Raw genomic sequence first — 72,089 nt, 5'->3', positions numbered from 1 at the left:
ATGAATTGCGAGTGTTTGGTTGCATATGCTATGTTCATATTGACAGTTCTTAATGTGAAAAGTTCCAGAACAAGGCATGCAGGTGTAAGTTTGTTGGATATGCTGATCAGTACAGAGGTTATTGCTGCTATGACCCCACTACTAGTCGCATCAGAGTTTCTCAAAATGTTGTGTTTGATAAGACTCATACTGAAGATTTTGGAAGTGTAAATAGACACAGTAAGGATGTTAAAGGTTATCCACCATGGCTCACTGCTGAGGTACTTGATCAAATGGCAACACACGATGTAGCCTTGTGCCATACACTATCTACTAAACGAAATAACACAGATTTACACCCATAAAGGGAAGAGTTAACAAATTCACAGGTTACTACTATGCCCACTATTTCAGATGTTTCGAAGTTTCAAGGGGTTGTCTATGTGCGAAGAAACAAAGACAATGCTTAGCGACCTATTACGCAACCCAGAAGGCCTGAGAGGATTCATCATCCTATTATGGGTTAGTTATGACAACTTCTCTACAGACTTACAATTGTTCATCTCCCAGATTGAAAAGTAGGATGAACCTATCAGTTTCTCATAAGCATCTATGTCACTAAAATGGGTTAAAGCTATGAATGAGAAAATGAAAGTTTTACATGAGTGTGGGACTTGGGAGATTGTTACTAGACCATTAGACAAAAATGTTATAGGGTCTAAATGGGTCTATAAAATAAAGTATAACCCTGATGGATCCATTGAATGCTATAAGGCGAGGTTAGTAGCAAATGGTTTCACTCAAGAATACAAGCAAGATTATGATAAGACATTTAGTCATGTGGTCAATATGGGAACTATTAGATTAATATTGTCTTTGTTTGTGCAATATGGATGGACTCTCAGCCAACTTAATGTCAAAAATGCATTTTTGCATGGAAGTCCGAAAGAAGAGGTGTATATGGAGCAGCCCTCTGGTTATGCAGAACACAACCCCAATACATATGTTTGAAACCTATGAAGAGCCATCTATGGGTTAAAGCAGGCCTCTTGTTCATGGTTTGACAGTTTCTCTCTTAAAGTTCAACGAGATGAATTTATTTGATCTCACCTTGATCATTCTTTGTTTATCCTTCGAGATCGTGAGATACATATCTTGATTCTTATATATATGGACTATTGATGCAACTTTTTGTGAAAGTATTTTAAAAGGTATTTTTCAATAAAAATTGTTTATGCAAACTGTGTATCAAATCTTAAAATTCTGGTTCACACAAGTGGTGAAGTTCGGGTCAAACACAAGGAATATGTTTAAAAAGACTTTTATACCCCACACAAAGATAAACTTTATTGCCTTAAAAAAAAGTAAAATAAAAAGTGCTACCCTCTGCGGAAAGCTCAAAAATAAAAAGGCCTTATTACAACCCAACTTAAAGTAAATGGCCTTCAGGCCCAATAAATAAATAAATAAAGTAAAATAAAAAAAATTATAGGGCTTCTTTTCCTTGCGATCTAGCCTTCTTTTCTCTTGAATGCTACAGTTGAACCATTAGGCATAAGGGTCCCTTTCCCGAGGGCATGTTCTTGAGGGACTCTTTGGAGAGCCCTTCACACAAGAAATCTACCCTACAAAACTCTTTCTAAAATGAATGTTAGTTATATCAAATCAAGAAACAAGAATTAAAACTAACTAAATCTAACAAACTAACTAACTCAATTTAACAACTAACTAAACATAATCAACTAAGATTCTAACTATAAAACAGTTTGAAATAAATCTAGCTGCTGAATATTAAGAGAAAAATGTTGAAGCAAAACTAACTACATGTTAATTTGACAAACTAACTACTAAACAAAACATTAGAACAAATTGATTGCTAACAACCTAAGCATTAAATAATTCTGGTCTAAACTATTTTAAACTAAGTTGAATAATATAAAACACACAAAACCTAAATAATAACTTATTAATGTCAATCATGTTAGACCGTGCACATAGCAGATTATGTGATATGCTCATATGGTGCGATCTGATCAGATGGTGTTAAAACCGATGGTCAACAAATCAACACATATGAATCATGCTGATCTGTGTGATATGCAGATGTTGATCAAAAGGGACCAAACTATGGAAATCTGACCAAAATAAAATTGGATTTAACAGTTTAACAACATTGATTTGGTCAGGTCCCGCAAGCTAGCAGACTTCAGAGCATGATTACGTAATTCAAAACAGAGGCAAATCTGGTTCGCCTAACCAGACCTCAAAATAAAAAAAGGCTTACGCAGATCTGATCTGCATTGCAAACTATTCTTTTTGTGGGTCAAGTGTTGCAGCAACACGCAGATCAAATCTGGTCGCTTATACAAGAAAAACTCCAATTAGCGACGAATATTTGCGACGGATTTTTTCCATTGCCCATTTGCGATGGATTAGCGAGAGAAAAATATTTGTCGCTAACATTCAAATTATTTATGGAATTAGATACGAAAAACATGCCATCGCGAATCCGTTGCGAGTTAGCAACGGATTAGTGACAGCCAAATTCTGTCTCAAACTCCATCGCAAATGCGCGATGACTCAGCAACAAAATTTTTTTGTCGCTACTCCATTGCAAAGTTGTGACGGAATTTGGCCATCGCTAATCCGTCGCTAAATTTCCCATAAATCCTTAATGTAAGCCCCTTTTCCCTTTCTTTTTTCATTGTCGCCCGCCCGACGCCCGTCGAGCTCCCATCGCCCGCCCGTTGCCCTCCGACCTCCCGTCACCCGCTCGTCGCTTGTCGACCTCCCGTCCGACAACCACAGGTGACTCCTCACCCCACTATCTTCTTCTTCTTCTTTTCTTTTTCCTTACGTCGACCTCTGCCGCATCTCCCGCCCCCTCTCTCTCTCAGTGGTTGCCAGAGGGCCTGCCTCCCTCTCTCTCTTTCAGGTTGTCGAAGGGCCGACAACCCTTGTTGTGCCCTCCCCTCTCTCTCTCTATGGTTGCCAGGAGGTCGGCAGGAGGCCGGTGGCCCCCTGCCGCATCTCCCTCCCCCCTCTCTCTCTGTGGTTGCTAGAGCCCCCCCCCCTCTCTCTCTTTCAGGTTGCCAGAGGGCCGGCAACCCCTGCCGTGCCCTCCCCTCTCTCTCTGTGGTTACAAATGCTGCTTGACGGGCAGTCAAGGTTTGATTCTCATGGGTATCACTCTTCTGCGCAAGCTAATGCACAACATAAGCCCTGGGATCAGGGGTCCAAGCCTCAGAGTTTTAAGCTGTCAGCACATGGTGCAGTTTCTTCGGGTTATAAATTGAAAAAAAACCCTCGTTGAGGCAATGGATCGATGGCAGATACCATTGGGATTTGAGTTTGCAATGTCCCAACACAAGGTGACGTGCCCTAGTTGCAGCTCTTTATTTTGTTCCCACGTATCTTTGAAGCTTATCTTCTTTTCTCTCAAGTATGTTTTATAAAAATCTGTTTTACCCGTGTCACTTTCTGTTCTTTAGTATGGCTACAACCTTCTAAGTCTTCACACTTTTGCAGTTTTACGCAGCATCCACCTTTTGACTCCGCGGTTTGAGCCCCGTATCATTTACACTCGTAGACACTCGAGCGCATCGTAACCTCACAAGGTAGAGGAAAACTGCACAAGGACTTTGAAAACTGCAAATCGGGTAAATATCCGTGGTGAGTAAGTGATGCAAGCGCATCACATGTTATTTAATTTATTGGATGCAACACTTTTCTATTCACACACTCACTTAGTTGTGGATATCTAGGGCTGCTTTGATGGATTTTAAAGATCATGTTGAGCATGATTTTAATGTATGAGAATAGAAGTATTCTTATTTTTGGAGTTCGGATTTCATGCTAGTCATGGTAGTAGTTAGCGAGATATTGGAGTGTGTTTGCTGTAGGTACATGTTTGACATTGTTTTGATATGAATGATTTGAATGTATTGCAATGTTTGATGTGATTGTATCTATGCTTGCATGAAGTTACTTTCAATTTGTTTATGTCTTTCATGTGAAATTGTATCATGAAAATATGCTTTAAATGAATGTATCATGTTTTGAATAGTTTGCACATGAAAATATTAAGTTATCAATGCATGCATTATAGTTCTTGTGATTGTATGACATTATATATATATATGTGTGTGTGTGTGTGTGCGCGCGCGCGTGATATATATATATATATATATATATATATATCAAATCATTACATCTACCACAAATGCATGATAAATTTGATGTTTTCTTCATCATAGCATTCTAATGATTCTCTTTTAACTGGTTAGGATAATATTCGTAACATCATACGACAAAATGACTGCAAACCGTGAATGGATGTATCGTAGGATAGTTGACAATAAGGTATCGCTTGAATATATGGATGGTGTTGACATGATTCATGACTCTACATAATCAAATGTATGTGATTGTTTAGGATGACGTTTGGGATATAAAAATGTAGGATGGTCTAAAATTTGTAATACCAAAAAATAATTCTGTCTGTAGGATCATGATCACCACACACATAGGCTATGCATATTATCTTCCCAACATATATTTAGAATCCAGTGATCTCAAATGTGCATGAGGCCTTTTTTTGTCTCTAACAGAAGATATATGTCTGTCCATCTGCTTCAAAGGCTATCTTTGGAAACTTACTTTGGAATTCCAAAATTGGTTAAAAAATCTAGTTTGGTAACCATTTTAGTGATTTGAGTGTAGGATATACTAAAAATGTGATACGCTAAGTATCAAAACAGCTATAAGCCAATGTGCATTGAATGCAATGCAATGCGAAATGCAAATCGGGTAAATGCCCGTGGTAAGTACATGATGCAAATGCATCACTCAATAAATTTATTTTTATTGTATGCAACATTTTCTTACTCACACACACCACTTAGTTATGGATATCTAGAACTGTTGTGATTGTAGATCAGAGATCATGCTGAGCATGATTTGAATGTATGGGAATAAAATTGATTTTCCTATCGTAATTCAGAAATTATGCTCGTCATGATTTTAGATAGCGAAATATGGAGTGTGTTTGATGCAGGTACATGTTTGAGCATGCATTTATGTGAATGAATGTTGCATAAATTGATGTGTTTGACATAACCATATTAAATATTTGATCTAAGAAATGTACAACCTCACAAGGAGTTACCACCCTAGATGGATGGTTTGCCTGATCTTGGACAATGCACTTCCTCACATGAATATACCGTCTTCGCGGGCTACCCGCTCTTGGATAATGCACTTCCTCACAGAAACTTACCGCTCTAGCCGGATTACTTGATCTAGTCATGCACACCCTCACAGAGAATCCTTTAGGAACAGTTTCTCAATGGGTACCATATCTGGTGAAAACTATTGTGATACGTGTATCAATACAATTGACCACTCTCATGGTCGATAGCCACCAACATAAGCACAAGCATATATACAATCAATATACATCACTTATGATACTTAAATCATAAAATCACACATTTAATTATTAAGGTTTCATGAACCATAGTTCAATATTGAACTTAAACATTTATCGCATGAATTCATAATTTCATATCACATGGAATTTAAATCATATCATATATATGTTAGAAAATAATACATATATTCTTGTAATTTTTATTTTTATTTTTTATCTTTTGTATTTTTCATTTTATTTATTTTTTGCTTTTGTACTTTTTCTGTACACAGTCAGACTGTGTACAGTGTACAACAGTCAACCACTGACTGTTGTACAATGACTCTGGACATAAAAGCGACGTTGGGGTTGTTGGGAACAACCCAACATCTCTTTCTTTTAGCTACTCTCTATAAATAAGGGTGATTAAACCCATTGTAATACAGAAATTGTAGAAGGGGTTTATCCCCTCATATCTATCAATACATTGCATTTGAAACACTTTTCTACTTTTGTGGTGTGAAGCATTTGAATCCTAGTTTGTGCTAGCATATGTTTTGAGTGATTGAAGTATCAAGTAATTTGAAAACTTGATTGTTTGTAAGGCTTATTTACATGATATCAAAGCTTGGTGTATGGTGTATGAGCAATCGTGCATTGGTGGGCTGCCCCCAAAAAGCATGCTTATTCTTCTTCGTGGTGGTGATATTTTTTTCTAATTCACCATGGGTGATTTTTTTTTCACACAATACAAGCAACTCTAACTTTATTTCTCCATTCAAACATGAAGAAATCAACTACAATATTTGGGCGGTGTTGAGACATGCCTATAAGGGCACTTTGGGTTTACGTATTATTATATATTGTGTGAGGGTTATTTTGTAATTTGGTGCTCAAGTTTAATCTCTATTTAAGTAGAGATTAAACCCTAATATGAGAATTTGACTTTCTCTCTCTCTCTCTCTCTCTCTCTCTCTCTCTCTCTCTCTCGGTTCCTGTGTGCTCCATTAAAGCTTCAACATGGTATCAGAGCAGTGTGCGACCTTGGGTGCCTGAGTTCCAGCATCATCTTCCTTCGAGCAACATCTCATCAGATAGTCGAAGGAGATCAACATCCTTCTTTGCTGATCAGAGTTCGGTCCTTCTGTGTGAAGATCAGACCTGGCGACAGATCTGCAGTCAGACCTAGTCATGACTATTGACTAGAGGTCGTGACTTAGATCTGAAGCCAAATTTGGGAGCAGTTTGGAAATATACTGAAGATGGATCATTATGAGTTGGCAAGCTGGAGCAGAAGGTTGATATCTGGGTGTTGAAGTCTTGGCGTTGACGATGTTGCAGTTGGTGGTGATTTAAAGCTTGTCGCATGGTGTAGACCAGATCTGTCTCCATTGCAGGCACGTTAAAGATGTTGTGATTAGATCTGATCTGTTGTAGTCGTGAGCTACTGTTGTTAATATCGTTGTGGTGCTGGCAATCAGCGGTCTCTGTATCGACGTGGGTTGTTGTTTATGTGGGTTGACGTGGTGATGTTAAATCAGATCATATTCAAATCTGATATTTGTTTTTGGTGTAGCTGAAGTCGTCTACTGCAGACCAACACCTTGGTTCCCAACTTGATATGCTTGCGCCTATCAAATATTGATTTGCTGGAGTGTAAGCATCTGAACAGTTTTGCTGAGATCATCCAAAAAGTGGCTGGTTGCTGTTGGTTTTACATTGGACTTTGGAACTCTATGGCATGTCTACTGGAGATTGTATTCTTATCTGACATTTTTTGTCTAAGTTATATCATATCTATGGTGGTAGCGTGGATGTCGAATAAGTCTGCTAAGTCCGGCATGAACCAGTCGCGTCACAATCTTGGTATTGTCTAAGGTAGCAGTTGTTGAGTAGATCAGTTCTGATTCGTATTATTCAGATATGAAACGGGTTGTGATATTCAGTCTATTGTTGTGGATCTGATCTGAGTTTATATCGGATTAACTGTTGTGGTGGAGAGGTTAATCTCCCATTGTCAACTAGAAGTTTTGGCAGTTTCAGGTGTGAACCAAACACAACTTTATCGTGTTGGATGTGTGGTATTGATATACATCCTATATCAATCCTTTGTTGAGGTGGAAGGTTTCAGTCAAGTTCCTTTAAAATTATATTTGAAGTGTGGATTTAAACAGGCGGCAGTCGTGTATTTCAGATTTCATTGGTAAAATCCAATCCAGATATAGTCGGTTTCATAGTTGGTTGTTGGTGTACGCATGTGATTGTACCTATTTTTTTTCAAGCTTATTACTTTTCCTTATGGATGCAGATTACTCCAATGATTATGTAACCCTTAGCCGGGCTGAATATAACAAGCTCCTTACCTTAGGCTCATCCACATCAAAGTCTTCTGTTGCAAAGGTTGCGTGCTCGACAGGTGATGGCCTATCTGGCCAAGGTGGTAGGTGGATCATTGATTCTGGAGCATCCAGACACTTGTGCAGAAATTCAAGAAACTTTTTAAGTTTAAAACCTGTGACTGATAAAAAAAGGGTAGTTCTTGCTGATGGCAGTTCTTCCTCAATTGTAGGGTAGGGAAACATGTCTATTTCCCCTACTCTTCAATTGTCGCATGTTCTTCATGCTCCTTCGTTTCCACAAAATTTATTATCCGTCAGTCAAATGACAAAAGAGTTGAATTGTAGAGTGATTTTTGATCCTATGGGGTGCACTTTTCAGGACTTGCTGACGGAGAGAAGGATTGGTGGCGGCTATGAGGAAGGTGGTCTGTATTATCTACATCAACCAGAGGTTTCGGCTTATTCTGTTGTTACATCATCCTCAAGTCCTCTATTGTGGCATCATCGTCTGAATCACCTTCCAGTGACAAAACTTTGTCGTGTCATTCCTCATATTCCTCCTTCAGTTTCCTTTCAGTGTGAAACATGTCAATTGGGAAAACATTGTCGAAGCTCTTTTCCCTCCAGTCTGAGTCCGTCAAGTCAAGGATTATTTGATCTTCTTCATGTCGATGTGTGGGGTCCGAGTAGGATTCCTAATAGGACTAAGTGTCGCTATTATCTAGTTATTGTTGATGACTTCTCAAAGTTATCGTGGGTGTTCTTGTTAAAAGATCGGTCTCAAGGTCCTGTCATTCTTAAATCTTTAATTGCTTAGATAAAAACTCAATTTGACGTATGTGTTAAAATTGTTCGCACTGATAATGCTCTTGAGTTCAAATCCAAAGACTTGCTTCAATTATATTCTGCTAATGGGATTCAACCTCAATTTACATGTTCCCATACCTCCCAGCAAAATGGTGTGGCTGAGAGGAAACATAGACAAATCCTCAATGTTGCTCGGTGCCTTATGATTCAATCCAATATGCCTGCTTCATACTGGGGCGATGCGGTTTTGACTGTCGGCTTTCTTATAAATCACATGCCTTTAAGCTTTGTAGAAGACCAGATCCCAATTCAAATTCTCCATCTGGAGGCTCCTCTCTTCCCTATCCCCCTAAAGTTTTTGGATGTGTGTGTTTTGTGTATAAGCTGGGTCCTGATCGAGATAAACTTGATGCACAGTCTATTAAATGTGTTTTTTTGGGTATCCTAAGAATAAAAAAGGATATCGTTGCTACAACCCTATATCTCATAAAGAGTATGTTAGTGCGAACGTTACCTTCTTTGAGTTTATTCCTTATTTTTTCGAGTACTACTCCAAGATTACAAGAGAGCCTTGGTGATATCCTTCCTCTGCCGATTCCTCCCTTTCCGTTAGAGTCGCTTCCTTCTCAGTCCTTGGCTCCATCGTTTGGTGTGTCTCGCTACCGAAATCCTCCCATAGTATACACTCACAGGGTACCACCTACCTCCATGCCACCATTATCTCCTTCTCTTGAGGTAAGTATTTCTGAGAATACTGCAGTTTCTGCTTTTGATGATGATCTTCCCATTGCTCTGCGTAAGGGAAAGAGACAGTGCACTCTTCATCCCATCTCGCAATTTGTTTCAGAAGTTAACCTTGGGGCATCTATGAAGAATTTTATTTCAGCTTTGTCTGCCTCCTTTGTTCCGCTTCATCATAGTCAAGCTATATTTGACTCCAACTGGATGCAGGCTATGCGTGATGAGATGGATGCCCTATGGTCTAGAGACACTTGAGACTTGGTTGATCCTCCCACTGATGCAGATATTGTAGGCTGCAAATGGGTATATAGCATTAAATATAACTCAGATGGGTCGATTGAACGGTCCAAAGCCCGGTTGGTTGCAAAAGGCTATACTCAGACTTATGGTGTTGACTTTTTTGAAACTTTTTCTCCAATTGCTCGTCTTGGCACTATTCGTTTTGTTCTTTCTGTTGCTGTGCACCATGGATGGCCCCTGTTTCAGTTGGATGTCAAGAATGCCTTTTTGTATGGGGATTTGCATGAAACTGTCTACATGCAACAACCCCCAGGCTTCGAGGTTCAGGGGGAGTGTCAGAAGGTGTGCAAGTTGAAGAAGGCTATTTATGGCCTGAAGCAGAGCCCTTGGGCATGGTTTCACAAATTATTTGAGGTAATGTCGAGTTTTGGCTTTGTCAGGTCAGCTTCAGATCACTCCTTGTTTATTAAGAAAACCAGTGCTGGAATTGTTGTTATGGTGGTATATATCGATGACATCATATTAACAGGGAGCAATGCCCAAGATATTTCTGCAACAAAAGATCATCTTCAGAAACACTTTGTTACTAAAGATCTTGGTCACCTTCGATATTTTCTGGGTATCGAGGTTGCAAGAAACAAAGAGGGTTTAGTGTTGTCTCAAAGAAAGTATGTGTTGGATTTATTAAAAGAGACTGGAATGCTAGGAGCTAAGCCAGCTAACATTCCAATGGATCCCAAAACTCACATGTTTGATGAGAAGTCTGACTATGTGGATAGTGCCAACTTTAGATCCTTGGTGAGTAAGTTGTTATATGTGACTGTTACTAGACCTGACATTTCATTAGTCGTGAGTAAAATCAGTCAGTTCATGGACAAACCTACAAAAGTTCACTGGAATGCATCTATGATGATTCTTCGGTACTTAAAGTCATCTCCTGGTAAAGGTCTGTTGTTTAAACGAAATCCCTCCTTGGACGTTGTTGCTTACACCAACGCAGATTATGCGGGGTCTGTTGAAGATAGGAAGTCAACATCTGGATTTTGTGTGTTTGTGGGAGGAAATCTTGTTACTTGGAGAAGTAAGAAACAAACCGTTGTAGCTAGGTCGAGTGTTGAATCTGAATACCGAGTGATGGCCCAGACCGCAACTGAGATTATGTGGGTAAAATCAGTTTTGACCGAGCTTCAGGAGAAAGTATCCCTACCTATGTTGATGATGTGTGACAATAGGGCTGCTACATATATTGCCAACAAACCGGTATTTCATGAAAGGACTAAACATATTGAAGTTGACTGTCACTATGTTTGCGACTTGGTTCAGGCTGGGTATATCTGCACCGATCATGTATCTTTCGAAGATCAAGTAGCTGATGTCTTTACCAAAGCTCTGGCGAGGCCGAGTTTCTCTCACTGTTGTGACAAGCTGAGCATGATTGATATCTATGCTCCAGCTTGAGAGGGAGTGTTGAGACATGCCTATAAGGGCACTTTGGGTTTACGTATTATTATATATTGTGTGAGGGTTATTTTGTAATTTGGTGCTCAAGTTTAATCTCTATTTAAGTAGAGATTAAACCCTAATATGAGAATGTGACTTGCCCTCTCTCTCTCTCTCAGTTCTTGTGTGCTTCATTAAAGCTTCAACAGGCGGGATACTTGGAGACATTCATCAAGGGTCAAGGCTTGTGGGGATTCGTAAGAGGTACTATTTTTGAACCTACTCCCAAAATTATATTAGGTGAAAATGGGATTGAGACTAGTCTTGACGAAAGAGACAAATCCATGGAAGAATACTACAAGAAATTGGATGAATGGGAAATGAAAAATGCAAAAATTCTTTCATGGATGCTAAGTGAAGTTGAGACAAAAATTGCCTCAAACCTATTATGCTACAAAAAGGCAAATAAAGCATGGGAATATCTTAGAGGTATGTTTACCGAAAAAAATATGGCTCACAAGTATTATCTTCAAGAAAAAATTAGAAATATCAAACAAGGAGAATGTAAGAGATTACTTTATAGAGTTATCTTCCATATGGACCCAACTTGCCCAATTTGAACCCAAATGGGAAGGCAAGTGTATAGAAATGCAAAGAGTTCAAGTTGAGGAAGATAGACTCTTCACTTTTCTCTATGGTTTGAGACCTGAGTTTGAACAAACAAGGGCCTCCTTACTATCATCTTCATCACCTCCTTCTATTCATGAGATTCTCACTAAGCTTAGTGGAGAAGAAACTAGGCTAAATATGAGTAAAAATGTTAGTGTGCTTGCTACTTCTAGCAATGGCACAAACGAAGATTGCATACTTGCCACTTCTAAACCAGGACATTACATCAAGCCATACAAACCTCCTCATTTTAGTAAGAATAGAGGAGAATCAAAGATCATTTGCCATAACTGTAATGAACCTGGTTATATTAGGCCTCAATGTCCTAGATACAAATATAGACCTCAAGAAAAATGTGTTGCCACTGCACCACCAAAACAATATGAGGATACTCTGAATCTCAAAGACCTCACCAAATCATTATCTTAAATGACAGATGCATTGCAACCATTACTCAAAGGATCTACCTCAGGAGCGGCCATTGCCTCCTCTTCTACTCCTAGTATGTGCTCTTGGCTTTCTTGATTCAGGTGTTTCTTTTCATATGACCCCACATAAGTCTATATTATCCGAATGCCAACTCAATTTGAATGCATCATTTATTTCTACTGTCGATGGCACTGCCTTGGAAATAGAGGGTGTTGGAATTTTTAAAAATGATTTGACAAAACATAACAAATTTTACATTCCAAAAATAAGACTTATACCAAAACTTCATCTTAACTTACTTTCAGTTTCTCAAATCTCAGATCATGGATATGATGTCATTTTTTTATCAAGTAAATGTTGGGTGCAGGATCACCAGTCCGGAAAATTGATTGGGGAAGGTTCTAGGCAAGGAGATCTCTATTATATGGATTTTCTTTGTATTCCAAAGAAATCTTTTTGTAACACTACCCAAACAAAAGATATACAGACTTAGCATCATAGACTTGGGCATCCAAATATACGAAAATTAAATTTTGTACCTGTTACCAAGAATCTTTGTAAAGATCATTTTGAATGTAAAGAATGTTTACTTGGTAAAATGACAGCCTTGCCTTATGGTCAAAGAACTTTTTATTCTTCAATGCCTTTTGAATTAATTCATTCAGATGTGTGGGGTCCTGCTCCTGTTGCCTCTAAAGGAGGATTCTCCTACTACGTTGTGTTTATTGATGATGTCACTAGATATTATTGGTTTTACTTTTTTAAGTTTAAATCTGATGTATTGCAATCTTCAAAACATTTTGTAACATGATTAAAAATCAATTTGAAAGTAAACTCAAAATTGTCAAAACTGACTCTGGAGGAGAATATTTGTTAAATGAGTTTAAACAATTTTTAGAAAATGAAAGAATCTTACATCAAAGATCGTATCCTAGAACTCCACAACATAACAAAATTTCAAAAAGGAAACATAGACACATTATGGAAACTACAAGGAATAATCTTATTGCTAAAAATATTTCAAAAAATCTTTGGGCTGAAGTTGCATTTACGTCAGTATATCTTATAAATAAGATGCCTTCAAAAACATTGTCCAATGAAATTCTCTTTGAAAAATTATTTAAATATCAACCTGACTATCACAGACTCAGAATCTTTGGTTGTAAATGTTATGTTTTAAATGATAAAGGAGATAAACTATTTTCTAAGGATATTTCATGTGCGCTCATTGGTTACTCTTGTTATCATCGCAAAATTTTTCCCTCTCTCTTGCGAGAGAGAAACGAATTTCGTGAGTCAAACTCGACCAAAGTTTTGAGAATTGATTTTTGAAAATTACTCGCCTCCGTTTTGAAAATTTGCGGAAAAATTCTGTGGAATGGGATCCGCCTGTCGGTACGAGGTTCAATCGTTTCTGACACCTTTATCAGGGGTAATTGAACCAAGGATCAATTATGTGCTTTAACTTGACTCAAATATCTAAATTATGCTCTATTTTCCTAGAATGCATAAAGAATCAGGCTTGTGCTATGAAATTTTGAAAATAATGCAGGTTTGAGAAATATGATGTTTGCTTTGGAAAATTGAATTATGCTTGGAAAAATGGTTGGAAAGTGCTTGAAAATGAAATTCCTGGGAAAATCATTGGATTTCATTGGAAATCAGAAATTGGATTGGAAAATGAATTCTCAGGAAAACTTGAATCTTGGGAAAATCGTTTTTTGAAATTTGGAATTGCTTTTCTGAGAAAATGGATTTGAGAATCTTGAGAAAATCAGGAAGTTCATTGGAAAATGATTTTTGAAATGGAAAATGGATTCTCAGGAAAATTAGATCTTTGAGAAAATTGATTTTTGAAAACTTGGGATTTTGAAATTTAAGAATTAAAAAAAAACATTGGAAAATCTTCATTTGAACTTGGGAAATACTTTGAAATCTCATTTGAAAATTTAGAATTCTGAGAAAATCAAATCCTGAGAAAGACTTGGAAATTCTTGGGAAAACTAATTTTTATGAAATGGAATTGGGAAATGATTTTGAAAATGATGCAAATTGAATGAATGAATGAATTTGAAAGGTAATTTCATTGAGGAATTGGGAAATCCTTTTGAAACTTTGAGAAATGCAGTGCATTTTTGAAGTTAGCCTAAGAGTGTAGGCTGAATGTGGCTAATATGAAGATCATAAATCTTGGTTTTCTTTGTATTCTGACTATGGCCATAAATATGAATCCCACCGAGTTTATAAACTCCATAAGTGCTTGTGCACGTGTCATTCGTGTCAACCATAGTGAATTTGAAATAATGTGCATGAATGATACATCAAATATTGAAAATTGTTGAAATTATACTATATGCAATGCAGTCTTATTCTAAGCAGAAAATGTAACTCTTATTCCAAATTATTACATTTGATATTACATTGAATTTGAAATGAAATAAGAAAATAAAATCTTCTTCTTGAATGTTTCTGCAAAACTAGAAAACAATGTTAGCACAAAAATGTAGGTTTTTTGACTTTATCCGAAAATATGAGAAATTATCGGATATTATTCAGATATAAACCCAGAATCATACACCCTTTGATATAAGCATGAGAAATAATGAATAAATTTTTAAAATAAACTTGGAAATTCAAAATTGGGGTCAAAATGACCAAAATGCCTTTGATAACCTTGAAATCAGGGTTTTCAGAAAACATTTTTGTAAATTTTGGAAATTTGGAAATCAAATGAAATAAATCAAACATAATATGATGAAATATGTTGATATTCATGAAAATTTATGAAATTAGAAATTTGAATTTCGAAATTTAGTTCAAATGACCAAAATACCCCCGATAATAAGACTATGGCCTTGAAACCAGGGTTTTCTGAAATAAATTTTGCAAAAATGGAAAATATGAAATGCAAATGATAATCAAACTAACCCTAATATGATTTTATATGCTTATTTACATGAATAAAACCATAAAATGGCAAAAATATCATAAAATATCAAATTTAACTTGATTTTCGCCTGATTTTCGCTTCTGAATTTAAAGATAAACTAACATATAAAGCAAATGAACTTGGAATTGAGCCAAATTTGGCATGGACACCTAGACTAACCCTAAAAACAGAATGAAGCTCGAAAATCTAATTTTTTTGTATTTTCTTAATATGGAAAATAGCTAAAATTTTAAAAAAATTAGAATTTTGCCTAAAATGTTGATTCTAAAGGGGATTTCGGATATCCAACTTCCATAAAAAATTCTCAAATTTTATAGGATGACATAGGACAGTAAGGCAAGGATTTTTTCTTTTTACATTTTTTGGTTTTGACCTATGATCGGAGCTGTAAAGCTCTGGCAAGTCGGATCAGAATCCGGCGACTCTAGGATTTAGGGGAAACAGACAGGTTTCGGAAGACAATGTAGAAAAAATAGTAGATAGATGGGAAAATGGATGGAATTGTGCGAAAATGTCCCTGACAGACAGAGTAAAATTGATCTTTTTACATCATTGGGATTCAGGTTACGGTTTGGAAAAGTGAACACTGTTATCAGAGACCCGAATCTCTGGAATTTCTGGATATTGGAATCTGTCAGACAAAAAAGAAAAATCTGGGAAAAATACTGAGACAGTTGCAAAAATTCCAAAATTTTGGAAAATGACAGGAAAATATGTTAGGAACAACTTTTGTGTTGAAAGTTTTTGCAGACGCGCTACGAGTTGAGCGGACTTAGTGCATTAGGGTCTATCTATACCCTGACAATGGAAAATCGAGATTTTCCTTGAGGTCTGGGAAAATCGATTTTTGACAGAGGGTAAATCTGCTTGTACAGATCTCAAAATTTCTAGATCATTAGTAGATTCCATTGTGAATCTACTGTGATTTTTAGGAGAAAATACGAATCTCCCACAAAGGTGATTTTGGAGGTTAAAGTCTGCTAAAGCAGAAACTGAAAGTTGAGAGAAACAGAAAACCCGATTTAGGGTTTGATTTGTTCAATGAAGTTCTAAAATCCGAACGGAATCAAGTTTGTAGTAGGATATCACAGATAAGATAAGGCACTCACAAGTAATTTTTACAAAATTTATTGATAAAATTTATGCATAAAATGATGATGGGACTATATGCCTAAAATCAAAACAATGTACTATCAATGATGTTTTAATGAGACCATAATAAACAACATAAAAAGATAAAAAAAAATAAAAAAATAAATGTAACGTGAGGAAAAACATGAAACTTATCTAAAACCATGGATAAAAAAAAAAGATCAAGGAGGCATGTAAAAAGATCAGGGGATCTGATCCATCCATCGGATGGATCCTCTATTTGCATAGCCATTGTCATGAATGAACATGATTTTCATTTCATTCAAAATCAGTGCTTTGAAAACCGTAAATCCACTTTTGAACTGGCTTTATATTAAAATCATCTTTCTAATGAGAATATTAATGAAAATTTGGTAAAATATGTATAATGAAGATGACGAAGGGGTATCCCTACCTTGGATCGATTGCTTTGGTATGACTGAAGCAAGGAGGTGAAGAAGTTGGCAGCAATGGAGAAGGAGGTGTTGTGGCTTGTGAACCGGCTGGAGGTGATGAGAGGTGGTAATGGAGGAAAGAAGGTGGAGAGGTGGCTGCGATGGAGGTCCAGCTGAAGTTGTATTGAAGGTGGCTGCTGGCCAGTGCTCCCCTTTGGTGGCCGGAAGTGGTGGTGTTGAAGGAGCCGGCTGCTGCTTTGGAGGTGGCTGTAGCCACCAAGATTGGGGCTGCTGGACTTGAAGATGCTGCAAAGAGAGAGAGAGAGGAGCAGCCGTATGAATCCCCTCCTCTTTTTCTTTTTTTTCTTTTTTCCATAACTTAGGGCCAAATCAATCCTTACCTAAGTTTCTAATGAGAGAGGGTTAATGGTCAATGAAAGATGTACATGAATGGCTGGAGAATAGGGAAAGGAAGGAAGGGAAGGGAAGAAAAGAAGGAAAGAAAGGGAAGAAAGAAAAAGGAAAGAAGAAGGAAAAGAAGAAAGGAAAGAAAAGAAAGAAGAAAAAGGAAAGGAAGGGAAGAAAGAAAAGGAAGAAAGAAGGAAATGGGGTTGGAGGCTTGGTCGACCCCCTTGTGGGTCCCACCTCCTCTCACAAAAAATATAAAATAAAATAAAAAAATAACAAAAATAAAAAAAAAGAACGAAAGAAAGCAAAAGATAAATTTTTTTCTTTTTTATTTTAAAATGAAAATGGAGTTTTCAAAGTGGGCTCACTTTCCAAATTTGAAATTCATTTTGAGAATCATAGGGGTAGAATGGTCTTTTTAGAAAATTTCTGACGAAATGAACTATTTTTGGCAGTTTTTTAAACGAGCTCGGATTCTGAAGTTCAATACCCCGTTGCGAAGCAAATCCAGTGTAGAATTTGAAAATTTGATTTTGAAAGAAATCCAGATTGTTTTTCTCGAGAAAATATTTCCAAATTTAGAATCCCGGGGGTAAAAATGTCAATTTTGGAAATCCAAGGTTTGAAATTGATTTATGAAAACTTTTAAAACTCAATCTGGATTGAAATTTATAAAACTGGAGTTCTGGACCTCGAAAATGAAATGAAATATGATAAAATGTTATGAAATGTCGAGAAATGATATGAGATGATGAGAAATGACATGAAATGCTATGCAAAATGCAGACCCTGAATGAAGAATTTTGGATTTTACACCCCAATTGACAATTATATCTGTTCAAAAGATGTTAAAATTGATAAAATTTGCAAAATGGTTCAAGAAATGGTTTTTAGACTCTACTGGGCTAGAGTGACACTGGAAATTAGGGTTTGAGCTGAATTGAACCGAAATGAGCTGGCTTGAGCTGGGTTTTAGAGTTTCAGAACTCAAGTGAACTGACCAGACACTGACTCAACTGACCTTTTCGATTAAATTTTTAAGAAATACTGCCATTTTTAGAGAAATGGTACGGAATGGTCACTGGAGTGAAGTGAATTACGAATTTGAGTTGGGTTTGAGCTAGAATAAAGGTCTGTAATACTGACATGAACTAAAATCGAAGCTCGAACACTAGCTCAATTGACTGAACTCAACTCAATTTTAGCTGAAAGAGTTGAAATGGACTAAAATGGGCTCCTGGACACTTAAAAATGGTTTTGAACTGACACTGAAGCACTTGAACTTATGGTGAGCTCAAGTTAGACTTTGGGGAATATGACTGACTGTGAATGACTGACTCAGAGACAATTGGCTTAGATTTGAGTGAGAAATGAGCTCATTTTTGAAGAAATGATCCCAATTTGGCAGGAATGGTCAGAAATGAAAATGATTTGTTCATTGTGAGCTCATATGAGCTTGAAATGACTGATATTCTAACTGTTCTGAACTGACCAATGAGTTTGGTTGACTACGACTGACTGGGGTCCAGGATGACCTAGGGGTAAAATGGTAATTTTCCTAATAAAAGTTGGTAAAATGGTGATTTTCTGAAACTGACTCGGGGTTTGACTCCTACATTGACCTAACAGGGTTGGCACTGCACGAGAAGGGTTGGTTGAGAATGGATGAAGAACATTTGGGGTGTTTACAACTCTGAAACAAAAAAAAGATTTAAATGCTATGATATAAAAAATGATAAACTTCTTATCTCAAGAAATGTTAATTTTGTTGAACATGAAAGTGGATTTGAAAGAAACATGTCACAAGACATAAATTTTGATTATTCTTTCGTGTTTAAACTATTGTCTAATGATGAAAATAGTTATATAGAATCTCCTATTGATGATAGAACAACAGTTGAACCAATAGTATATACTAGAAAAAATCAAAATGCAACCAATGAAAGTGTAAATCAAAGTAACCATGAAGTATTAGAAACTCCTTCAGAACAAACCACCATTCATAGATCTGAACGAACCTCGAGAATTCCAAATAAATTTATGTCTTATGACTCATTCTCTCCTAAACATAGAGCATGTCTTATAGCTATTCACTCAAATTTTGAACCCTCATGTTACAATGAAGCAAAAAATTTACCTGAATGGATAAAAGTTATGCATATAGAATTAAATGCTCTTAAAGAAACTAACACTTGGGAAATTCTAAATTTATCCATTGGAAAGAAAACCATAGGATGTAGATGGGTTTTTAAAGTAAAAACCCAAAGTAATGGATCATTGGAAAAGCATAAAGCCAAACTAGTTGTTAAAGGATATTTTCAAGAATACGGAGTGAATTACGAAGAAACTTTTGCTCTTGTTGCCAGAATGACCATTGTTCGAATGCTTGTAGCTATTTTAGCTATTAAAAATTAGAATATATTTTAAATGAATGTTACAAATATTTTTTTGAATGGAAATCTTAATGAGGAAGTATACATGGATGTTCCACTTAGATTGATAATTCCTTTAGGTAAAGTGCTTAAATTAAAAAAGGCATTGTATGGCCTCAAACAAGCACCTAAAGCTTGGTTTGATACTTTTAACAATATTATTACAAAATATGGTTTTAAACCATGCTATACTGATATAGCTTTATTTATCAAGAATTCTTCTGCAGGTATTATAATTTTAATTTTATATGTTGATGATATGTTAATTACAGGTATTGACAAAGAAGGAATCAAGAAAGTCAAACAGTTTTTGAAAAATCCTTTTGAAATGACAGATCTTGGGTTCCTAACATACTTTCTTGGTATAAAAATATCCTACTCTAACAAAGAGTACATATTATCACAAACCAAGTTTGCTTCAGATATTATTAACAGGTCAGGTCTATCAGATGATAAAGTTGTTGACACCCCAGAGACTGTTGGAATGAAGATATGATTCGATGATGGAGTTCCTTTGGACAATCCAACTCCCTTCAGACAGCTCGTGGGATCTCTTATGTATTTAAGTATTATAAAACCAAACATAGCTCATGCTATACATATAGCAGTCAATTTCAACATACTCCAACATCAACTCATATGAGTGCAGTAATGAGAATTATCAAATACATTAGAAACACAATAAATAAGGGAGTTTTTCTATCCTCTTCTTCCTCCTTAGATCTTATTGCATACTCTGATGCTGATTGGGGAGGGGAACCAAATAATAGGTGCTTAACAAGTGGTTTTTGTGTATTTCTAGGTGAATCTTTGATTTTTATGGAGGTGCAAGAAACAACAAAAGGTATCACTATCATCTACAGAAGCTGAATATAGAACAGTGGCGACTACCACCATGGAGATCGTGTGGCTCAAACAACTAATTTCAGATATGGGAATTCATCTTCAGAATCCAACAAAATTATGTTGTGACAATAAGAGCTCCATATACATTACTCAAAATCATACGTTTCATGAAAGAACTAAGCATATAAAGATGGATTGCCATTTTTTTCGTGAAGAATATTTAAAGAAGACTATTGATCTTCCCTATGTGACATCAGAATATCAACTTGCGGATTTCTTCACCAAGGCACTGTGCTCACTAAGATTCAACTTTTTACTTGACAAACTTTCAGTGGTTTCACCATAAGTTTGAGGGAGACTGTTAGAAAATAATACATATATTCTTATAATTTTTATTTTTATCTTTTATCTTTTGTATTTTTTATTTTATTTATTTATTTTTTGTACTTTTTCTATACACAGTCAGTAGCTGACTGTGTACAATGTACAATAGTCAGCCACTGATTGTTGTATAGTGACTCTGGACATAAAAGAGACGTTGGGGCTGTTTCCCAACAGCTCTAATAAGAGTTGTTGGGAACAACCCAACGTCTCTTTCTTTTAGCTACTCTCTATAAATAAGGATGATTAAACCCATTGTAATACAAAAAATATAGAAGGGGTTTATCCCCTCATATCTATCAATACAGTGTATTTGAAGCACTTTTCTACTTTTGTGGTGTGAAGCATTTGAATGCTAGTTTGTGCTAGCATATGTTTTGAGTGATTGAAGTATCAAGTAATTTGAAAACTTGATTGTTTGTAAGGCTTATTTACAATATAAGCATATTATCCTACACATCATATCATCGCCACAAGAAACATTGCATTTTGTAAATTAAACCTTGAAGCATATGTAAACAAAACATGAGTTCTATGTATGCATACGTGAACATGCATATTTCATAATACGAAGCAACTAAACCTCAACATACGTAACTCCTACGTAGTTTGAGTTATGCACACAGGATTCAAGTCATATATGTATTGTTTCACTACATAAATCAATATGCAAAGCAAGCATTTTATGCAAAATGCGACTCACTCTACTTCTACTTTTTTACTTTAATTTCTTTGGTTCAAGTTCAAGGGCGGGGAAAGAAACCATGGAACTGAAATAACTCACTCGGAACGCCTTTTAAAAGATTACGCGGTACGATTGGATCAAATAAACCCTTATGGAATGAATACTCCGCTACTTGCGAACCCTCAGGTACTGTCTTCTTCAATGTTTGTTCAATTACTCTTTTACCCGCAAATGCAATGTAAGCATTGGGTTCGGCAATAATGATATCTCCCAACATACCAAAACTGGCTGTCACTCCACCAGTTGTGGGGGATGTAAGGATTGATACATAGAATAACTTTTTATTTGATTGATAGTTGTATAAAGCAGAAGATATTTTAGCCATTTGCATCAAGCTCAAACTTCCTTCTTGCATGCGCGCTCCTCCAGAAGCACACACCATAATAACTGGGAGAGATCTATCAGTAGCATACTCGATCAAACGGGTGATTTTCTCGCCTACTACGGATCCCATACTACCCCCCATGAACTTAAAATCCATAACCCCAATTGCTATGGGAATACCATTTAGTTTGCCTATGCCTGTTTGAACAGCCTCAGCTAAACCCGTCTCTATTTGATAAGAATTGATACGATCCCTATAAGGTTCCTCCTCAGAATGAAATTCAATAGGGTCTATAGAGACCATGTTTTCATCCATAGGATCCCAAGTGCCTGGATCAATCAAAAGTTCGATTCTATCTGAACTACTCATTTTCAAGTGGTATCCACATTGTTCACAAATATTCATTTTTGAACTAAAAAATTTCTTATAATTTAATCCATAACAATTTTCACATTGAACCCATAAATGTCCGTATTTTAGATTTCTATCTAAATCACTATGTCTTCCGAAATCACTAACACTAGTTTTTAGATTAGAGCTCCCACGGTCACTACCCCTTTCACTATCGCTACAAATGTAACTATAAATGTAATTGTCGCTGGAATTGTTGCTACCATTCGAAATGCAACTATCCATATTGGTTTCAGAACGAATATAACTGTCAATGCAACTATTAATGTGATTCTTCCAACTATGCCTAGTATCATACACGTACTGATCATAATAGCGATTGTAATCCTTAGACCCACTATTTAGATTCAGATAACTAGAAAATAAACTTTCTAGTTCACCCAGAAAGTAACTATCAGTGTCAATCTCAAAAATCTTATTTTCAATATCGAAATATACGGAATAACTGTCACCATTACTATCCCTAACCCAAAAAGTGTCACCAGAGATGAGACTCCAAATGTCCTTGACACCGTCCAAGCCGAGTAAATAATCAACATTACTATAACTATAACTGCCCCTACCACTCCAACTATGAATGTTTTTCTCATTATCATTTGTAATGGGTATATATATATATATATATATATATATATATATATAGCATTCACATAAATCATGGTTTATTCAAGAGAGCACGGACCGTATCAGTCCATGCATAATGATATTTGCATAATCCTATCATGAACATGATTCTATTGTTCATGCTTTTGTGCATGATTACACAATTATTATTTTAGAATGGTCAAATGTGATTTGACTTGTTGTTCATAAGAATTATGAGTGCATATGAAAATGATGCAATGATCTGAATGTCTTAGATGTATATGTGATGATTTATATGACTTGAATGCATATAGATTATGCTTTAGTATGTCAGTTAAGGTTGAATAGAATATTAAGTGATGAAATGCTTTATGTTCGAATGCTTAAAATAAATGACTAATAAGATGTTCCCTTGTCGATCACTTGACGATTGATTTATAATATATCATGTCCTTACATTTAAATGCTTGATATGTTTTCTTTAAATTTGAGTTTGAGTTTCTTTATCAGACTTTAGCGAGTCTGATCTTGTTTTATGGGGGACTGGTAATGTAGGTAAAGTATGATGAGTAGTTGGAGTGAAGGATTGGTCAAGCTATATCTTCGAGGGTCCACTCTTACCTTGCGATCTTAGTAGACATGATATTTTCATTTTAAGTATTTGATCATGTAGAGATTGAACTATTGTTTTTATATTCTAATTGGAAATGAAATCAAAACTCTTTATATTTTAGTCTTATATTGTACGTGGTTTGAAATGTGTATATCCCATACATTTTAATTTGATTGTTGTCTTTAGTGTAACCCTGCCCAAAGTCTTAACCATTTTTTAAAGTTGTTTCCGCATTATACGATCTGATTTACTTATACTTGTAAAAAAAATTGGTCTCAAAATTTTAATATTTGAACAATAATTAAGGTAAAAAATTTGGGAGAATTACAAATTGTATCAAAGTAGTATGATATGTGATATTTGAAATATTGTTGTTAACCTAGAAATATGCCTAGGATTCATATTTATTGTGTGATTTTTTCTTCGCCAGATGGTTTGGGTATAAAGGGTCAATGACCTGACGAATACTCCCACCTGTTTGAATGATTATATAAATTTTAAGGACGAAATTTCTTTTAAGAATGGTAGAATGTAAAAAATGTATATTTTGGATATTATTAATAAATAAATAATTCATCTTTATTTTCAAGTTATAAATATGTTTTTATCGTTTAAATCTCATTTATTGGTGTTTAAATGTTCAATTACTCATTTTAGCTCATAAGGGTAAAATTAGTATTTTTAAAACTATTTCAGATATTTAACAATCAATTATATTATTTCTGATCAAAATATATTTTTAAGAGTTTTATAAAATATTGGTGTGATATTATTAAATTTTGAAATTTATTAGAGGAATTTAGCAAGTTAAAAATCTTAATTTTTAACCAAGAGGCATTTTTGTCATTTTAATCAAAAGTACTATTTAAAATATTTAATCTATATTTTGCAGTAACCAAATTTAGTGAGATGGAGATGTTGGTATATGCAACATTTTCTGATCAGCAGTTAATATTTATTGGTGGTTCACCCTATCTTTCTGGATTTTTGAGGATTTCAAATTTTTAGAGCTTTTGGCATTTTTGACTACGCACCAAGTGTTTGGTGCATCGTTGCTTGAGCGATCTTTGCAAATTTCAAAACTCGTCGATCTTTTGGGTTTTGATTTGTTTTTCTTCACAGTATTAAAGTAAGTTTCCTTAACTGAACTTGTAGAGAGGATGTTTAAGCACTAATTGCATAAGCATGATGTTGTTGTGCTAAATACTTTACTGAATTGCAAATACAAGTTATCCGCATACACCGTATGTAGTTATGGATATCTAGGGGTGCTATGGTTGCCTATATGTTTAACTGATTTGAGTACAAGATATACTAAAAATGTGATACTTAAACTAAGTATCAAAACATGACATGATGCATATTGATTGTATACATGTTTGTGCCCACATTGGTGGCTATCGACCTTGAGAGTGGTCAATTGTATTGATGCATGTATCACAATAGTTTTCATTGGATATGGTACTGATGCAGAGCAAGTTGTACTAGAGCAGGTTGAACCGCGTGACCCTGACACGGCCAGGTAACCCGACCCATCACAAGGAATAGACGATCGGATCCAGCAGCAGGATCCGACCACAGGTGAGGGGACCCGATGCAAGGATGTAATACGCACCTATTCCAAAAGAGGGAAGATCCGGTTCCAAATTAAAACGGTCTCGGGTCTGGATCCGGATCCAATATCCGGATCCGGTGATCAGCTTTAAAAAACTTGCCTAGGGTTGTGTGAGGCAGTTTTGGTTTTGAAGAATAGCCGCAGTTTCTTTTCTGCAACATTCCTTTTCTTTTTCCAGTCATTTTCTTTGTTTCCCTGTTACTGTCAGTATTTGTTTTTACCTTTCATTTTATTAAGTACGTTGTTCATTGTTATTGAGATTGAAATAAAAGGAATCCAGCCTCTCTGTCGTGGTTGGGCATTGTTACTTCAGCATGTTCAGTGCACAATCGTGTGGGTATTACCTTTCACAGCCACCATCTACAAACATGAGGGTTGAAGACTGCATCGCATGGTTGTGCCTTCACTACCTCCGGCAAAATGCGTGAAGGCTGCATCAAATAGTATCAGAGCTACAACATCCTCCTTCGGCAGCAGCATGACTCAAGAGGCGAGGGACGATCTGCCACGCGGCAAGGAACGGAAGGAGATCGGTACCGACAATCCCATGATGTGTATGATGGAAATAATGACGAAAATGCAAGAAAACACGTTGTGCATGAATAAAGAAGTAGCCGGAATCTCAAAAAGGTTGGATGGAATGGACAATCGGCTCGTTGTCGTCGAATCGTCAGCGGGGTCGCCTCCGATGCCAACCCAACAAATGGGTACCACTGTGGGCGACAATGTAGTCGGCATCGTCACAACTGCTGCGATTGGCCCAACCCGAGTTGACCACCATGCTGTCGTGTTGTCTGAGGGCGTTGAAGAAGATCTGCGCAAAGCTACCAATCGGGAGATGCCCCAGCAAGGTACGCTGCTGCCGAACCCTTGCGCGACCACAACACAATCGACCCCGAGTTCTATTGGAACTTTCCCCGTCATTGGCCTGACTACGCAGCCCACTGAACATAGGTTGCAGGCCCGTCACGGCTTGCGTGGCCCGAACATAATGTCGGATCAGCCAGCAGCAGCCTGGGCCGTGATGGGTCTGTCGACCCTCCCAGCGCCTGCGCGTGGGGACACGGTCACAGTCCATTCTCGGGCCAAGGGGATTGATCCCCTGCAGAGCAATCCGGACCCCTTAGGGTCTGGTCAAGAACCTTTATTAAATGGGTCCAAACCCAGTTACCGAGGACCACCCTTTGGGTTTTCGAGAACAGGTCTGGGTCCAACAGCCCCATACCCAACCTACCTAGTTGGCTTCGGTTCGCAGTTCACTACGAATCTGGCCCAACCCATTATCTTTGAACCCCAAAATGGATCCTATCGCGACCCAAACTTGTATCAGACTCAGACGGAGCTCCAGTTTGATTTTGAGCCGGGTCAAAACCAGACCCATCATCATGTGGATCGTGGATCAAGTTCAAACCAAGCCTTTTACCCCCACAACTCGATCCATGATCCAACCTATCCGAATCTGGGTCTGACGAATAGTCTAGGATTAGGCTCGACTCATATCCAGTCGGGTGAATCATCTCAGTCCTATCCCAACCCAACCCGATACCCGAACTCCAACCAACCCATTAACCCCTTATTGATCCAAAACCCGATACCTCACCCGATCCGACAACACTGTCATAACCTAAACCCGTATTACCCTGTTTTTACCCATTTAGAACCCGAGAACCACCAGACCCACCCACCTTACCCTGGACCTTCTGTCATCCCAGTGCCTCAACGTCGGCCATAGATGGCTCCCGTCCATGGGCAAGCCAGACCAAGGCAGAATCAACAAGGAGCGGCGCTTTCGTCAACACCAGCATCTAGGCGAGCAGTACCGCACAGAGGGCGATGAAGCAGTATGGGACGCCAACGCTTTCTGGAACGAGTATACAGCAGGAATGGTGGAGCCTCGACAACAAAGAGCACCAGAGCACCCCTCCACTTACGGAGTGAAGTTGGATCTTCCGGAGTTTGCGGGGCGATTTGACGCGGAGCAGTTCTTTGATTGGTCTTATGACGTGCAGTTCTTCTTCAATTACCACATTGTCGCTGAACACCATCGTGTCTCTCTAGCATCTACTCGGTTGAGAGGCCTAGCACATACATGGTGGGTAGAGCTGCAGTGGTCGAGAGAGCGGCAAGGACTAGAGCATGTACAGTCGTGGGAAGAGATGCAGAGATTAATGCAGTCAAAATTTGTGCCTTCAGATCACGCTGAGAGGGCCTAGAAAGAGTACCTGACCCTGCGTCAAGGCACCTGAACTGTGGCGGAATACACTATTGAGTTTTATCGTCTTTCCCTATGTGTGCAGGTTGCGGAAACTGCCCGCCAGTAGGTCACGAGGTACATTTTTGGTCTCTGTCCTGCTATTTCTGATGATTTTAGTTGTATCACAGTTGAGACATTGGATCAAGCAAGCGGTTATGCCATGAATGTCGAGGAAAAGTTGAAAAGGAGGCAGGAATATAGGACCTCCCGTAGTGAACGTCTAGTCGACCTAAGTCAAGTTTCCCAACCAAAGGAGCAAGCTCCTCTAGTGACTCAAAGCCTAGAGCAGACTTTGGCAAACCTGACCAATCAAGACCAACCTTCCATACTCGGTCCAAAGACAAACCTAGTGATTCGACCATTCGTTGTTTTAGGTGTCAGGAGTTAGGACATATCGCATCTAAGTGTCCCACTGTGAGCAAGAACGCCCATCTTGTTGAAGGTATTGTGGAGTCAGCATCTGAGATTGAGAGTGAGTCATTGGTTGATGACGGGGATGAGAGGGAAGTCATAGAGTTCGACGGTAACATCAAAAATTTGTTGTTCATCCATCACGTGTTAACCGCACCCCGAGAATCGGCCCCATCAAAATGGTTGAGGAATAACATTTTTAGGACCCGGTGCAACTGTGAGGGTCACGCGTGTGATGTTATCATTGATACCGGGACATGCGAGAACATGGTGTCTGAGAGCGTCGTGTCTACCTTGAAACTCAACACTGAGAAATTGTCCCAACCCTATAAGATAGCTTGGTTCAAGAAGGGGAATGAGGTCCCCATCACCCAGCGGTGTTTAGTCCGGTTTTCCATGGGGGAACACTACCATGATGAGGTGTGGTGTGATGTAGCCCCTATGCACGCGTGCCACATCCTTTTGGAACGTCCTTGACAGTTTGATCGCAAGACAACTCACGATGGCCGCAAGAACACCTACTCTTTTATCTTTAATGACCATAAGATAGTCCTTCTCCCTATCAAGGAGACTGATTTTCCCACTGTGGATAAACCTGAGCGAGCCATCAGGCTCACGGGCCTCTCTTACCGATCTTTCTTGAACCATTGTCAAGAAGATGGCTATTGTTATGCCCTGGTGGCTAAACCGTTGATGAGTATATCTTTGTTCGTTCTCGCGGACGTTGCCCCTCTTATTAAGGAGTTTCGCGACATTATGCCAGATGACCTGCCTAATGGGTTGCCTTCGATGAGAGTGGTCCAGCACGCCATTGATTTTGTGCCGGGATCGAGTCTTCCCAACCTCCCCGCATATCGCATGAACCCCTCTGAGCATGCCGAGTTGCTGAGGCAGGTTCAAGAGTTACTGCAAAAGGGTTTTATTCGTGAGAGTGTGAGCCCTTGCGCAATACCCGCCCTACTCACCCCTAAGAAAGATGGGTCCATGTGCATGTGTGTTGACAGTCGTGCGATCAATCGCATCACGGTCAAATATCATTTTCCCATCCCTCGCTTGGACGATATGTTTGATATGTTGTTTGGTGCCTCCATTTTCTCCAAAATAGATTTAAAAAGTGGGTATCACTAGATTCGTATCTGGGAGGGGGATAAGTGGAAGACGGCATTCAAGACACGTGATGGGTTGTATGAGTGGTTAGTCATGCCCTTTGGGTTATCTAATGCCCCAAGTACTTTCATGAATATGATGACCCAAGTGTTGCGTCCGTGTATAGGAAAGTTTGTTGTTGTCTATTTTGATGATATTTTGATTTATAGTTCATCTTTGTCAGATCATTTGAGCCACCTGCATCAGGTCTTAGAAATTTTAAGGAGAGAAAAATTGTATGTCAATGCAAAAAAGCGTGAGTTCATGACGTCAAGTGTCGTGTTCCTAGGTTTTATAGTGTCTTCCGATGGAGTTAAAGCAGATCCTGCGAAAGTCCATGCGATCGTAGATCGGCCTACCCCAACGACTATCAGAGAGGTCCGTAGTTTCCATGGGTTAGCCACTTTCTACCGTCGTTTTGTGCAAAATTTCAGTACCCTCATGGCCCCTATCACAGAATGCCTAAAAGGTACTAGTTTCCATTGGACGCCTGCCACGGGAAAAGCCTTTACGATCAACAAAGAGAGAATGATCAGTGCCCTTGTCTTGGCTCTCCCTGATTTCAATGCAGTCTTTGAGGTCGAGTGCGATGCCTCTAAAGTGGGAATTGGCGTTGTCTTGAGTCAGAACCGCCGACCTGTGTTCTTCTTTAGAGAGAAACTGACTCAAGCCAGGTGCCAGTATTCCACTTATGATGTTGAGTTTTATGTCGTCGTACAAGCCCTTCGTTATTGGAGGCATTATCTCATTTATAAGAAGTTTATCTTGTACAAGGATCATGAGGCATTGAAATACCAGAACAGTCAAAAGAAGCTTAGTGCTTGTCATGCCAAGTGGGTCAGCTTCTTACAAGAGTACACATTCACGATTCGTCATCAGTCGGGTACTCTGAACAAGGTGGCTGACGCTCTTAGTAGGAAAAATAGTCTTCTGATGACTATGTCAGTGCAGGTCATTGGGTTCGAGGAGTGCAAGGAGTTATACCCGATGGATCCTGATTTTCAGCAAGTTTGGGAAGGGTACCTCTCCTTAGATCGCACAACATACCACCGTTTTAGTATTCATAATGGTTACCTCTTTCGTGGGAACAAGTTATGTGTGCCTGATTTCTCTCTTAGACTTTAGTTGATTTTCGAATTACATGAAGGAGGGTTAGCTGGGCATTTTGGACATGATAAGACATTCACTCTGTTAGATGAACGATACTTTTGGCCCAAAATGCGCAAAGATGTTGTCAAGTTCATTCAAGGTTGTCATGTGTGTCAAGTGTCTAAGGGTCGTCGTCAGATTAGTGGGTTGTATACCCCGTTACCCATCACTGAGCGACCATGGGAACACGTGTCCATGGATTTTATCATGGGTCTTCCCAGAACCCCATGTCGTTTTGATTCAATTTTAGTCGTTATTGACCAATTCTCCAAAATGACTATTTTTGTTCCGTGTAAGCGAACCATCGACGCTTCATTAGTAGCTTCCTATTACTTCAAGGACGTCGCCCACTTCCATGGTTTTCCCCACACGATTACCTCCGATCGTGACACGCGTTTTATGAGCCATTTTTGGAAATCCTTGTGGACCTTATTGAAGACCAAGCTTCAGTTCAGTAGTGCATACCACCCACAAACCGATGGCCAAACCAAAGTTGTTAACCGCACCTTAGGAAACTTGTTACAGAGTTTAGTAGGGGAAAATGTCAAAACCTGGGACTTGGTCTTGCCTCAAGCCGAGTTTGCATATAACAGCTCCATCAACAGATCCACGGGCAAATCTCCTTTTCAAGTTGTTTATGGTTGGTCGCCCACTCATGTCGTAGATCTAGCTCCAGTATCCAGTCTCCCCGACCCAGTCCCCGACGCCTTTGATGTCGTTGAATACATGCGTGATATACATAGGCAAGTCTGAGCCAAAGTCGTTGAGAGTTACAAAGCGTACAAAGCTTTCGCTGACCAAGGTCATCGCGACATCCAGTTTCAAGTTGGTCAGTTAGTTTGGGTTTATCTATGTCCAGAGTGTTTCCCAGTTGGTACTTATAGTAAACTGAGCCCTAAGAAATATGGCCCCTTCAAGCTCCTCCGGCGTTTGGGTCAGAATGCCTACCTCCTTGAACTGCCCGACGCTTGGAACATTTCTCTGATTTTCAATGTGTCTGATCTATATGCTTACTGTGGGGACAACAAGTCGTCAGAGTCGACTTCTTCTCAACCAGGGGAGAATGATGCAGAGCAGGCTGTACCAGAGCAGGTTGAACCGCGTAACTCTGGCACAGCCAGGGAACCCAACCCATCACAAGGAAGAGCCGATCGGATCCAGCAGCAGGATCCGATCACAGGTGAGGGGACCCGATGCAAGGATGTAATACACACTTATTCCAAAAGAGGGAAGACCCGGTTCCAAATTAAAACGGTCTCGCATCCGGATCCGAACCCAAGACCTGGATCCAACGATCAGCTTTAAAAACCCTGTCTAGGGTTGCGTGAGGCAGTTTTGGTTTTGAAGAATAGCCGCAGTTTCTTTTCAGCAGCATTCCTTTTCTTTTTCCAATCATTTTCTTTGTTTCCCTGTTACTGTTAGTATTTGTCTTTACCTTTCATTTTATTAAGTACGTTGTTCATTGTTATTGAGATTGAAATAAAAGGAATCCAGCCTCTCCGTCGTGGTTGGGCATTGTTACTTCAGCCTGTTCAGTGCACAATCGTGTGGGTATTACCTTTCACAGCCACCATCTGCAAACGTGAGGGCTGAAGACTGCATCACGTGGTTGTGCCTTCACTACCTCTGGCAAAACGCGTGAAGGCTGCATCAGGTACCCATTGAGAAACTGTTCCCAAAGGATTCTCTTTGAGGGTGTGCATGACTAGATTAAGTAATCTGGTTAGAGCGGTAAGTCACAGTGAAGAAGTGTATTGTCCAAGAGTAGGTAGCCTGCGAAGACTGTATATTCTTGTGAGTAAATGCATTATCCAAGATCAGTCTGACCATCCGTCTAGGGCAATAACTCTTTGTTAGGTTGTACATTTCTCAAACCAGGCGATCTAGCGTGGATCTTGTGAATATTTATATGATCAAATAAAATATTATGATGAATTGTGATGATCTTCTGAGTTGATTGAGATAGTCAATTATGAATCTATAGATTTGAATTTTCTGCTATAACATGATTATATACTAAACTCAGATGTGAGAATCAGATTCTTATTGATTTTAGATCTTGATATAAAGTTATGATTATGTCACTTATGTTAGCGTTTAGGTGAATGACACATCACGCCCACAAATGACTAGTTTTGACTTATTAGGTGAATGATACATCACGCCTACATAGTTTCATTGCAAATTGTTGCATTATGATTGTCTGAGTGAATATATTAACCCCATGTATCATGATTGATTTGTATAATGAATATCTAACTAAATTACTTAAAAGGTATGTGAGTGTGTTTCACGTTGGAATGGTCAAATGTGATTTGACTTATTGTTTATAAGAATTATGAATGCATATAAAAATGATGCAATGATCTGAATGTCTTAGATGCATATAGATTATGCTTTAGTATGTCAGTTAAAGTTGAATAGAATATTAAGTGATGAAATACTTTTAGTTCGAATGCTTGAAATGAATGACTCATAGGATGTTGTTTTCTTGTTTATCACTTGACGATTGATAAATAATATATCATGTCTTTATCTTTAAATGCTTGATATGTTTTCTTTAAGTTTAACCCCGTTTTATGAGAGACAAATAATTCAGGTAAAGTATGATGAGTAGTTGGAGCAAATGATTGGTCGAGCTGCATCATCGAGAGTCCACTCTTACCTTGCGATCTTGGTAGACATGATCTTTTCGTTTTATGTATTTGATCATGTACTGACTGAACTGTTGTTTTTATACTCTGATTTGAAATAAAATTAAAATTCTTCATATTTTAGTTTTATATTGTACATGGTTTGAAATGTGTATATCCCGTACATTTTGATTTGATTGTTATCTTTAGTTAACCCCGCCCAAAGTCTTAACTGTTTTTTAAAATAGTTTTCGCATTATAAGATCTGATTTATTTATACTTATCAAAAAAAAATTGGTCTCAAAATTTCAATATTTGAACAATAATTAAGGTTAAAATTTTGAAGGCGCACTCTCCTACTCCTTGAATCATCATAATATGTGGGAAAGGTTCATGGTTCAGCTAGGGCGTTTGATAGTGCGGAGATGATTGTTTTTTGAGATTTTTTGGATGAATTGTAGTGACACTCTCGAAGACGAAGAAGGGAAGGGCGCACAAGGAATCAATCGTCAGGGAGGCCGCAGAGAGCTACACCTCCCTCTACGTCTTCACCTTCGAGAACATGAGGAACCTCAAGTTCAAGGAGTTCAGAAAATCAAGATAATATGTGCACAACATGGGATTGGATTTTTACGTTGCTATTTTAAATACGTGAATGGTGATGGTTGCTCAATTATTGATAGCTAAAAGCATGTTGGATTGGTAGAGCCATCCTATGTTGGCTAAAACCAAGATGTCATGGGTTTGAAAACTTCCCCTGGAGGTTATCCCACCTTTCAAGCAAAGAAATATCTTATTAATTTAAGTTTTAACTTTTGTTTTTTACTTATGGAGCTGGAAATTGTCTTGTTTCTTAATTTTATGTGTCAGCAACTTGCATCAGCTTTGAAATCTGTGTTAACTGATACTCTTTTACATGCAGATATCTTGTTGAGCAGTTACAGAAAATTCAAATTCTGATTGAGGTTAACAGGGTAATAGTTTGTGGAATCGTATTTTATGACAGTGTTGAACTTGCCATTTGTAATCAACATTGAACTTGCCATTTTTTATTTTCTTTATGTTCAATTGCTTCAGACACTCAGTATAATGATTTAAAATCTAAGAAGTGAACATGTTATTTGTAAGTCAAGAAGCTATGGAACAGGACATGGAGTTTGTTGTTCTGGCTGCATATATATGATGATTTCTATATTCTATCCTGTAACATGCAGATTATATTTTCAGTAACGAGCACATAAATTCTCTGATTATGTACCCCTTTGACTTCCGTAATGAAGAGCTTCTTTCATATTACATTTCCCTTTTTAAGGTTTGTGAAGCACAATGGTCGCTTCTAAATCAAATCTTGCATTTTAACATAGTTGTAGCTTTATCTATGCTTGTTAATTTCATTCTTGGATCTGCTTTTCGACTTCGTTGTTACCAATCTCTCATTAACTTTATAATTTTTCATAGGACCAAAAATGGAAAACTGTACAAGAACACTATCTCATTGCTTGTGAAGACAAACAATGTAAGTTCAAGGTGTACAAGATATCCTAGACATTGGACTAAATATGTGCTTCTATTAAACCTGTAAGGCAGGTTATGTCTTTATCCACTTACTAATAAAAAACATTTAATGGAAACCAACTTTTATTAATGGATAATATATATATTATTACATTAATGATTAGGAAATAACAACTTGCTCAAATTTTGAACTAGAAAATGTGTATTCTGCATTCAAGATGTTCTCCACTCTGTAATTTTGGTTTAAGTTCCCCTTCATATTACCAAAAGTATATGGAATTTATTACTAACTTTAAAAGATACACCCTTCTTAAGATACGACCCTCATTAGTCAGTAATACACTCAGTAATATGTATAAGATTGACCAAAATTCGGATTTGAGTAGAGACTTGATATATTTTTTATTGAAAGTTTTCTGTAGTTATAGGATTTTGGATACTTCTTGTCTATTGGGTTTACTGTTTTTTTTTTGTCTTTTCTGGTATCTCTGTTCAATATTTCTTTTGTATTGTTATTATTTACCATGATCAGGGTTTGGTTTATTTTGATGGCTAACTCTTCTGGCAATAGAGGCCATTTAGACAGACAGATGACAACATGATACATCCAACATATTACACAGCAAATTTTTTCCATGTTTAGTAGTCATCAGCATTGCCTTGTTCACAGTTTTGAATATTACCTTCTGAATTTGATCAGGATGAAGTTTCTTTTCCACTGTACACAGGCGATGAAAAATGCTTGGTTGGCTGGACTCATCGTAAGTTCAACATCTTAATAAACCAGACCACTAGACCTAGTGGGGCCTTGGCTGTTAGAAGGGGCAGTCAAGGTTCGGTTCCCATGGGTGTTGCCCCTTTGCACAAGCCAATGTTTAGCATAGGCCCCGGGGGGAGAGGTCCTAGCCTCAAAGTTTTACGCTGTCGACAAGATGACTGTAGGTATGGAAAGCTGAGCCCGCGCAACCAGGTCTTCACGCCCGGTGTGGTTTCTTTGGTTTATAAAAAAGAATAAGATAAGTTAATGATGATGATACATCATGACTGCAAATATTTGTATGCATGTTTTGGCCATCTCACCTCCAATGGCCATTATTGATCCAAAAAGAGAAGAAAAGCCAAGCAGTTTACAAGAAAAAATTGACTTTGACTCACCCATACTAAACATTGCCATTCCTCCACCAGCTCTAGCCAATATTGTCACACAGCCTTCCATCAAGCTCAGCATACCAAAGTGCCACCTGTCAATTTTTTTAGGCACCAATATATTTTCAGTAGATCAATCAATAGGAAAGGTGAAACTATGGCCCTCTCAAAGAAATACTAACGGAACCATATTTGTTCCCTTACTCCCATGATTTAGATCCTTTGAACCAATTGATTTGGCCCACAGGATCCACTTAATATGGTATCTTTCACATTTTAGTTAGCATCACTTTTGCATCCTCCCCAAACTTTTCTTTTCCAAAAGAGATACCAACATGATTTACAGCTCAGATCACACTCATCATTACATAAAAAACAACATATATATCAGTCTGTCTTTGGGTCATATATAATAATTCAAGATCATCCTAATTTGAATATATATATATATATATATATGAAAATATATTTGTTACAGTCTACTGTAAATACAATCTACCTAGCAAAGTGGCGGAACCTTTTTTGGTTTTTTCCTCACATCTAACACTATAGATGTGATCTACATGTTTTATTTAATAGGAATCGGCTTTTGGATTGTTGGGTATATATGTAGGTGCAAGTTGTATTGACTCAATCTAACCACATAGATGTGTTCAACATGGTTTGTTTGCTAAGGATCAAGTCTTGGATCATGCTTTTTTTTACGTAAAAATGTGATAGTTTGAATTATGAATTTTTGACACATTATTGGCTGTTGATTTTTGGACTCCTTTAAAAACCTAGTTACTTGTCATAATCACATTATTCAAAACAAGTTTCCTACTAAACAAACTATGTAGATCACATCTATAACATTTGATTCACAAAAAATTAAATTTTTTTGAAGAAAATAGTGATTTCTACTTATTAGTTTCTTACCTAGCCGATATATATATATATATATATATATATATATATATATATATATATATATATATATATATATATATATATATATATATATATATATATATATATATATATACACACACACACACACACACAAGCCCATGCAACACCAATGACACCAGCATAAGAATTAGGGTTAGTAGCAACCTTCAGCCACACCGCCTTCATTGTTCTGCTCATCGAGGGGTTCTCAGTGTTCATACTCTCATTCTCTTGTGTTTCCTTTGTCATGTCAATTGACATCACATGGGAGTCCAAGTTAGAATATGTGACTGAGATAGAACTTTTTCTTGCTTCCCTGACCTCCAACACAAACATTATCACTGTGAGCCAAACCATGGCTTGCAGCAAATAAGCCTGCACTGCCAGGTCCTGTCCCACCTTTCCATACATAGCACTCAACAAAGGCACACCCACAACCAGAGAATTGGGAAGTGTAGAAAGAAATTTTTTGTGATAGACCAAGAATAGCTCCCCTTACTGTTGCATTTAGCCCATAGAGCAAAGATCACTATTATGATGGCCTTCATGATGGTGTCAGTGGCGAGGAATCGATAGTTCATTGTAAAAGGATTGATAAGTGCCGCAAAGTTGAAGGCGAAGAATGGGAGGATGAAAACAGCTACAAGCTTGTTGATGCCATTGCACTGCTCAAGGCTGAAGATCTTCCACCATCTCACAGAGGCATAGCCTAGCAACACTGGAACATATAAGGGGTAGGTGGAAGACACTACATGGTAATCATCCTTAGAACCTATAATTTTCCTTTCCCTCATATAGTAATTTTTGTTACTCTAAATGTTCCCTTGTTGTGTCCAATTATATAAAATGGCCCTAAGGAGTGCTAGTTGGTGGGGAGGGTGGTGTGTGTTCTCTCCAAAACACAAATTCACGTGTTCCTGTGTGTACGAAGGAATATCTTGGGACCCACGATAATTCATATGCCAATGTTGCCCACGATGACTTTATAATAAAATAACATATAAAAAAGGTAGATATGCTTTTGACGGAAATGTCCTCCTGTAAGATAGATATGCGTTGGATGAAAATGTTCTCCCACTCCCTGTAAATAGATTTGCATGTTTCGCCTTTGTTTCTAGCTTGTGTTACAACACATGGTCGCCTTCTCGTTCCTGCCTGATGAGTTGTAGAGCCTGATTCATAGTTTTTTTTCTTACAGAAAGGGGGTCTGAGGGTTCCCCCCAGCGCAGATCCCGTTGCGCGGTCAGCGGGCGGGGGTCTAGGGAGGGGGGGGGGGGTGTCATGGGGAGCAGCGCCCCCCCCCCCCCCCTCCGAAAGAAAATTTGTGTTGGGCTTATGTTTGAGACTCGGTTTCTTATGGATCAGACCCAACTTGTTTAGATTTAGGGTTGTTGCCCTTGCCTTGTATAAATTTTTTCTTTTCTTTCTCTCTTCTAACTGTTGAAAAGAGCAATAAGATTTCACTCTGAGCGACCGTGTTTTTTTTTATTCTCTCTCTGTTGAAAAAAGTGATTTACAGTAGAAATCAAATCAACGAGTAGCGATTTACAGTAGAAATTAAATCAGAGAGTAGCGATTTATAGTAGAAATCAAATCAGAGAGTAGCGATTTATAGTAGAAATTAAACCAGAGAGTAATGATTTACAATAGAAATCAGATCAGAGAGTTGCGATTTACAGTAGAAATCAGATCAAAGAGTAGCAATTTATAATATAAATCAGATCAGAGAGTAGCAATTTATAGTATAAATCAGATCAGAAAGTAACAATTTACAGAAAAAATCAGATCAGAGTGAAGCAATTTACAGTAGAAATTAGATCAGAGAGTAGCGATTTATAATAGAAATTGGATAAAAGAGTAGCGATTTACAGTGGAAATCAGATCGTCATTCGATTTGCAACATCCTTCAACAAATCGTTGTTCGATTTGTAGTGTTCTTCAGCAAATCATCATTCGACTATTGTGATTTACAATTGTCTTCAGTAAATTGCTATTGCAATTTACAGTGTCTTCGGTAAATCGCTATTGTGATTTACAATGTCTTCGGCAAATCGATATTGTGATTTATGGTGTTATTCAGCAAATCGCTATTCAAATTAAGGCCAACTTATCAGAGACGTATCTCCCTAACCGAAGATTATATCTCTAATTTGTAAGAAGCAGTGTCTTTTTAAATGAATCTAGTTTATTTTTGCCAATTTGCAGCGATTTCTATGGTCATTTCATGCCACATTTTGATTAAAAATCACACCCCTATCATTCTACATTATTTATATTGCATAATTTTTAGTCCATTTTCCCAGAGTCATATCTCCCCAACGGAAGATTATTTTCCAGATCTGTAAAAAAGGGTTGTCTTCCTTTACGTGTCTAGTTTATTCATGCCAATTTTTATATCTATTTGTTATTTTAATTTTGTTGAAAATCATAATTGATTACAGAACTTCAGGTTCTGTAATAGGTTCATTTCTTGAAACAGAAAGGTGACTTTTCGAAGTCACCACTTCTAAACCAGAACTCATTTTCCAATTCTATAATTGGGAAAAGTTTTCTAATCATGTTAGGAAACTTGTCCCACAAATTTGGTATAATTTGAATTCGTATGACCTCTGAAACATCTAAATTACAGAAGTTTGTTCACTTTTTCTCAAATTCCTGTTTTTGACAAAAGGCCTTCAATTTTGAATTTTCCTTTTTATGATTTCTCAAAAATATTCAATCTTAAATAGTTTTAAGATAAGTTCAGAGTCTGCATAACGGTTATGAGTATTTTGATACATCATTTATTTTATTTTGCTTAATTTTTCTTATTTTGGAGCTTGAAAGGCTTATTTTGGATGATTTCCTTCAATTTTCTAATATTGAAGGAAAATCCGACTAAGCCTACATTTATTACTAATATGTTTGCTCAATTTTGTAAGCAATTTTTTTTTTTTGTTATTTTCTTTTTCAATTGTATTCAATTTGAGGGTTGTAATTAAATACTCAATGAGAATTTTTACTTTATGCTTAGTTTATGAATGAATGAGCACTTAGTTTAAGCATAATTTCATGATTACCTTGTTCTATTTCTTTTTATTTTATTTCAAATACACAATGAAAAAACACGAATGACACGTGCATCATTCTAATAAGAGGTAAATAACCCTAAGTAAACGCTTCACATTTATGACCATAGTCAAAATGTGAACAATACTTAGGATTTTTATCTTTCATGGGACAAAATTTGACCTCCACTTTAGGTCCCTTTTTGAAAATCACCATACTTCTCTAAAATAAATTTTCTTTTTTTCCTTTGTCAGAATTTAAGATATAAATTAATTTAAGATATATTTGTAGCCATAGTCATGAATATATTGAAAATTAATTTTGTTTTAAATCCTATAAAGGCCTAAAAATTTATTTTATTCTTTGTTAGAATTCAAATGAAGATTGAACTTGAATATATTTGTGACCATAGTCATGAATATATTGAAATTTAATCATTATTTTTAATTCTATTAAATAATGAAATTTGCTTTTAATTCCAATTTCAAATAAATTCTTTTAATGCATTCATCAATTAAGATACAATTGCATCATTATTTGCTATCTTTTTCAAATTATTTCAAGTTATTTTCAAATTTTCAAGTGATTTTCAAAATAAGTTTTCAAAAACAATTTTCATTTCTAAATTCAAAGTCATTTTTTTATTTTTAATTATAAATTCAAATTTATCTTTTTATTTTATTTTTCAATTTCAATTTCATTCAATTTTAAATCTCGTCTCTCCATTTAGGACTTAGAATAATCACTTAGATAAATTTAGGCAAAGCAAAGGCATGAATTTGATCCTTGGTTCAATTACCTCTGGTAAAAGCACCAAGAACGGTTGAGCCTCGTACCGACAAGTGAATCTCGACTCTCTATTTTTCCTGTAAAATTTCAAAATGGAGGCGAGTAATTTCAAAACAACTTTTTCAAAAGGTCAAATGAGACCTTGCAAAGAGTTTTTCTTCTCACTTCGGCTTTTTCCCCTAAAAATGAAAAGGAAGAAAGGGAAAAGAGAAAAAAATTGCAACGATCACAACCCCATCCATGTTAGAGCAGTAAACTCATACCGGGAGAACCCTAACAGGCCGGTTCGGATGCATCATCTACTTATAGTAGTATATGTACCCGACCCCATTCAGTAATCCCCTCTAACATGGCCATCAGTCACGGGGTTCATGAGACATTTAAGTCTGATTAATATGCATGCTTAACTGAGCTCTCGACACTACGGCCATCACGAGCACCTCACCTCCTTTGGGTGGACAACGTACTCTGGCACAGCAGCCCTTACGAGTCTAGTTGTATAACAGTATCCATGAGCATGCATATGACTCAATATCAATGGATCAGATGCTCGACGTGAATCACCGCAATGAGCAGTTGGCTTATTCATGACACAACAACTACTCTGGCTTTGCGGCCCTTACGAGCAGTGGCCTAGTCAAGGCACAACAACTACTCTGGCTCTGCGGCCCTTATGAGTAAAGTACCCTTACAGGTGAAACATGAAAACGGGCCATTCTGACAGCGTTTCAACAACATGGCATCCTCGTGCCATTCAACTGGTTCTGGCAGCTCTTCTGCCAACCATTTTGACAACACTTCCCCTGCTTCGACGGTAAGAGTGAGTTAAACCTTTCTACGTTGTACAAAGTACTTGACAAAATATGGGCAACACCTCATCTATATGATGGAGTAACATGCTACACTCTTTCCGAGCTTGGTTGAGGTTCTTCAGAATTTTTTGTAGCACTCTCTCTCTCTTTATCCGAGGAAGCGTGCATTTTCTTTAAGCTTGGTGAGCACCTTTTCAGAATTCCAACAATATTTTCCCTCTTTGACAAAAAAATCGCTACGCTTTAACTGAGGAATGAATGTGCACCATTGTGCGTACTTTGCATCCATCAAGGTTCGATAGAACCTTGGGCCATATCCAGACCATACACAAGTGACTTAGTTCTTATGAAAAAACAGTTTTGCGCAAAGGTGAAGCCTTTCCAATAGGGGCTTTAAATTGAATAAAATTGAAAAATGAAATAAAAAGATAAATTTGAATTTATAATTAGAAATAAAAAATGACTTTGAATTTAGAAATGAAAATTGTTTTTGAAAACTTATTTCGAAAATCACTTGGAAATTTGAAAAATAACTTGAAATAATTTAAAAAATGATGAAAAATAATGATGTGATTCTATCTTAATTAATGAATATACAATGTTTTCTCATTGTGTATTTGAAATAAAATAAAAAGAAATGAAACAAGGTAATCATGAAATTAAGCTTAAACTAAATACTCATTCATTCCTAAGCTAAGCATAAAGTAAAAATTCTCATTGAGTATTTAAGTACAACCCTCGAATTGAATACAACAACTGAAAAAGAAAATAACAAAAAAATAAAATACCTGCAAAATTGAGCAAACATATTAGTAATAAATGTAGGCTTAGTCGGCTTTTCCTTCAATATTGGAAAATTGAAGGAAATCATAAAAAATGCTCTAAAATATGGAAAATTAAGCAAAATAAATGATGTATCAAAATGCTCATACTCGTTATGAAGACTCTGGACTTATCTTAATACCATTTAAAATTGAAGATTTTTGAGAAATCTTGGAAGAAAAATTTGCAATTAAAGGCCTTTTGTCAAAAACAGGAATTTGATAAAAAATGAACATACTTTTGTAATTTAGATGTTTTAGAGACCATACAAATTCAAATTATACCAAATTTATGGGAGAAGTTTCTTAACATGATTAGAAAACTTTCCTAAGTTATAGAATGAGAAAATCAGTTCTGGTTTAGAAATGGTGACTTCAAAAAGTCATCGTTCTGTTTCAAAAAATGAACCTATTACAGAACCTAAAGTTTTGTAACCAGTTCTCATTTTTAACAAAATTAAAATAAAAAATAGATATAAAAAATTATAAAAATTATCAAGAATAAACTAGACACATAAAGAAAGACAACCCTTTTTACAGATTTGGAAAATGATCTTCCGTTGGGAAGATATGACTCTAGGAAAATGGACTAAAATCTGTGCAATATAAATAATGCAGAATGATAGGGATCTGATTTTTAATCCATATGGGGTATAAAATGACCATATAAATCACTAAAAATTGGCATAAATAAACTAGATTCAATCACAAAGACACTGTTTTTTACAGATTGGAAATACGATCTCCAGTTAGGGAGATACGCCTCCAACAAGTTGACCCTGATTTGAATAGCGATTTGCTGAATAACACCATAAATCGCAATAGCGATTTGCTGAAGACACTGCAAATCATAATAGCGATTTACTGAAGACATTGTAAATCACAATAGCGATTTACTGAAGACAATTGTAAATCACACAACGATTTACTAAGAGACACTCTAAATCGCAATTGGGATTTACTAAAGAAAATTATAAATCGCAATTGTTATTTATTGAAGAATATCACAAATCGAATGACGATTTGCTAAAGAGGACTACAAATCATAATTGTGATTTGTCGAAGGACACCACAAATCGAAATAGCGATTTGCTAAAGAAAGTAGCAAGTCGAATGACGATTTGCTAAAGGACACTACAAATCGAACAACGATTTGCTGAAGGATGTTGCAAATTGAATGACGATTTGATTTGTACTGTAAATCGCAACTCTCTGATTTGATTTCTACTATAAATCGCTACTCTCTGATCTGATTTCTACTATAAATTGCTACTCTTTAATCTGATTTTTACTGTAAATTGATACTCTCTGATCTGATTTCTACTATAAATCGCTATTCTCTGATCTGATTTCTACTGTAAATCGCTACTCTCTGATCTGAGTTATATTGTAAATCGCTACTCTTTGATTTGATTTCTACTGTAAATCTCTACTTTTTGATCTGAATTTTATTGTAAATCGCTACTCTCTGATCTGATTTCTACTGTAAATCGCTACTCTTTGATTTGATTTCTACTGTAAATCATTACTTTCTTATTTGATTTTTATTGTAAATCGCTAGTCTTTGATTTGATTTTTACTGTAAATTGCTACTCTCTGATCTAATTTCTATTATAAATCGCTACTCTCTTATCTGATTTTTATTGTAAATCGCTACTCTACTCAATTTGACGTTTCCACCATTATCTCTGTTGTAAATCGTCATTCTCTGTCTACTCAGTTCGACGCTTGCACCCTAGTATCATGATGAACAATAGACAAAATGTTGATTTTTCTGATAGTTTAACTATTTCTCATGAACAGACGACGACAAAGGATGCCCCGACGATAATAGATGACGACGATGGCAAAAGGTGCTCTGGCGACAACAGACGATGACAAAGGGTGCTCTGGCAACAGTAGACAATGACAAAGGATGCTCTGACGACCGTAGATAGTGACAAAGGGTGGTCTGACGGCAGCAAACGATGACAAAGGGTGCATCGTCAATCAGAGCTCCTGTTACAGCAAATGGTGCATCGTCAAAGGGTGATCCATAATGTTTAGTGCGACATATTGGGAGGGGTTCCTGTTAAAGCAGAGAAGTTTACTCCTTAGGGCGAAAACAATGATGATTTTAACCCTTTCTGGTGGGGAAGACATTTTTGTCATTTCCTCGAAACGTTGTTTTATGATGCTAATGGTGAGAAAGGGTACTTAAGTCTTTGCAAACGCACCAAACTCTGATGCTAAGTGATGCCGACACACACAGGAAAATGAGTCCCACGTGATTACATATGTGGTGCTCATTCAGACCTGAGAACACGCACTTGCGTGTTTCAAGAGGGAACATATAACCTGCTTGGTAGTTGGTGGCATTCTTTGCTTTAGGACTCTCATGACCAACTCGGTGAGGTGTTGCCTTCTTTCTTATCATTTAAGAATGGCATCATGTTTGCTTTTGTTATTGTTTGTAGTGATGCTGCATAGAAATTGCAACATTGATATATATATAGAGAGTAATGGGTCATGTTAAAATGCGTGCTAAATGGTTTTTTTGTTTTTTTTTTATTTTATTTTTAAATTCTAACAGTACATATGTGATCATTTTATTGCTCTTGAAGTGTTTGGTGGGCTTTTATAAGGTTCGAAAAATCAACAATCCAAAATCTTTGTAAATTTTTTAGTTTTCAAACATTATTTTTTTCATCAAAAAACACATTATCCAGGTGTGGATTCTTAGTAAATCAATCATGCCCAACACATTTATAAGGCCAGAACCACATAAAAAGCATGAAGAAACTGAACCCATTTAGCATGCGGTTTAGCACCAAATGGGTTTAGCATGGACCCATTACTCTCTCTCTCTCTCTCTCTCTCTCTCTCTCTCTCTCTCTCTCTCTATATATATATATATATATATATATATATATATATATATATATATATATATATATATATATATAAGAAAAACCACTGCTTGGTTTGGATGTCCTATTCCACCGTTCTGCTACGGGCATTTGTCTCATGTGGAAGGAGCTTTCACTAGAAAAGTGGGGGTGTAGTTAGTTTTGGAAGCCTCTTTCTGATCATTTTCTTTGTGCATTTTGACCCATGGAAATCAACCCGGTTCTACTCATCCCTGTGTCATCTCTTTTCATCATAATGTCTTTGAGATCTCATTGGTGCAAGTCTTTTTTATTTTTATCATTTATAACCTGAAAAAACCGCAACCGGACATAGTCCGATGGCATAAAACACTGAGGTTAAGACCCTCGCCTTCAGGGCCTATGCTGGGTGTTGGCTTATGCATGGAAATTGAACCCCGTCTGCCTGTCTGACAGCGAAAGCCCGCGCTAACTACACTAACCCCTTTGGGGCTTAATGCAAGTTTTTTTTATCAAATCTAACCCATAAATGGATTCAGTATATGGTCGCCTTAAGAAGTTTGATCTAATAAGAATTGACCTTCTGATCAAATCTTACCCATAAATGGATTCAGTATGCATGGTCGCCTTAATAAGGTCAATTTAATATGAACTAGCCTATGGATCTTTTTTTTTTGACAAAAAAATATATGATTTTTAAATCACAAAAAATGTTCATGTTTTTTGGGCCCTTGATTTGGAATCTCCCAAATATCCTACACATAATGCATTCTGATGATCTACACAAAATGGAAGATGTAGATCACATGTACGTATTTGATTTGATAATTAATAACAACCTTCTGTTGGGATCGTCTGGCATCGCCGTCTCCCCTTATGCCGGTGGCCTGCGCTGAGACAAAGAAAACACATAGTACACTGTGTTAAGCAGAACAAAATACAGGGGATGCTTTATACCTGATCCGGCCATTACCGGGTTGTGGTTACCGGAGATGGAGGTCGGCTCGAGCAGAGGAAGGTGATGGCAGTTGAGGACGAAAGGAGTTCTCTGCTCAGCCGGGTTGCAGCCACCACAAGCGCAGGGTTCCTTAGGCAGCCGGTGAGTAGTAGACCTATTCCCTGCTGGATGCGCATTCACTACACTTTTGTTTCACACCTTATCACCTTATAAGGGTCTCTCATGATACCTTCTATTTATAGAGCATGAGGTGGGAACAGTTTGCGTAACCGTTCTTCCTTATCATATGCTTCGGAATGGATCATCCCTGATGTGGGGATGTATCAACATTGTGGATAACCACTCGGTGGTTAATCCAACACCTTCATCAATGAGATAAACTTGGGAGCAAAGAGTAAGCCCGCAGAGTTTTACGCTGTCAGGACAACGATCGTGAGCCAGCGCGGCTAAGTCTATGATCCTGGAAATAGTTTCTCAGTGTAAATATATAAAACAAAATCAATGAGGTGCACTTGTTTATCTACAGCTAACAAGATAATTCTCAGATACATTATAGAAAAATAAAAGTTTGTGGTGAGTGAATAAGAAAATGTACAAGGAATATTAGAATGAGAAAACAGAATACTTATCATTATGCTTAACTTCTCACGTCACTCCTGACATGAGAATTTAAGTGACAAGTAAAAAACTATGGATGAAGCTCTGTGATTCGAAATTCGACAGTATCTTATGACATCTTAATTTGCTATACGTCATTGGCTTTGTTTATTGGAAAAAAGAATGAATTATTTTCCAAATGTATGTAGTTTATTTCAGCAAAACATCGGCTACCATGCATACCGTGTATCACTAACAGAAAACTCACGGATATGAGCTTTATATAATCAATCTGACCTCACATATATGTTGAGCATGGTTTGTTTATTTTTAAAAAATTACAGTTGGGATCAATGTTGTCAGTATCGGTACCGGCCCTGAATCGTTTGGCCAGATCCGTGATACCACCGATAAGTGAATCGGTTATGTATCGGCAAAAAAAAAATGGTGTGTCAATCAAAACGTGCGTGACATGTATTAAAACCAATAAAATAATATTATTTTAAAAAATAATAATTAATTATTAGTATTTTTTACATTTTATTAAAAAATAGCCAATTCAGGAGTGATGCGTATAGATTTTCTGCCGATACGACCGATACACACCTATCGATACTGACAACATTGCTTGGGATCATCTGTTTCTAAGCTGAATCGTTTTCTACAATGATTCGGAAAATCAACCTTAATCGATTTGAATTGATTTGAATCCCTTCGTCCCAGCTTCGACTCCCACCGGGTGTGTGGGTGCCTTTAATTGGTGGGCTCAGTAAGGGTGCTTCAGTATCAGCGAACCTGGCCTGGGTTTACCTCTCAGGGAGCTAGGTCCATTACGCGACCCGATTCTGGGCAGGGGTTTTTCGTCATCAAAAACCTAACTTGAATTGCTTTATCTAAAACTTTTTATTTTTAAGAGGTAAAAATTTTAAAAATCAGGAAACTCATTTGAAAATAGGAAAGTAGAGAAACGAAGTAAATTATCAATTACAGGTGCAACCAAATTTTAAAATATGCATTTAATACTTAAAGTTAAAAAATATAATAGCAAACAAATATCACAATTATGAAAAAAGGAAAAAAAACTGATTGAAGCCGATAATCAAATAAATTCGTGAAGTGCCCATGCGATTGGAATCAGCCGATCCAAGCCAATTTGATTCAATTTTAACAACATTTGCTTCTATATAAAAATATGAAATTTCAGTTTTGTGAAATTTTAGTCCAATGCCAGCTGTGTATTTTGCAAAGCATTTTTTTTATTAATGAGGAACCTTTCTATGGATGCGAGTCACTTAACAGGCCCACTTCTCTATGGTCTTAGAAAAAGAACTTACAAAAACAGCACATAAAAAATCTAAACTAAAGCATGCTTTTTTTTTTTTATCATAAACTCACGATATAGATCACAAGCATAGGGCTTGATTAAGAAAGAAAATGAAAAACCTGCCTTCCTCTCAAAAAACAAAAAACCTGCCAAGGGAAGGTAGACTGTTGCCCCCTGGATGACAAACCTTGGGTGACAGTAGGGGTGGCAAAATCTGACCCGACTCGCCAACCCGCTTATTAGTCGGGTTAGGGTTTGGCTTAAACGGGTTCGTAACGGGTCGATCGACATGCCTAACCCGTTTATTAAACCGGTCATGTTCGTGTTAGGGGTATGCCAACACGCCAACCCATTTAATAAACGTGTTAGGCGGGTGTGTCAACCCGTTTACACGAACCCATCAAAGAACACAAACTCAAGCCGACCTACACGTCACCGGGTCGACCCGTGTGTCCTCGTGTGATCACTGAGAACTGAGAAGGGGAAAAGAAAGATAAGCTCAAGTTTTTATGCTTCAAGTTATAGGGTCGACCCGTTTAATGAACGGGTTGCCGTGTCGTGTTGACCCGACCCATTTATTAAACGGGTTAACTGTGTCGTGTTGGGTTACCCGTTTAATAAATGGGTCGTGTTTGTGTTTGTCACATCCGACCCATTTAATAAACGGGTCATGTTCGTGTTGAGGTATTCTGACCCTGCAGCCTTTTAACCCTACCCACCAACCTGCCGACCCGACTCGATTGCCACCCTTAGGTGACAGCCTAGTCCAAAAAGGCATGGCAAAAAGTGGTGGCCCTACCCCATAGTGATGGCAGTGGATTGGGAAAATCGGCCCCCACCCCACCTTGTCCCGTTTGGATCGGGGATGGAGGGCATGAAATGGGAATGAAGGCAGGAATGAAGGTTAAAATCAAAGCACGTGTGTGGATGAAAGCCGGGATGGACTTACGCTTTTTTCTGCCCTACCCCATCTCCATCTTGCTCTGCCGTACACCATCTCCGATCCTTCTTTAAAGATGACAGTAGATTGAGAGGAAACAAGGCCTCGTCCTGTCTCACCCCGTTTGAATCAAGGGTGGAGGACATGAAACAAGGATAGAGATTAAAGTCAAAACCCATGCCGGGATGGAGGCAGGAATAGATGGCAGGATTTTGAGACAGGGCTGGGGTGGAGACCTTGTCCCCCACCTCTGCCCTGCTATCCCTACTGCCCCAAGGGAGTTAGGGACATGGGGTGGGGGCTTGACCTTCCTTGGGGGCAGTAGAGATGGCAGTGGACCAGGACCGAGGTGGAGGACAAGGTCTCCACCCCCGCCTTGTCTCAAAATCCTGCTCTCTATTCTCGCCTCCATCCCTGCATGGGTTTTGATTTTAACCTCCATCCTCGTTCCATGTCCTCCATTCCTTATTCAAATGAGGTGACGCCCCATTTTCTCTCGGTCCACTGTTATCCCTGAAGAAGGATCAGAGATAAGCCCTATGACTGAAGCTTCTAGCTTCAAAGTTTTAAGCCACCGTAGGCCTATATTAGGACTGGGGGTGTATTTAAAACTCCCATTGGATCCCTTACCCCAACATACTTTAAAAAAAAAAATCTGAGCCCCTTGCAAGAAAAATGAAATATCTTGTTTGTGTTTGGGCCCCTAAGTAAAAGTTTATGGGTTCGTCCCTGGCCACCATCATGACGACCACTGGTATAACAGGCTAAGCCTGTGATCAGTAGGGATGGCAGTGGGGCGGGGTGCCCCGCCTCAAGATTTTATCCTCCACCCCCGCCTCCATCCCCGGCGGGGATGGATTTTATCCTCCACCCCCGCCTTCATTCCTGTTTCATGTCCTCCATCCCCGGTTCAAACGGGGATGAGGCGGGGCGGGGCAGAGATATTGCGGGGAAAAGTGGTCGGGGCGGGGCGGGGAAAAGTGCATGTTCATCCCCGCCTCCACCCCCGGACGGGGATGGATTTTAACCTTCGTCCCTGCCTCCATCCCCGTTTCATACCCTTCATCCCCGGTCCAAATGAGGCGAGGCGGGGCGGCGCCCCGCTTTCCCCCGGTCCACTGCCATCCCTAGTGATCAGGCCTTTGTGCCAGGTGCGATTTCTTTGAGTTATAAAAGAAAAAACAAACTGGTGGTCCTCGCTACAGAGTATTATAGAATTGAGCCTAGTTAATATTTTAGCTTTTATGGTCTAAAAACCCATGAGAGCATTTTAACCGTAAGCATGGAATTTGTAATACATGTACTGTTTGCCATTGCAAAGCGTGGTGTCTATTCTGCAAAAATCATTCCACTCAAACATAGGCTCTAAATGGGGTATGGACTCAACAGGGCGGGCTGGCTTCTTTGATATTTGATGCCACCGCCTAGGGCCTTCAATAAAATATGCCTAGGGCCTCAACTTCTCTTGAGTGACCCCTGAACTCAGATCCAGGATCCAATTTAATGGAGTACTGGCCCACATTTCCAGCATAAGGCATAAAGATTTGGATCGTGCTCCAAATGGTGGTGGTCATGGCTTACGTTGGGGCCTCAACCAACCACTTTGACTTCTATTAGCTTTCTTTTTATTACGTTATTATACCACATAGAAGTTGTCCTCTATAAAGAAATGAACAAAATGGTTGACCGAAGAAGATAGAATTCATACTCATGAGTAACTCCACAAGTAAACTGTCAGTAAACGGGTTGGATCCACTTCTGACAGGTTCAGGTCCGAGACTTGGCACTACAAACTACAAAGTCTATTTAAGCTTGAGCTCATTCTTGTAGCAAACCGAACTGTGTTTGATCCAAAGCTAAACTGTTCGAGACAGCTTACACACACATGCGCATGCGCACACACATTATATATTTTAGAGCTTGAAGTATCTCACGAGATTGCAAGTTTAAAACGGCAATTTCTCACGAGATCGCAAGATTTATGAAAAAACATAAATACCATGATTTAAATGTGATATTTACGTTTTAAACGGTTATTTATCATGAAAAAACCATGTATTTTTATTTTTAAATAATTTTTATTAATATTTTCTTATAAAAAATATTTTTATATTTTTAATTTATTTTTTTAATTGTTGAGATTTTGGGGAAAAAATACGAGATTTATGAAAAAATTTCAATTTCTCCCAAATTTTTGAAAAAAGAGATTTTGCCGTTTTTAACGTTTGTCATGCAACTTACCAACAGAGATGTCAGTATCAGTGTGAATCTAATCGGCCTATTCATATTGTATCCGCAGAAGATTCGATACGATACGAATTGGCTATTTTTTAATAAATATAAAAAAACTTAAATTTAATTTTTTAATATTATTTTAATAATTTTAACACGTGTCACGTTCTGATTGACACGAAATAGTTTTACATTATTTTTTAACCGATTCACAACAATTCACTTGAGAATCCGTATCACCAATTCACCTGAATTGTTGGCCAAACGACTCGATACCCGATACGACTCTGACAACTTTGGTCGAGACCGCTCCAAAAATTAAGCCTGAAAGTTGCCTGAGACTTGTTGGTTGGGGAGATGGATAGTTAGGGCAACAGGAAAAGATGATAGGGATAGGTCGTATTTGGGATGTTGAGGGGCATTTTAGGTTTTTTGCTATATTTTTAACCCCGGTCAAAGTCTGACCATACTTAAATTAACAGCAGCTTAACAGAAGGACTATTTTGCACTAAACCCCAGAAAAGGAGAGTATTGATTTGAAAAATCTGATAAGGCAGGAACCGCTTTGTAAATGAGCAATAAAGCAGGGGCCATTTTTGCAAAAAAAAACTTATCTGTTTTATTGAGGTTTGAAATAAAAAAGATTGTTAAATTTGTATTTTTTTTGAAAGGCAAGCTCACCCCTACCAGTTAAACAACTATACCATTGGGTTTTGAGCTTTCAACCTCCCAACACAAGGTGACGTGCACTAGCTGCTCCTACCAAACAGGCGGCAAGAAAAACACAATCCAAATGTTATTTTCTGCTTAATATGTAAAACACATCTGGAAGGTAGATATGCTAAAGAAAAGCTTTAAAAAAATAAATATATTATATTTTTTCATTAAGGGGTGTAGCAAACGTTATATGATGTAAAAAACAGGTGCTCCGCTTGTCTGGCAGGAGCAGCTAGTGCACGTCACCATGTAGGGGGACGTTACAAGTTAGAACCCCAAATGGTATGGTTGAGCATCTCATCGATTGGACCTCATATATTTATTTTGTGGGTCTTAATCGGAACTCAGGCCGGGCCCGGGTCTGATATAAAAGTTCACAAACTATACCTGGATCCATATATTAGATCTAGACCTGAGTCTTAATTGGATCAAGAAATGTGATTTTATAAAACTTTTGATATATTGATTTTCAAGCATTAAAAGATTGTATCCAATCTAATAGTTAAAACCAAGCATCTAGACCACAGTGAAAGTTTTAGAAAATAAATAAATAAATAACTTATTAAAATCTTGGTGCATACTAGTTATACATATTTTGCTAGTTTTATAATATATATATATATATATATATATATAAAAAGGAAGAGAGACCGTCCAATCAACCAAAAGGTCCAAAATTTACAAACAATGATAATTAGACGGTTTCCCTTCAATGCTTGAGCATCTCATCGATTGGACCTCATATATTTATTTTTTATAATTTATTTAATAAGTGATATGTTTTACTCAAAGACTTGACGATTCGAAACTTGAAAAATGAACAACTCACAATGCATTTAATACTTTACAATACAAAGTATTGTGGGCTGTTGATTTTTAGTGCTTTTAAAAGAGCATCTAAGCATCCAAAATTCATCATCCAAAATGCCACTCACTAATTAAATGATAAAAATCCAATATGTAAATTATGATCGATGAAAAACTCGATAATTAGAGAAGGAACACCATCGATTATCAGCAGTTGTAGATTTTAAACCTTGCTTTGGTTGGATAATGGGTAGGTGCAAAATAATACATGCTAAATGAGTTTTTCAAAGTTTTTTTGTATTATTTTTAAATTCTGACAGTATAGATGTGATCTATGTAATTAATTTTATAGGGATAAGATCTTGAAGTGTTCAATTCCAACACGGGTGGGTATTTATAAGGTTCGAAAAATCAATGGTCTAAAATCTTTGTAAATTTTTGAAGCTCTAAATATCATTTTTTTCATCAAAAACACATTATATAAGGGTGGATTCCTCCGACCATGCCCAACACATTTATGGAGTCAAAACTGCAAAAAAAAAAATACCAAAAGGACAGAAAAACCCATTTATCATGTATCAATTTTGCACCTACCCACACACATATATATATATATATATAAAGAGAGAGAGAGAGAGGGTGCTCCGCAAGCACCTACTCTCACCTAATAAAAGCTTCAAATCCTCAAAGTTTGAGTGCTTTTTTCATTGATCAGACACTATGGAGATGATCTACAATCATTATTTAGTGAAAGCAAGTTTATGTCATATATGTAGGTTTTTTAACATCTTCAAAAATCAACAGCTCACAATATCCAAGTGTTAGATTTCTAGCAAATAGACCATACAGAAAACATTTGAAGTGTCGGATTTGAAAAGAATCAATAAAAATGCTACCTCTGCACAAATTTTCGCATATTTGTGGTGTTGTAAAACTTTCTGAATCACATCTAAAAGTGGGGAGTAGGTGCCTGTCACGAGTGAACGGGTTTTTTGTCCTGCCCAAGCCAATGCAGACAGGGTTGAATTTTATCAACTTCACATTGACCAATCTGGTGGCATGTGTTAGCAACATCACGTGTTCAAGGTCCACATACTTTATGTACACAAAAACAAAGTAAATTGAGAAAGCATACATGTAGATAGCAACCATGACAGACTTTCAGTGTTCCAAACACCCAGTCAATCTTTGTGAATTGAATCCCCACTGATCCAATAATGCATCAAGGTTATGTTTAACAGTGGGATCATGTCCTCAGCTGGTCCCAGCAAGATTCCTTAGCTGGACTTCAGCAGTTAAAACAGTGGGATCGTGTCCTTCATAGCTCTTCATGGTAACTTTATTAAAACAGGAGGTTAATAATATCCATGCTTCATAAAGTGAATCTGGACTTATTCTGAGGCTAAGCTTGACCAAAGCAATAACAACAACAATAGTAGTGGCAGTAGTAGAGGATCGTGCGTATTTTATTCACATTTTTATATATTTTTATGCATGATATTACGCACATTTAATGTTAAAAACCTGTGTTTAGTCGCTTTTGATGCATTGTCCTGCAGGAGAGTTTTGCATCGTGTTTCATCGGAATTAAAGCAAAAAATAAACAATTTGGAGTGAATGGATCGGGTAAATGTTAAAACTCCAAATTGACTCACTTGTTTTTAAAAATAGATTAGTTTTTAGTAGGGGTGGCAATTTCTGACATGACCCGCCAACCCGCTTCTTAGGCGGGTTCGGGTTTGGCTTAAACGGGTTCGTGTCGTAAACGGGTTGACCCGCCTAACCCGTTTATTAAACGGGTCGGGTTCGTGTTAGGGGTATGCCAACCCGCCAACCCGGCTGACCCGTTTAATAAACGGGTTAGGCGGGCGGGTCAACCCATTTACCCGACCACCCGCAACCCGTATATATTTAATTATCTAACCCTAAAGTGTAAAGACTTTCAGTCCTTCCTTCCTACCCAGCCACAGCCGGGAGCCGAAGACCTCTCCTCTGAGTTCTCTCCACCTCGTTGCCATCACGATTCACCGCACAGGCGCACACCACCACCCTCTTCTCTCCTCCCTCTTGTTCCTCCTCTTGGTTTGGCAATGGCACCCAAGCAAAGCAAGTCCAATCAAACGTTTTGTCTCTCCCATTAAAGGCACCTCATTTTTTTTATCTTGAAGAAGGGGTTGGAATAAGTATGCGGTTTGTTATTCGCTTTTTTTTAAAGGTCTTCCCATTCCCGTCTTTTGGCAGCACTGTCACACTGGTATATTACTGCTCTCTCTCTCTAGTGTTGGTTGAAACCTTGTGACAGTATTGCTTGGGTCTTTTTATTTTTCTTCATAATAGGCCACCAGGATCACCAAGGGTTTGATCTGAGGCATGACTGGTGGCAGCATGCATTCCCTCTCTGCCTACATTTTGGCTTTTTCATGGGTGCCTTGCATTCCTCAAAGCTTATGAAAAACTCTCATTGTCCCCCCAAACGGCTATCAAAACATTGTTTTATATTCCCAAGAAATTCTTATTATCCAACTTGTAAAAGCTCTTTTGTTGGCTTTTAGAGACCCAAAAGATTGCAAGTAAAAAATGTTGGTTTTCCCATCCTAAGAGGAAGCGGGGAGTTCTCTAGCTCAGAATTCAGTTTGTGGGTTGCTTTCTTCTTGGAGCTTCTGTGGTTCAGGATCTTTTAAAGTCTTTATTCAGAAAAAAAAATGATAGAAAAACAAGTATTTTCTTTTTCTTGTTTGGTTTTATCCCTGGTTTTGATTTCAGACTTTGAGCTGCCCTGATTGGTAAAGATAATAGGGACAAGTTGATTGGTTTGTTGAGAAACCATTGTGGCTTTCTGAATGTGTGTAAGGGTGTTGATTGTTAAACTAGGGCTTTTAGTACTGAGAAGGAGCATAATTGTATTTTGAAGGCTCTTCAAGGGAGCAGTTTTTTTCCTTATCCTGTTGTTGGGACACCCAATTTTTTCCTGTTTTTTGTTTCTCTTGCTTTTTTATGCCAAAGAGAGGAATTAGGCCTCTTAAAATTTGATAAACATTGGCTGTTTTTGTTTCTTCATTTCTAGTGAAGGTGCATTGTGTATTTTGTTTCTTGAGAAGTAGTGATAAGTAAAATTTGGAATATTTATATTTGACACTATAGGCGGGAAATGTTAGAAGGCAAGCACATATTGGAAACTAAAGGTGCTAGGATGAGGTTCTGGTTGCTAAGACTTATCAATTTTTGTTGCATATAGGAGCCATTTTTTTAGCAATTTTAATTGTGTGCTCTGCATACTATGATTCCTGTGAACGCTGTGTTGCCAATAAATTTACATTATGAGCTAAATAGATTCCAAAATATTATAAAAAGTTGCTAATGGTTTGATTTTTTCATCTTTTTTTATGCAATGTTTTGTCATCTGGTATATGTCGATCTTCATTTCCTAAAAATTCTTGTTTGGCCACTTGAATTGATTCCTTGTTGTGCTAGTTCAACTTTGTTTTCATTGATAATTCAAAAAAACATATCCTAGTATGGCATATGGTCAGGTTGATAGACGAGAATATACACATCTGCTGATTTTTTTGTATAACTTCATGCTTTTTAGGTGGAGTTACCATCAAAAATTGGTGTTCAAGCTATAAGTTGGCACAAACATAAGCACATATTAGCATTTACATCTTAGCATTTACATCTAGTCCTAATAAAATATCTGTGCACGATTTTGAAGAATTAGGTCAGTGGCATATGAAAAGTATCTTCCATGTGCTTCGCTTTTTTTCTTTATTCTCGTCATTAGTAGTTAGGCTTTAACATACATCATCAAATTGCAAAGATCCCTGTATTTTGATTAGTGAATCCCGGAGGGGAGTTCGAATGCTTGATTGGAGGCCAAATGGTGGCAGAACACTTGCTATAGCATGTAAGTGAGTGCAATATAGAAGATTTCCTTCCACGTGATCATTTGTTATGATCCTACTTACTATTTCTGGGTTAGTTATGAATCATATTATCTTGTGGTTTCCTACAATATGTTTTTCTCATTGCAGAGATCCCTCAAATTGATTGGAATTCACAATTGAATGTTCTTGATTATTAGAGAACAAATAAATTGCGATATCCAGATCTTGCTCTCATGGCGTGTGATGTATTGAGTATTCATATCTCCACAGTTGCTTCAGAATCTGCTTTTAGCATTGGTGGTAGAGTACTTGATCAATATAGAAGCTCTTTGAAACCTGATACAGTAGAAGCGTTAATTTGCACTCGAGATTGGTTGTTTCATGCTAATGGTAATCTATAATCTTATGTTTTTTTTCTTATACAAAGTATCAAATAATTTGTGGAGTTTGATTAGTGAGTTCTGTGTTACTAACTATTTTATGATATGTTACTAACTATTTTATGGTATAACAAAAAATTTAGTATTATTTGAGGAGCTGACGGAGGATATTATTGATTTGAACCCAACTGTGACTGCGAGTGAAGTTGTAGAATCTGTTGAATGCTCAAATTAAAAATACCAATATTTTGTAAGGTACTTGTAAAAATCTTGATACTTATGTTTTTTTTTTGTTTCATATGTTGTATCTTAATAATTTGACTTACTCTTTTAATTTTTTTGTGTAGGGTCATGATCTTTGGAGGATTGAAACAATTGATAAATTGATCTTAATGTTGATTGTTGACACAATGTATCTGGTGATTAATGTTTAATTGTTATTGTGATGTGCAAGTTTAATTATTTATGTTTATCTTGATGACCGTAAGACAACTTGGTGGATATGTTAATAGTATGGTTGTAACTTGTAAGACAATTATGTTGATGTTGTCTTTATGTTTATGACTTTATGTTGAAGTTTTATGTTAATTTTGGCAGTACAATTTCATATTAAGATTTGCAGAAAAAAAGTATAATATAAAATTTTTTGTGTGTTTCTAATTGTGTTATTCAGGACCGTAGGTTTTATATATGTCCATGTAATTACTCATGCACATTGTGTTTATGTTAAGTAAGGATGTGCCTTGCCTGGTCTAGTGGCATCAATTAATTCACATGGATGATTGATTTTTAGTCCTATATTTTATCCCTCCGTTGGTAGCTTGGTATTCTTAGTGGAATACCAACTTGATTGTTCCAGGTGTTGCTTAGCCTTACACCAACTCAGTGAGCCATAGTAATAGAATATGCTTCTGGCGATGAGCTAATGTTGAGAGAATATGCAATGCTGGGAGATTCAGTGAGCTTTTTGAGAGAATATTCCCTTAGTCTTTTCTGTTTTCTTATTTTTATTTGTTTCGTTAATTGGTTTGGAGACTGCATTTTGGTTAGGCTTGCGGAAGCTGAAGAAAGTGAAGAGTAATGGGCAAACACTGGCAGTTAATGAGGTGTGTGTGTTTCCTTTTTTCTAATTCTCACTTATCAAACTTTTTGCTATTCAAAATGCATTTTTGTGCATGTATCGAGTTATTGTATATGATGAACACGCAATTAAAAGATATAGTTATGGCTAATAGTGAGTGTTTTTTTTTCTTTTCAATAGTGTAAGTACAAATCATTTTGATCAATTGCATTTTTTGCCTCCATGCATCTGAAATAAGTTTGTTGTTTATTGGTGCCTTAGGTTTCCTAACCCCTGTTGCTGATTAGTTGCGTTTTCAGCTAATGTTGGACTTTTTACTGAAGGTATATTTATGCACACTAACTTTGAATTTGGTTCTTAGTTTTTATGGGTTTTAAATTGTTTATGGAGCTAATTTTTACAATTATCATGGATAATGTAATATGTTGAAGGCATTGCATCTAGTTTGGTTTTTAATGTTTTTGTTTTGAAATTTAGTAAGGCATCTAGTGAATCATTCGTGTCATTCATGTGTATACTTGTATTATTTTGGTTATTTTAATTGTTCTTTTGTAATATGAGGATCGGGTTTTTGTTGCCTGTGTAGACAATCCTTTTCTTAAAATGTTGGTCATTGATGCATTTAGAACAGGCAAGGTTTTTTTTCCAGCAAACAAAGACAAAAGACTGCCAAAAGATGTTTTAGTACATTTCATCTTCAGATGATAAAAATATCTTCATTGACTTCTGCGTCAGGTTCAAATCTTCTCTACATATACACATTTTCAGGTTCTCTCTCAAGTCTCAAGGCCAGCATTTCAGGTTCTCTCTCAAGGCTGGCTGTGAACCGTCTAATGGCTGCCTTGGCCAGACCAATGAGGATTTCACTGACCTTAAAATCCATGAGGGCCAAGACCAACCTTAGGGTTCCCAGTTCTCTCCATTGTCATCACCATAAAGACCCTGACTCACCCAACTCATCATCGTTCTGAAGAGAGTGGAAAGGGAAGAAAGAAGGTAGATTACCATCCTCCATGCTAAGGCTTGCAGTGAGTTCAATTGAGAATATGGGGATTGCTTTGCAGAGATGCATGTCCATAAAACATTGAGGGGATTGGAGGGATGCAGTGCTCATGAGCTTCTCTTTTGCTGTCTATATCTACATCTCCCATCCGATTGTGTGCTTATTGTGCGTGGATGTCGATTTCTCAACCATCATAAATGATAAAACTCTTGCTTTGCATGGTCCGTAATTACTCATCAGCTTGTTTCTTCTTACTCCATTTACTGCACAAAATTGCCTAGATCTTCTAGGTTATTGCTTTTTGGTATGAGGTTTTGAAAAAAGGAAAGTACATGTCATTCTGCTTCATCAATTGGCAGTTTTAGTTTAACTCATCAGTGTGAAGGCCAGTATGATTAGACAGGTTATTTGGGTTACTCGGGTCGGTTATCGTATCTATGTTATCGGGTCGACCCATTTATTAAACGGGTCCCCGTGTCGTGTAAACGGGTCCTGTCGACCCGACCCGTTTATTAAACGGGTTAACCGTGTCGGGTCGGGTTGCCCGTTTAATAAATGGGTCGTGTTCGTGTTTGCTACATTCGACCTGTTTAATAAACATGTCGTGTTCGGGTTGAGGTATTCTGACCCGCCAACCCGACCCGATTGCCACCCTTAGTTTTTAGCATGTTTTTTAGAAATAAATTTTTTAAAGGAGGCTTTTTGAAATTCTTTGAAATTAGAATTTTTTAAAAAAAATCTAAAATAGCCCCTCTCAACCCAAACCTTCATTATAAATAATTATTTTTGAGGAGGGGGGGCGTCTTCCCTCGTTGCAATTCATGCTCTCTCTCTCTCTCTCTCTCTCTCTCTCTCTATATATATATATATATATATATATATATATATATATATATATATATATCCTCTTCTCTCTCCTCTTTCTTCCTCTTCCCTTCTTCTTCTTTCTCCTCTCTTAGATCCGTGACACGTTTAGAGAAGAGGAAAGATCGCGCTTTCTCTCCCGAGACCATCAAAGGTAAACCCAAGGTGAATCTCTTCTCCTCCTTTTTTTTATACTTTTATTTAATTTCGTTTGCTGCATATAGGCAGTTTTCATTAATCTTTGCATGTATTAGTTTATGTTTTTATTAGTTTGCCGCGTATAGGCTAGTTCTAATTAGTTTCTTTCAGTAGGATAGTTTAGGCTCTTGATTTAAAAAAAAACACAAAGAAAAATCTGATATTGAGATCAGATTTGCCAATCTGATATTGAGATCAGATTTGCCAATCTGATCTGCTGATCAGAATCTGACCAGATCAAAACCATCCAGCCGAACGGTCAGCAGACCAGATCTGATTGGCTGCAGGACAGATCAGATCAGGCCGGCGAGCATCAAGCCAAACAAACAGGCCAGCCAGATCAGGTCAGCAGACCAGATCCGATCTACCAGCATATTCAGGCCAGCCCAGATCTGATCAGTCGCACAGCTAGCCTGATTGACCCACTAGGTCTGCCAGCAATTTGACCAACCAGCAGACCAGACCGTACACCTACGGTCAGCCTGATCTACCAATCAGATCAGGTTGACCCGATCCGCAGAGCATCCTTTAGCAGGGCAGCTGACTCATTGAATCTGATTGGCATGTTTCAATTTTTTATATTATTTTCATTAGTATAGTGATAGGTATTATTTTATTAAATTCATTTTTTTGTATTAGCTTAACATAGTAGCCTTACGGCGTTGCTGCTCATTGAGTCACAACTAAAAAAATCTGGCTTTGAAAATCATGCTTTGGCGAACCGTGAGCTAAACAAATTATTTAGTTTAGATTTTTCTTTTCCTTAGATTTAGATACATATAGATTTTAGCTTTTAGATTTAATTTAATCATTATTTTATTTTCAACTAACCTTAACTAGATTAGATAGTCTAGTAGTTTTCATTTTTTTTGTATGGTTTTGAGTTTTACAGGTGAGTGCAAGCTTCTTGATTTCTAGTGGGACGCGACAACAACAAGCATACCAAGGGTCGTACATGTGCGGACACAGGAGCTAGATCGTGAGCAAACGAAGCCCTGCAAAAAAAAATTTCCTTTATTTTTTATTTTTTTTAAGGCCTTGCCATTTATTTAATTTAGGTTGTAGTAATTTTATTTTTACTCGAACCCTTTGTAATAGGATTAATTACGCTTTGTTTACTTTTTAAGGCAATAAAGATTGTTTTGTTTGGAGTACGAGGTTTTGAATCAGTCACTGAGTTCGACTCGGACTTCACCACTAGTGTGAACCGGTTATTTAGAATTTGATACACGGTTTACACTGATCATTTTTACTAAAAAATTCTTTTGAAAAATACTTTTTTAAAAAATTTGCATCAAATTTTTTTTTGCAAGACTAAGTACTCACTTTATTGCCTTTGTTTCACGTATATTTAGGACTGCTAGCTCGCTTTGGCATTTTTTTTAGGATGGACTAGTTTAATTTCCACTGATATCTAAGACTGTTTAGTTTGCTTTGATTCATTAATTAGGATTGTTAGAACCACGTTCAGTGCAAACCATAGATCCAACTTAATTTTTTTGTACGGCTTACCTATTAGGGTACTATCTTAGGTGACCGAACATCTAGTTTGCTTTCAAGCTTTATACTTGCATTTGGGTGGTAGCAGTGTTGTGAAAAGCGTTGAGGAGTAGCGAGGCGCTCCACCAAAAACTGAGGCGAGGCGTAAGCCTCAAATTTGTTTTGAAAAACTTTAAAAAAATTATAAAAAAAATCTAAAAATACAAATAAATAAAGAAATACTTTATTGATGAAATAACAACCAATAAAAAATAGAAAATCTCAAATAAGTACTAAAAATATGAGATTAACATATAAAAGTAACTAAAAACTGATTATATAACTGAAAAATATATGAGATTAACAAAAAAAAGTTAAAATTTACTAAGAAACTGATTACATAACTAAAATAACTGGAAAATATATGAGATTATTCTAAAAAATATGAGATTAATATATAAAAGTAACTAAAAAAATGATTACATAACTGAAAAATATATGAGATTAACCATCAAAAGATAAAATATACTAAGAAACCAATTACATAACTGGAAAATATATGAGATTAACCAACAAAAGTTAAAATATATGAGATTATTCTAAAAAATATGAGATTAACATATAAAAGTAACTAAAAACTGATTACATAACTGGAAAATATATGAGATTAACCAAAAAAAGTTAAATTGTACTAAGAAACTGATTACATGAAAAATATATAAGATTAACCTACAAAAGTTAAAATATATGAGATTATTCTAAAAAATGTGAGATTAACATATAAAAGTAACCAAAAACTGATTACATAACTGGAAAATATATGAGATTAACCAACAAAAGTTAAAATATACTAAAAAACTTATTACATAACTGAAATAACTGAAAAATATATGAGATTAACCTACAAAAGTTAAAATATATGAGATTATTCTAAAAAATATAAGATTAACATATAAAATTAACTAAAAAACTGATTACATAATTGAAAAATATATGAGATTATCCAACAAAAGTTAAAATATATTAAGAAACTAATTATATGACTAAAATAACTAAAAAATATACGAGATTAACCAATAAAAGTTAAAATATAGTAATATACTAATAAACTTATTACATAAATGAAATAACTGGAAAATATATGAGATTAACCTACAAAAACTTTGTTGATTATGTCTCTGAAATCTTTTTGTAAAGAAAAAAAATTATGCCTCGAGGCATAGAGCGTCGTGCCTCAAGGCGAGGCATGCCTTTTGCGCCTCAAGGCGCGTTTTTGATAACACTGGGTGGTAGTTGTTTATTTTTAGTATTTTCTTGCTTGCTTCGTGGTGTGGCTTGATTACGATTGCACGCTAGTTTACATAAAAAGCCCCTAGGATGAGCAGTGCAGCGGGTCTAAACTCAACGATGTATACAAGGGCAACGCTCTTCAAGCCCTGAACTTGTAGATCATGTCAAGAACTCTGAATTAATCCTTAGGAGATCTCGTAGAACTAGACCCATGGCGAAAGATCTTACCCCAGTTCGTCCTTTGAGGGAGTACTTTGTTCCTACAGAGTATAATATTGTTTCCTGCATAGTGAGACCAAATGTAGGAGGCCCCCAATATGAAATTAAAGCCAGTGTCATCCAAATGTTATTATCCTTCTATGGCTTTAGTAATGAGGATCATTATCGTCATCTCGATGAGTTTTTAGAGATCTGTTATACTGTTAAGATCAATAATTTAAAGATGACGCGCTTAGGTTAACCTTGTTCTCGTTCTCCCTCAAAGACAAAACCAAGCACTGCCTGAAGTCTTTGGATACGATTCAAATTACTACTTGGGATCATATGCAAAAAAAAAATTAAAAATATTTTTCAATTGGTAAGACAAACCAATTTTGCAAGGTTATCAATAGTTTCACGGGGATAGAGGAAGAACAGTTCCATGATACATGAGAGAGGATGAAAAATCTTTTTTGGAAGTGTCCCCACTACCAGGTGCCCAAATGAAAATTGGTGCAATACTTCTATGATGGGCTGACCTAGAAAAATAGGCAAATGGTTGATGCAGCTTGTGGGGGCACATTTATGCTCAAAAGTGAGGATGAAGTATGGATCTTGTTCGAGACCCTGAGTGAGAATTCTATGCATCATGCTTCAGCCTCGAGAGCAGAAAGAGCAACACTTGATGCTGGGGGTGCAAAGAAAGTTGGTATATACGAAGTGGGGACAAACCTTGAGTTGCAAAACAAGGTTGACCTTCTGACCCAAAAATTGGATTAGTTGTTGTCGAATCTCGCCCCAGCTATGCAGGTGTGTGTGCGTTGTGTGCTAAACTAACTCACCATGTTATAGATTGTCCTGTTGTGTCACAATATCCTGAATTTGTGCAAGAACAAGTTTAGGTGGTACAAGGCTTCGCCAAGCCTGCGAGTAACCTGTTTTTCAATACTTACAACCCTGGTTGGTGAAACCACCCAAACTTCTCATGGAGAAATCCACAAAAACCCATCACCCCTTCTCAGACCTAGGTTAGGTCAGGTAGCTATCAAGCAAGCTACCAGAGATCCAATTTCCCTCACGCTAAACCTATGTTTAGGCAGCCTCCTTCTCAAGAGCCTATATCAAGCCAAACCTTTAAAGAGAAAATGCTTCAGGCTTTTGCAGACATAAACGCAAATTTGAACTCCCACACATAGTCGATAGCAAAACTAGAGACACAGATGGCACAGTTAGCTGAGGCGTTAAGCAGACATAGCGAGAGGACGCTACCTATCCAACCTATGGTCAATCCAAGAAAAAAATAACATATCCATGACCTGCATATGACTAACTCACACCAAGAGCAGGCTAAGGCTACCCTTAGGAGTGAAAAGGAATTTCATAGTACCAAGGAGACAATTGAAGAGTTTTAGAGACAAAAGAAAGATCGGTCGGTCTCTTTAGATTCACCCTAGAAAAGTGGGAGGGCTTCATAAACTAAGCCTTTCAAATCATATATACCTAAGGCCCCCTTTCCTGAAGTATTAGAGAAGCCGAAATTCTTTAGCAAGCAAGGGGTGAAAATGCAAGAGATGCTTGAGATATTCAAGCACGTCCAAATAAACCTTTCTTGGTTGGATGCCATTTAGCAGGTCCTTACATATGCAAAGTTCTTGAAAGAACTTTGCACACATAATAGAAAGTTGTGATCCAATGTACCAAAAAAGGTTTACTTAATTGAGCAGGTTAGTGCGGTGTTGCAACAATAAACTTCACCCAAGCTCAAGGACCCAAGAGCTCATATTATCTCATGCATCATCGATGTAATGCCCCAACAACTTTTCAAATGTGCATGATGGCTATCTTTTCACATATGGTGGACGATGCCCTAGAATTTTTTATGGACTTCTCAGTGTATGGCTCATCTTTTGATGATTGTCTTCAAAAGTTATCTAGAATACTCAAATGATGCATGGAGACTAATCTTGTGCTCAGCTAAGAGAAGAGACATTTCATGGTTAAGTAAGAGATTGTTTTGGGACACATTGTGTCCGAGAAAGGGATTGGGGTCGACAAAGCAAAAGTGGAGTCCATTGCCAAACTTGCTCTGCCGACCTCAGTGCGACAAGTTAGATCGTTTCTCGAGCATGTGGGCTTTTACAGGCGGTTCATAAAGGATTTTAGCAAGATTTCATGACCGCTCTATAACTTGCTAGCAAAGGATCAACCCTTCAATTTCGATGAAGCATGTATGAATGCATTTCTTACTCTCAAGGAAGCCTTGACCACAACACCCATTCTGAGATCTCCCGACTGGTCATCACCCTTCGAGATCATGTGCGATGCTTCAGACTACGCAGTAGGAGCCATTTTAGGACAAAAGGTCGATCAGAAGTTGTACGTTATTTACTACGCCAGTAGAACCCTCTTTGATGCTCAGATGAATTATACTACTACAGAAAAGGAACTGCTGGCTGTGGTGTTTGCGTTGAAAAAGTTTTGATCTTATTTATTGGGCTCCAAGGTCGTTGTTTACTCATATCATGTCGCCCTGTGGTACCTGATGAATAAAAAGGACACAAAACTGCAACTCATCTGATGCATTCTACTATTACAAGAATTTTATCTCGAGATTCGAGATAAGAACGGATTTGAAAATCTTGTAGCAGATCATTTATCCAGACTGACAGTAGAGTCAGTCATTGATCAGGGACAAATAGATGACTCGTTTTCGGATGAACAAATTTTGCACATTAAGCGTCTTCCCTAGTTTGTTGACATTAACTATTTGGTGACCGAAAAGTTCCCTATGCATTGGAATAAAAATAAGAAGGATCAGTTTTTTGTGCAGGTGAAGCACTATTTCTGGGAAAACCCAAAGTTGTTTAAGTTGTGCGCTGACCAGTTGATTCATAGGTGTGTCCCAAAAGAGGAGAGCGAGTCAGTCTTTGCCTTCTGCCATTCCCTAGCCTGTGGAGGATATTTTTCCAGTCGAAAGACCGCATCCAAGGTCCTCCAATGTGGATTTTGGTGGCCTACACTGTATAGAGACTCGCACGAGGCATTGATTTTATGTGTCCCTTCCCACAAGCATTTGAAAATGTTTACATCTTGGTAGCAGTTGATTATGTGTCCAAATGGGTCGAGGCTGTAGCCACCCAGACCAATGATCCTAAAAAGGTACTTAAGTTTATTAAGCACAATATCTTTAGCAGGTTCGGAGTTCCAAGAGCGATAATTAGTAATGGGGGTAAGCATTTTCAGAATGTACAAGTTACTTCCTTACCTAGAAAGTATTTGGTGCATCATCGAATTGCTACACCATACCATCCGCAAACCAGTGGCCCGGTCAAAGTCTCTAACAGGGAAATCAAACGAATTTTGAAGAAGACAGTCAGCCCAAACCGCAAGGATTGGTCTCAACACTTAGATGATGCTTTTATGGGCGTACAGGACTGCATTCAAGATCCCGATTGGGATGTCCCCCTACCGGTTGACATTCAAGAAGCCATGTCATCTCCTTGTTGAGTTGGAACACAGGGCCTATTGGGCTATAAAGAAATTCAATTTCGACATGGCCCAAGTTGGCATAGAATGCAAGCTTCAGTTGGGCGAGTTTAAAAAGTTGTGAAATGATGCGTATGAAAGTGCCAAAATTTATAAAGCTCGAACCAAGAACTTTCATGACAAGCATATCTTGTGAAACCAATTCGAGCCTAAATAGAAAGTTTGGCTATTTAATTCGCGGCTCCAACTTTTTTCAGGGAAGCATAAGTCAAGATGGAATGGCCCGTTTATAGTTCATGAGGTATTTCTCCATAGAATAGTTAATATCCCGAACCCTAGAACGGGCGAGAGATTCAAGCTCAAAGGGCAAAGGCTGAAGCCCTGTATTTTAGATGTTGCAATGACCTAGGACATCAAGGTTATTGACCTCATTGATATATAGAGGAGCGCACACTTGTATATTATGTTACGATTATGATGCAATTTTTTGGTAGCTAAGTAGTTCTTGATGCATATTTATTTTTATTTTTTTTCCTATGAGCAAGAATGATAGATCATGTATACCTTTCACTTCTTGGTTAGTATTTATGAGTTACAGGATAGGACAACTTGAAGCCTCTCAAAAAACAACTACAGAGCCAATTCGACAGGAAATCATGCATCTGCATGTGTGTGGTGGTGGTGGTGGTGGTGGTGGTGGTGTCCTGAGGAGGCATAAATCAGTGCATGTGGGGCTTCATCGCATACATCAAGTGGTATCTATCCGTTTTCTCATGTTTATTTTATTTTCACTAGTGTGCATTCATTCAGTTTGCATATAAGCATGGGGGAATGTCATTTAAGTATGGGGGAGGGTCTAGTATGCACACCCAAATTTTTTTGTCTATGTATTTGTTTTCAAAAAAAATAATAATAAGGCTTGAAAAAAACAAGTTTAGCATTATATTAGTGAATTTTGCAAAGACATGACATTTTAGAGGATTTTTTTTAGCCCCATGCGATTTTTTTTTTAAACCAATCTAGAACTAGTGATTATTTATGTAAATTTCAATGAAAAAAAATATATATGAATGTTAAAGTTTGTTTTGAATCGCATGTGTGAATACACACAGAAAAAAAAAGAATAATAGATATATAAAGAAAAGAAAAGAGCACACATGTTTGTTTTGATTTTCTTAGTTGTTCATTCTTTAATAACTAGGTTCAGACACAAGACGAAGTGTTTGCGCTCATGCTGGTCAGACTTCTTATCTAGTCTACACCTATGACCTTTTGAGTTTGAGCAATTAAGCCCAAGGGGTGTATGCCTGGTGCCCTAAAGCCATTTGATTTGGGAGCCACTAGCCCAAAGCTCATTACATGTACCCATTAGAAAGCTTAAGAGGTATAAGTATTGCGCACGGTAGAGAGAAAACTATATGTAGCTATGAAAATCTAATGCCTAGTAATTAAGTCTGAATGATACTCTGTATCCGGTGCCCTAAGGTCGTCTGGCCTAAGAGTCACTGAGCCAAAGCTCGCTACATGAGTCACGAAAGCTTGAAAATTAACATAGTGCTCAAAAAAAAAAAGATAAGAGCCTAATGAAAATGCATTGATGAGGAAAACTTGTGAAAATCTGTTCAAATAACATATATGTGAGGATAAATGGACAATAATATGAATATGCATGATTTTCTGAGAGTGAAACATAAATACTTGTGAATGTTAGAAAGGTAGAAAGAAAATTTTTACTGTTTTGGTGGCGTGATTTGATTCTAATTTGCCATGAGACTGCAATTTCATGAAATATGTGTTTAACCTATCTTTCTTGAATGCCTATTATTTTTGAAAAAGGATTGAATGTAAATGTTTGTGGGTAGCATCACTGCAAACCCGCACGAGACCTCACTCATCCACTGGAGTAACCCAATGGTTTAAAGAGTTTGTTGCATATGCTAAATGCAATCATGATTCCAACTAAAGTGAGTTAGGTTTTGCATAATAATTTTCGCATTTAGGTTATTGATTTGCATGTTTTGCGTTGCTTTTGTTAAGAATAAGTTTGCTTGAAGACTAGAAAACAATAAGCATGAAGAAATTTGATCATGCATATTTTATTCACATTTTTATATATTATTATGCATGATATTACACACATTCAATGTTAAAAACCCGTGTTTAGTCACTTTTGATGCATTGTCCTGCAGGAGAGTTTTGTGTCACATTTCATCAAAATTAGAGCGAAAAATAAACAATTTGGAGTGAATGGATTGGGTAAATGTTAAAACTCCAGATTGACCCACTTGTTTTTAAAAATAGATTAGTTTTTAGCATGTTTTTTAGAAATAAATTTTTTAAAGGAGGCTTTTTAAAATTCTTTGAAATTCTTTGAAATTAATTTTTTTTTTTTTGAAAATTTCTAGAACAACCCCTCTCAACCATAAATAATTAGTTTTCAGGAATGGGTGTCTTCCCTCATTGGAATTCATGCCCCCTTGCTCTCTCTCTTTCTTCTTCTTCTTTCTTCTCTCTTGAATCGAAGGTGTGTGACATGTTTAGAGAAGAGGAAAGATCACTCTTTCTCTCCTCAGTCCGTCGGAGGCAAACCCAAGGTGAGTCTCTTCTCTCCCTTTTCTTTATACTTTTATTTAATTTAGTTTGCTACATATAGGCAGTTTTCATTAATCTCTGCATGTATTAGTTCATATTTTTATTAGTTTGCCGCATATAGGCTAGTTGTTCTAATTAGTTTATTTCAGTAGGATAGTTTAGCTTCTTGATTTTTCTAAAAGAAAACACAAAAAGAAAAATCTAATATTGAGATCAGATCAGCCGATCTAATCTACTAATCAGATCCAGCCAGCCAAACAGTCAGCAAACCAGATTTGACTGGTTGTAGGCCAAATCAGATCAGGCTAGCCAAGCATCAAACCAACTAAACAAGCCAACCAGATCAGGTCAGCAAACCAGATCTGATCTGCCAACATATTTAGGCCAGCCCAGATCTGATCATTCCAGATCTCATCATTGCCCCACAAGGTCTGCCAACAATCTGACCGGCCAGCAGACCAGACCGTACATGTACGGTCTGCCTGATTTGCCAGTTAGATCAGGTTGATCCGATCTGCAGAGCATCCTTTAGCAGAGCAGCTGACTGGTTGAATCTGATTGGCATGCCTTAATTTTTTTATATTATTTTTATTAGTATAGTAATAGGTATTAGTTTATTAAATTCATTTTTTTGTATTAGCTTAACATCCTCACGATTTTGCTGCTCATTGAGTCACAACTAAAGAAATCTGGTTTTGGAAATCATGCTTTGACAAACCGTTATTCTATTTGCAACTAACCTTAACTAGATTAGATAGTCTAGTAGTTTTTTTTTTTTTGGTTTTGAGTGTTGCATGTGGGTGCAAGCTTCTTGATTTTTAGTGAAACACGACAACAACAAGCATACCAAGGGTCGTAAATACGCAAACACAAGAGCTAGATCGCGAGCAAACGAAGCCTTGTAATTTTTGTTTTTCTTTATTGTTTATTTTTTAAGGTCTTAGGCCATTTATTTAATTTGAGTTGTAATAATTTTATTTTTACTCGAACCCTTTGTAATAGGTTTAATTACACTTTGTTTACTTTTTAAGGCAATAAAAATTGTTTTGTTTGGATCATTTTTACTGAAAATCCCTTTTGAAAAATACTTTTAAGAAAAGTTGCATCAATAGATAAAGGTTTAAGCATGATCACAGAGGTTGGTTATAGCAAAGCCTTTTTTCTCCACGTCTTCCTGATTCAACCGGAGAGGGAGATTGACGAGTTGTTTGAGTCGTGCGTTACGCTGCTTGTTTTGGGCGAGAAGCTACGTAAGCCAAACGAAAGTGAGATCAGAGTCGTGCATATCCCATGAATGCTTAGCATAGCGGAATATTGAAAGCGACATAGTCGAATGGGTCAATAGAGTGGGGCAATGCCAATTGTCAGTGCGAAGAGCCTTCAAGCCTACAAGGGACGAATGTGTCACCTTCATGTGACGAGTGCACAAGCAGTCGAGAGTCGATATAACCAACTACACGCTCGAATAAGCATCTCGAACCTTAGAGTAAGTATTGAGTTTCAAAGACGCACCGAACGAGGGATATATTGCATTTTGGCACCTACGGGCCCCGCAAAGCACAGCGTGCGCCTTGCGGAGAACCCTTGCTATGATAGAGAAGACCCTTCAACCCCCAGTATAAGCTAGTTGATAGTTTGACGTAATGAAGCGCCCTAGCCAAGAAGAATCATCATCGCTCGACATGCACTCATCGAGCCCCTCACAAGAGTGTGAGGTTGGGCGGCAAAGCGAGCAACTAAAGCGGGCCTCACACATGCCTGCTCATACCCATGAAAATTTTGCATACTCGTGAGCACCCCCGTACACTCCGATGTGCTGTTCACGAGATATAGGGGTTGCCTACTTCAAACTGCAAAGCCGAATTCAACCTTGGTTTTTGACCCAGTGACTGAGCGATCCAGGCCGAGTCAACCCAGCCCCCGTTGGTAACTCCTCAAAAGGTTCACGACAGTAAATTGTATTAGTGCCCTAGACACCACCAATTCTTTTGTCCTTCCACTATGTTTGCATTTGACAGGCATAATCCCCAAGTCAGATATAAGACTACTGGCAAATACAAATGCTATTCAACATACAAACACACAGAGCAACACCAGAATCTGATGTGTCTGATTGACTTTCAAAAATGCAAGTGCATTAAACAAAATCCATCTGTTGGGGAGTAAAAAAATTGATCAGATAGCAAGCAAACTGATAAGCAGACATTCTCAGTTCAAGATTGCTACTAAAGGAATTTCAGGCTAAAAGTTCAAAGAAGATTGAACAAACACTGCACACAATAATCATTTATAACAAGAACAGGAACAATGATCAGTCGTCTTTTGGTTGTCTAAATCTATAGCTTAAAACATGCATATTCTAAAATCTAGTAGAACGATAAAAACAGAAGAAAAGCCAATCACAGGAAGATCTTACCTACTCTACTAGAATGCCTCAAACTGAAGCAAGCAGATTGGTAGGTCTAGTGACTGCACGAAGTATATCAGTGTAAGTGACCATCCCCACCAAAACATCCTCATCTTGATCGCCGGTTACCCACACATGAGTAGCTCGGTGGGAGAGCATCTGTGCCATTACAGCAGCTAATGAGCTTGTGGTCTTACAAGTTAAGGGTGCACTCCTCCCCCGGTATATTCTTCCAATCCCATTGCCTAGATTTGTGTGTGCACTATAGAATCCAATTCTCCTGCTGCTAAACTTCCAAGGTCGAGAACCCAATTCTCCTCCATTTCTCTCTGCTGTATTATTGATGGAGATATTGGGAATAAACAAAGGTGCATCATCTTCAACACCCATGACAAATTCCCCAGCTGAGAGGTTGGCAAGCGCCCATGCAGCACAGAAGTAGTCACATCTCCAGAGTTTAGACGCTGATATCTCTCCTATGATTTTGATCTGGTTGTCTGCCAGCTGTTCCGAAACAGCAACTGCACTTGGATCATGGTTGCGGGTTTTGGAGGCATGGATAGCAGGAGAGGAAGCATCAATAGAGAGAAAAATTGGAGTGAGAGCATTGAGGGAGGAGATGGAGGAGAGTGGCAGAGGAGCCAGGGCACCAAGACAGCCAATAAGGAAGCGGAGGACATCTTCCCTAGAGAGGCAGCACAAATTGTTTTCAGAGCTGGCTGAAGAAAACCTATTACTGTTGTTGTTTCCACCATTGCTTGAAGTCTCAATGTTCTTGAGCCATTTTCCATTGTAAAGGACAGAGAAACACTTGCTCATGCCTTTCCATCCCATGCTTCGAGGTACAAGAAGGCGTCTGACTCCTTGTTTCATCATTTCCAGTGCATCTATCAATCTGTTTCATCAATAAAAAGTTAGGAACCCAAGAATGCAATTTATGGTTTTAATCATCTTATCACCAAGACAAGATTATATTAGAAAATTTTGATCAACAATTGTTCTAAGACAATTTTGACACCAGTTTTTAACAATTGACAACAACCAAAATCATCATCACATTGATAACCCCTGATAACCAAACAAACCAAATATCTCTCAAATAAAATTGAACCAATAATGCATTAGGAAGAAGTTCAGGAATCCATTAAGCAAACCAGCTCGCATGAACATAATGAAGAGAATAAGAAAACCCCAATCCTCAACCGCATTCAGTGAAGACCTTTCTACACGAATAGATGGT

The 72,089-nt window shown here is 37.4% G+C and overlaps 2 protein-coding genes across 2 annotated transcripts in view; both read right to left on the bottom strand.

Moving 5' to 3' along the window:
- Positions 1 to 35,186: 35,186 nt before the first annotated feature.
- LOC149840587 (auxin efflux carrier component 5-like) lies at positions 35,187 to 36,869 on the bottom strand. Its single transcript, XM_090005095.1, has 4 exons — positions 36,575 to 36,869; positions 36,410 to 36,474; positions 36,187 to 36,315; positions 35,187 to 35,240 (listed from the first exon to the last, which is right to left on the bottom strand). Exons 1-4 carry the CDS (start codon positions 36,867 to 36,869, stop codon positions 35,187 to 35,189), a joined length of 543 nt encoding a protein of 180 aa, XP_089861221.1.
- A 33,771-nt stretch (positions 36,870 to 70,640) lies between these two features.
- LOC149840586 (CBS domain-containing protein CBSX6-like) overlaps positions 70,641 to 72,089 on the bottom strand; it is a 2,731-nt gene continuing 1,282 nt past the window's right edge. Inside the window, exon 2 of the mRNA XM_090004479.1 lies at positions 70,641 to 71,744. Coding sequence (XP_089860605.1) covers positions 70,877 to 71,744 — 868 coding nt within the window. The 3' untranslated portion in view covers positions 70,641 to 70,876. The remainder of the gene's footprint in view (positions 71,745 to 72,089) is intronic.

The sequence above is a fragment of the Nuphar pumila genome, chromosome 4, assembly GCF_984573655.1.
Source record: "Nuphar pumila chromosome 4, dmNupPumi1.hap1.1, whole genome shotgun sequence".
In the NCBI taxonomy this organism is placed as follows: Eukaryota; Viridiplantae; Streptophyta; class Magnoliopsida; order Nymphaeales; family Nymphaeaceae; genus Nuphar; species Nuphar pumila.
This window is presented reverse-complemented; position numbering and strand designations above follow the sequence as displayed.

Excerpts from the sequence above, each read along its gene's own strand:
- LOC149840587 (XM_090005095.1), bottom strand. The coding sequence starts at position 36,869 with ATGAGGGAAAGGAAAATTATAGGTTCTAAGGATGATTACCATGTAGTG. Across the intron at positions 36,475-36,574 it reads TCTATGGGCTAAATGCAACA|GTGGGACAGGACCTGGCAGT; the intron begins GTAAGGGGAGCT and ends ATGTATGGAAAG. Across the intron at positions 36,316-36,409 it reads GTTTGGCTCACAGTGATAAT|GAAACACAAGAGAATGAGAG; the intron begins GTTTGTGTTGGA and ends GACATGACAAAG.